Raw genomic sequence first — 62,971 nt, 5'->3', positions numbered from 1 at the left:
CTGGTCTAGGCTTAGCCTCTCCCTTTGATTTTAGGAGGTTCGTAATAGGGAAGGCAATTCTGGTGAACGAGGGAATAAATTGACGATAAAAATCCCCCAAAAATCCCCAAAAACTTTGCAATTGTTTGCGGGTGCGGGGTAGTGCCCATTCAGTGATAGCTTGGACCTTTGCCAGGTCCATCTCTATGCCATTATGGGAGATACGATACCCAAGGTAGTCAATTTTCTCCTGATGAAATTCACACTTAGACAATTTTGCATACAGTTCCGCTGCTTTAGCACTGAGCGGACCAATTTCATGTGTTCTTCCGTGTAAATAAGGATGTCATCAAGATAGACCATCATGCCTTTATAGAGGTGGTCATGCAAAACCTCATTAATTAGTTGCATGAAAACAGCTGGTGCCCCCTGCAGGCCAAATGACAGTACCCGGAATTGAAAACAACCAAGAGGGCAGTTGAAAGCAGTTTTCCATTCGTCTCCCTCTTTAATTCTGACTCTGTAATAGGCCTCTCACAGGTCTGATTTCGTGAAGATCTTTCCCTTACCCAATTGGGCCAGCATATCTTTCATTAACGGTAATGGGTAGAGGTTCTGAACACAGACCGCGTTAAGGTTCTTATAGTTAACAACCAGACAAAAGGAGCCATCTTTCTTCTCTCTGAACAAAACTGGAGCAGCTACTCGGGGTCTAGCAGGCTCAATGAATCCCCTCTGTAAATTCTTGTCAATAAACTTCCTTAACTCATCCATTTCCCCAGGGGTCATTGAATAAATCTGAGGTTTTGAAAGTTTAACCCTGGGGAGAATATCAATGTTGGAGTCAGTGGCATGGTGTGAGGGTAATTTATCAGATGATTTTTCATTGAAAACATCCTTTAGGACCCAATACTCTTTCGGGATATTCTCCTCCCCCTCAATTTTTTCTTGCCCCCTGACTGCTAGGTTGGGGTCAGTGTTACTCTGTTTGGGTGGGAGCTCTCCCTCAGGGGGTGTAACAGTTTGGATGCGTAACCATCCCTTCTTCCAATTGATGTGCGGGTTCCATTTACGCAGCCAGGGCAAGCCTAATATAAGAGGCCGGTCCATTCCTGGTACCACAATAAAGCTTATTGTCTCTCAGTGAGTTCCCATTCACATGTCTATTGGCTCAGTTACAAAATGAGCAGGGCTCCCCCCAGCGATTGAGCCATCCAACTGGCAAAAAGCAATAGGAACTTTTAGAGTTTTTAGTTTTAAGCCCAATTTTTCCACTACTTCGGGACTAACAGTGCAACATGTGCATCCCAAATCTAAAAGGGCCAGCATTTTTTCTTGTGCGCCAGTAGAGGGCACCCTTAGTTCAACTGGGATAGTCATGGGGCCGGATCAGGAACTTACCAGGCGTTCATCGTCAGATTCAGTTTCACTTTCCTCCGTCGAGGAGGGTGATTCCTCTTCCCCCTGAGCAGAGCGGAACTGTGGATTTGGTTCCTCCCCCTTCATGGCAGTTTCCCTCCTCTTGTCGGGAGGCTTCTCTAGCTTTTTCTCACCCTGAAGAGGGGGCTTTGGGGTCATCTTAGTGTGGCAGTTTGCTGCTCGGTGCCCCTTCTTCCCGCAGCGTAAACAGATGAACGACTTAGATTTGCTTGCAGACCCTCTTCTCCCTCCTTTAGGGGCTCCTGAGGGGTTTTTTGTAGGCATAGTCTTCTCGCTTTCACTATCCTCCCAGTAATTATCTCTGGCTAAGTCATTCTCCACATCTGCAGCCAGTTCATACCAGGGTTGCAGTCTGCGGGGGCCCCTCCTGTTTACACAATTCTGGAATATCTCTTTGTTTAACCCATCCATAAAATGATCCATCAATGCTTCTTCACTCGGCAGCATCGGAGGCCCTCGACCGGATTGCGCCACTGCGGCTCCTCCGAGGCAGCGGATCCCGGAGACCCCCTTGGTTTACCGAGGAACTCCGGGAGATGAAGCGCCGGAGGAGATGCCTAGAGCACCGTTGGAGGTCCGATAAGTCCGAATCGAACCGAGCAATGGTAACCACCTGCACCAGGGAATACACCAGAGCACTTAGGGCAGCAAAAAGATCCCACATAGCCACCCTGGTTGCATCCGCTGAGTCCCGTCCAGCCGCCCTGTTTAGGATAACCCACTCCCTATTGAACAAAAGGGAGGCGGGGGAACCCTTGCAGGGCAGAGCTGAAGAGTATGCCCAATTCTTAGCGGACAAAATTGCTCGGTTTCGGTCGGACTTGGACTCCACCCCCGCAGTTCCAGCCGAGGCACAAGGGGACCAAGTAGAACAGCTCTGGGTTGAGTTTCAGGACGTTACCCCCGGGGATGTGGACAAGGCCATGAGAGCTGTAAGTACCTCCACCTGTGTTCTGGATCCGTGTCCCTCATGGCTGGTTGCGAACTGCAGTGAGGTGACACGAGGCTGGATCCAGGCGGTCGTGACCGCCTCCCTTCGGGAGGGGAACTTCCCCGCCGCACTGAAAGCGGCGGTGGTGAGACCCCTCCTGAAGAAACCATCCTTGGATCCAGCTGCTCTTAATAGCTATCGCCCTGTCTCCAACCTTCCCTTCTTGGGGAAGGTTGTTGAGAAGGTGGTGGCCTTCCAGCTCCAACGGTCCTTGGAGGAAGCAAACTACCTAGACCCCTTCCAGTCAGGCTTCAGACCCGGTTACAGCACAGAAACCGCTTTGGTCGCATTGATTGATGATCTCTGGAGAGCCAGAGATGAAGGACATTCCTCCATCCTGGTCCTCCTTGACCTCTCAGCGGCTTTCGATACCATCGACCATGGTATCCTTCTGCGACGACTGCGGGGGGTGGGAGTGGGAGGCACCGTGCTACGGTGGTTCTCCTCCTACCTCTCGGACAGGTCGCAGTCGGTGTTAGTGGGGGGGCAGAGATCGTCCCCTAGGCCCCTAAATTATGGGGTGCCTCAGGGTTCGGTCTTATCCCCCCTGCTATTCAACATCTACATGAAACCGCTGGGAGAGATCATCCGCAGGCACGGGATTAGATACCATCAATACGCGGACGATACTCAATTGTATCTGTCCGCCCCGTGCCAACTCAATGAAGCGGTAGATGTGATGAGCCGGGGTCTTGAGGCCGTTATGGACTGGATGAGGGTTAACAAGCTTGTGCTCAACCCAGAAAAGACCGAGTGGCTGTTGTGTTTTCCTCCCAAAGATTTGACTAATATTCCATCACTCAGGCTGGGGGGGTCAAATTCTACACCCCTCAGAGAGGGTTCGCAACTTGGGAGTCCTCCTGGATCCACAGCTGTCATTTGACCACCACCTAACGGCTGTGACCAGGGGGGCATTCGCCCAGGTTCGCCTGGTGCGCCAGTTGCGACCCTACCTGAATCGGGAGGCTCTCACAACAGTCACTCGGGCCCTTGTGATCTCTAGGCTGGAATACTGCAATGTGCTCTACATGGGGCTGCCCTTGAAGAGCATCCGGCGACTACAGCTAGTGCAGAACGCAGCCGCGCGAGTGATTGCGGGTGCATCTCGATTCACCCGCATAACACCTATCCTCCGCGAGCTGCGCTGGCTGCCTGTCGATCTCCGGATGCGCTTCAAGGTGCTATTAATCACCCATAAAGCCCTACATGGCAGTGGATCTGGATACTTGAGAGACCGCCTTCTGCCAATTACATCCCTGCGACCAATAAGATCCCATAGAGTAGGCCTCCTCCGTATACCATCGGCCAGCCAGTGTCGGCTGGCAACCACAAGGAGGAGGGCCTTCTCAGCAGTAGCCCCGGCCCTTTGGAACGAGCTCCCCGTGGAGATTCGTACCCTCTCCACCGTCCAAGCCTTCCGCATAGCCTTGAAGAACTGGCTCGCCCGTCAGGCCTGGGGATAAGGATAGTTACCCCTCCCGAATGATGAATGTATGTTGCCTACCATTTTATTATATGTTTCTATCTTGATGTTTGTATTCCCCCCTTCCCAGTTTTATGTGAGCCGCCCTGAGTCCCCTCAGGGAAAAGGGCGGCCTACAAATTCTAATAAAACTACAAAACTACAAACTACAAACTCTTCGGACCATCCTCTCATAAAAACTGATAATTCACGAAATTCTTGTACATATTCAGCAATTGGTCTCTTTCCCTGTGTGAAAGAGGGGCTAAGATTGTAACCCGCCCGAATGGTATGAATGTTGTGTTTTAATTATGTATTGTCTTACATGTAAAAAGTCTGTTTCCTCCTTTTCCTTTTTGGATTGTGAGCCGCCCTGAGTCCCCCCAGGGAAAAGGGCGGCATATAAATAAACCTTCTAAATCTAAATCTAAAAAGAAGTAACTTTATTTGGTACCAAGGTTCAGAGCAAGATAGGCAAGACAGCCATTTGTATATCTGAACAAACTCCTTATGGAGACTTGTAAGTGATACTCCATTTAAACATTTTAACCTCCAGCATCCTAATTACCCAAAAGGCATTTTGTTTTAGACTTTACAAATACTTGTGATACTCCATTTAAACAATGGCAGATTGAGATCTCTAAGTTTATATTACAAGGGATGAAACCAAGAATTAAATAATAAATTATTCCAAGACGCTAAGGAAAGAGGTTGGGTTTACCAGATTTGAAATTATACTTTGATGCTTGTTTTGTCTGGCAAAAAGAGTGGGTGACTCTCCAAATTAAGAGGTTACAGGAGCTAGAGGGCCATGAATTAAGGTTTTGGTTAATAATGGATGGTTATGGAATGCTATAAAAGCATTGAATTTTGGAAATATGAAGAGGAGCTTTTTATAATTTGTGGTGGGCATGTTACAAAGCAAAGAAGTGGAGCAAGATACACATCTTAATAGAAGACTATTAAAGTGAATATAAAATTAAATCAGGATTATTTTAGGATTAATGGATAAAGAACTTTTAAAAAATGAAGGACAAAAATGGAAGAATATTTTCATTCCCACAATGGACAAATGGCTGCAAAACCAGATAGAGTTAGCAGAGATGGGTAAATTGACTGCTTTGATTAAAGAAAAGAACAGGAATAATTTGTTTGTACGTGGAAACTGCTTTTGGACTTTGATCTTGAGATAGAGAAAAAATATAGTTTGATTTTGGATTCTGTAGATTAGATAAGTTTGTTGTTATAAAAGTGGCTAGTTTACATTATCTTATGAAAATAAATAGTTTAGGTTTTATGTTAACACCTTATTCTAGTGCACCAAAAGGAGTCAGAATTCAATGCTTTTCTTTTCCTTATCCCCTTAACCCTACACTTATCTCGCTCCCCCTTTTCCTCCCTTCTACCATTATTTTCATTTTTCTTTGCACTTCTATATTTTATATTTTGATCAATTAATATTTTTTTGTGAACAAAAAACCCAAATTCCTATCACTGCAAAGGGTTTCTGTGAAATATATCTGGAAGTGATGGGGATAGATTATACAATTGTAGATATATGCATTCAGAGAAAAATAGAAATAAACAAAACTACAAACTTATATATTTGGAAAATCTATGTGTTTTCAGCCCAAAAAGTATTCCAAAATTGTTACAGTCAAACCTTTCAATACTTTCAGAGATGTGGGGGCCTTAACTGATGAAATGATGCCTAAAGCCTCTGCAAGATTTGAAACAACCGTTTTGCCCATGAAAGTCCTGAGATCAAAGTAAGGGCAGAAAATACTTTCCACAACTACTCTGTTGACATTCCCATTGAAGCAGTCCTCACTTACTGACTGCTTTTGGGACTTGCACGTGTTACTAAGCAGCCTGATCGTGAAGCATGATGTCACCTGACAGTGCGAACTTACATCTGTTCCTCTGCAGTTTTGGGTTGTTAAAGGCAATTTCTCCAGACCCTGACTGGCAACTTCCTGCTGGCATCCCCACCGAGTTTGCTTGTGAGAAGCTAGTTGGGAAGGTCACAAATGGGGATCAGGATTTAGATTTAGATTTTAGATTTTATTAATATTTATAGGCCGCCCTTTTCCCTGAGGGGACTCAGGGCGGCTTACAATTCATGGGAGGGGAAGTGCAAGACAAAACATAAGACAATACGTGACTAAAAAAAATATAAAACAATAAAACACAACTTTCATTCAGCATTCGGGTGGGGCGGATTAGAATCTTTATCCCCAGGCCTGACGGGATAGCCAGATCTTGAGGGCTGTGCGGAAGGTCTGGACGGTGGTGAGGGTGCGAATCTCCACGGGGAGATCGTTCCAAAGGGTCGGAGCTGCTACTGAGAAGGCTCTCCTCCGCATAGTCGCCAGTCGGCACTGACTGGCGGATGGAACTCGGAGGAGGCCTAATCTGTGCGATCTGATTGGTCGAAGGGAGGTAATCGGCAGGAGGCGGTCTCTCAAGTGTGGGAGTGTGGGATGCTGCAACCATTGTTAAGTCTATCCCCTAGGAGGCTAGATTTCTGCAGCAGAAGTTAGTAACGGATAAGTCGCTGAATAGTCACTCACAGCCACCGAAGGTAAAACAAAGAATATCTTTACTTGTGTAACAAAAATAGAATAGTTTTCAAAATCAGACTATAAGCAGTCTTGTAGTATATAAACAGTCTATTTACAATACATTGAAGTTACAGTTGCTCAACTCACGATTCACCATATAGACAGGTAACTAACATACAGACTAGCCACCATCCAATACATGGTGTTGTCTCACATACAGTAACCATCAGTAACTCTCAGGAACAACATAGAACCAGTAGAATCAGTAAAACTCAGGAAACATCAGGAGCATCAAGGAGCATCAGGGAGAACCCTGTACTAGTTCCTACTCCCTTATATGGCTACTCAAAGCAATAGCATCCAATTACCTCTCTCTTACATTTAAAGTAACAGATACATTTGTTACAATCATAGCTTGTATACATTGTCAAGCCAAGACTACGGTTACATCCCTAATATAAATGTCCACTGGTTGGTAGAACCCAAATTGGTGCAACTCTTTCTCCTGCATATTCATAACCACAGGAACTGCTGACTTGTTCAGGTCACTGAAGAAGTGTTAGGAGGACCACAGATTTCTGGACCACGTCTGCAGCTGCTTTTACAGTGCCATAGTAAAAGGCACTGTAAAAAGCCAAATAAAAAGGTAAATAGGACCTTTTTAGTTGAACCTGGTTAATACATGGATGGGGCACCAATAGGAAATATCCTGCTTGTTGGCTAGACATGGAAGTAAAAAAATCCAAAAGACACAGTGGCAGATCAGTCCAATATTATTGCCAAGAAAACATAACAGTATAGTATAAACAGTACATTAAAAAGGTTTATCTCCCGTGTGGATCCTGTGGTGTTTCCCCAAGTTGGAACTATCAATGAAACTTTTTCCACAATCCAGACACTATTATGGTTTCTTAATGTGAGTCCTCTGGTGTGTCACCAGGTTGGAATTTTGACTGAAACCTTTCCCACAAATAGGACATTCAAAGGGTTTCTCTCCTGTGTGAGTCCTCTGGTGTCTCACCAGATCACAATTCCGGCTGAAACTTTTCCCACAATCAGGACATTCAAAGGGCTTCTCTCCTGTGTGAGTTCTCTGGTGTATCACTAGGTGGGAATTTTGACTGAAACATTTCCCACAATTAGGACATTTGAAGGGTTTCTCTCCTGTGTGAGTCCTCTGGTGTCTCACCAGATCATAATTTTGACTGAAACCTTTCCCACAATCAGGACATTCAAAGGGTTTCTCTCCTGTGTGAGTCCTCTGGTGTCTCACCAGATCATAATTTTGACTGAAACCTTTCCCACAATCAGGACATTCAAAGGGTTTCTCTCCTGTGTGAGTACTCTGGTGTGTCACCAGACTATAATTCCGACTGAAACTTTTCCCGCAATAAGGACATTCGAAAACTTTCTCTCCTGCATGAGTCCTCTGGTGTTTCCTCACGGTGCAATTCTGATTGAAACCTTTCACACAGATATGACATTCGAAAGGTTTCTCTCCTGCGTGAGTCCTCTGGTGTGTCATTAGGCTGGATTTGTGACTGAAACCTTTCCCACAGTGAGGACATTCAAAGGGCTTCTCTCCTGTGTGAGTCCTCTGGTGTTTCATTAGGCAGGAATTCTGACTGAAACCTTTCCCACAGTCAGGACATTCAAAGGGCTTCTCTCCTGTGTGAGTCCTCTGGTGTTTCACTAGGCAGGAATTCTGACTGAAAACTTTGCCACAGTCAGGACATTCAAAGGGTTTCTCTCCTGTGTGAGTCCTCTGATGTTTCACTAGGCAGGAATTCTGACTGAAACCTTTCCCACAAATAGGACATTCAAAGGGTTTCTCTCCTGTGTGAGTCCTCTGGTGTGCCACCAGGTGGGAATTTTGACTGAAACGTTTCCAGCAATCAGGACATTCAAAGGGTTTCTCTCCTGTGTGAGTCCTCTGGTGTTGCACCAGGCTGGATTTGTGACTGAAACATTTCCCACAGTCAGGACATTCAAAGGGTTTCTCTCCTGTGTGAGTCTTCTGGTGTTCCACCAGATAGGAATTATTACTAAAGCTTTTCCCACAAATAGGACATTCAATGGGTTTCTTTCCTGTGTGAGTCCACTGGTGTGCCACTAGGTGGGAATTTTGACTGAAACTTTTACCACAATCAGGACATTCAAAGGGTTTCTCTCCTGTGTGAGTCCTCTGGTGTGTCATCAGACTGGATTTGTGACTGAAACATTTCCCACAGTCAGGACATTTAAAGGGTTTCTTTCCTGTGTGAGTCCTCTGGTGTGTCACCAGGTGGGAATTTTGACTGAAACCTTTCCCACAATCAGGACATTCAAAGGGCTTCTCTCCTGTGTGAGTCCTCTGGTGTGCCACCAGGTGGGAATTTTCACTGAAACTTTTCCCACAATCAGGACATTCAAAGGGTTTCTCTCCTGTGTGAGTCCTCTGGTGTGTCATCAGGCTGGATTTGTGACTGAAACATTTTCCACAGTCAGGACATTCAAAGGGTTTCTTTCCTGTGTGAGTCCTCTGGTGTGTCACCAGGTTAGAATTTTGACGGAACTTTTTCCCACAATCAGGACATTCAAAGGGTTTCTCTCCTGTGTGCGTCCTCTGGTGTGTCATCAGGCTGGATTTGTGACTGAAACCTTTCCCACAGTCAGGACATTCAAAGGGTTTCTCTCCTGTGTGAGTCCTCTGGTGTCTCATCAGGATGGATTTGTGACTGAAACATTTCCCGCAATCAGAACATTCATATGATTTCTTTTTTGTGTGCATTCTCTAGTATATTACCAGGACGGTGTTTAGACTGAAACTTTTCGCACAGTCAGCGCATTCAAAGGGTTTCTCCCTGGTGGGAGTTCTCTAATGTATCACCAAGTTGCCACGTTCACTTCATTGGGAACACATGTAGAGCTCCTCCCCTATGTGGGTCCTTCCATGAACCAACCACAAGGAGCAGTTCTGACTAAAGTTTTGGCCATGTTAGTATTGCTTTTCTCCAATGTGGATCATTTCGTGCACACTCAGTTGTGAGTTGAAATACGCTCTTTGCCCACAATGCCACATCTATGGAGCTGTAAAAGGGGATCATCTGACCCTAAAGCAGGGCAACCGTCATAAATGTGAGTTAGCTGCCAAGGATTCAAAAATAAATCATGTGACCATGGGCTTCTGCAATAATCATAAATGTGAAAAATGGTTATAAGTCAATTTTTTCAGTGCCACTGTCACTTCGAATAGCTACTAAACAGTTATAAGCCGAGGACTAACTGTAATGTATCCTTGTGTTCTGCATACTCTACTTTTTCCAGTTCGAAATCTCTTCTTGATTACCTGCTGGGGAAGCAGGAGAATTTTGTGGGTTTCTGAAGGAGATGGAAATGTTTTGATTTCTGGCTTGATTGATTTTCCTTTTTAACGTTGCTTGTTATTCTCAGTTGTCTGGAGTTCTCTTATTGGCATCCTCTTTGCCTGTAAGATTCAAAGAAATTGTTTGTAAAATGGTTGCAGAAGATGTAAAAAAAGAAAACTATATACATTAAAGGTAAAAAGGAAATATTTCGCAATGCTAAAATAACCTTAGATTAATTATGATTTATTTGACACATTGAAGATTACAGAGATCCAAGTTCACATTTGCATTCAACCATGAAATTATCTGGTTGACTTATGCCAATACAAATTCTTAGAATAGCAATTATTGGATAGAATCGCTATAATTAAAATGAATATAATATATAACAGTAGTGATTCCCAACCTTGGCAACTTAAAGATGTCTGGACTTCAACTCCCAGAATTCCCCAACCAGCATTCGCTGGCTGAGGAATTCTGAAAGTTGAAGTCCAGACATCTTCAAGTTGCCAAGATTGGGAAACACTGTATAACAGAATAATAGAGCAGGAAGGGATCTTAAAGGTCTTCTAGTCCAACCCTCAGCTCTACCATTTCAGAAGTGGACTTCGAAACTCTTTTTGGAAGCCTCCAGTGATGGAGCGCCCAAAACTTTTGAAGGCAAGCTATTCCATTAGTTAATTGCTGTAATCGTTAGGAATTTTCTTTTTAGTTATAGGTTGTTTTTCCTGTGCACCGCTTGGAGAGTCCAAGCAATGGGTTAATTCAGTGTGGTTGCCCTGGGACTGAGGAAACTTTTTTCTTGACCACGCCTCCTGCTGTGGCCACTCCCCAGAATATTTCCTCAGTCTGCCCATTCGGATTGTTTTTTCTGTGCGCTCCAGCTGAATTTAATCCCTTTGGCTTGGACTCTCCTGTATTTCAATCTTTTTCCTCTAAATCTTCTCCCTTCCTAATTATCTTCATTCCTTCTCCTTGATGTATATTTTGTTCGACAGCTTCCTGACTCTAGGAGGCCAGGAGGTAGGCATGATGGGGGGCGGGGGTGCTCCATAGCTGCGCCGTTCGGGCCGGCTTCGGAGGCCTGCCTCTCTCTTTTAAAAAGCACGGCAACGAGCAGCAAGGCTTCAGCAACCTAGCGACTCTGTCTGCCCCATTTATTGTTCGCTTCCCTAGCCAGTTTCGAATGCAAGGCTGCCGCGGAGGAGAGTGCGACCACCGTTAACAAACGCGGTCGCCACTTTCGTCTCCTCATGCCCCCACGCTGTTACGGCGGTCATTTTAAGGGGATTTTTTCACGCCTTTCCCCAACGGCCATAGCCGCTCAGCCATGCTTCGCCAGGAGGCTGCTGGGTGGACAGGGGCCCTGTCCGGGGCCCCCGGCTGGGCCTCTGCCACCCACATCGTGCTCTAGGCGGCGCTGGTGCCTTGGTCACCCGTGGCCTTTCCATCGGCACAGGGAGGACTCCTTGCCATGCTGACCCTTTTTTTCTGCACGTGGCCTGGCACTCCCTGCTCTCATGCCGGGCCTTGCAGCCTAGGCTGCAGGCCCTTATCACCTCCTATACCTGTGACTGGAGAAGAATATGTCCCTCTTTATTCTTACTACATGACAGTGAATAGTTCTGTGATTATTGTTGACATCAACACCTTTCCCTCATGAAATTTTTTCTGTTCTTTTCCAGCATAGCCAGTCAGAGCCTCCGGCTTTCCTACCATCTACCTGCGCTCGGCACACCAACCTGTGAGGTCATTGACCATGGAGCTGCCTGGTCCATCAGGTTCTTTGGATGGTAGACCAGGTCCTTCCCAGGCCCCTAGCAAGGGATCTCCCTCTATTAGGGGCGGTGGGTCTGGCAAGGGCAGTGCGGGTACCCAGGCCAAGCAACCCCCCAGGGCCCCATCTGCGCCCGAGGCCAAGGACACTGAAAGGCGCCAACATGCACTTGACAAACAGTTCGAAAAGGCCTGGCACCAGGCTGCGAAGGAGCCCCACCCCCCAGTCCAATCTTCCTGGGGACTCCCTTTCCAAGGGGAGATCCTCTGGCCTTGATTGCTGAAGAGGTGGAGTCCCAGGATCTGTCTCCTGACAGGTCGCTGGTGGAACCGGTCTCTCCGGCTCCCTCTTGGGCTTATGAGCAGGGCCCCATCCCTGAGGGCCCCATCCGGGATGATTCGCCCGAAGGTGTCCCCACTCATCTGGAGGAATCCATTGAACAGGACCTCGAGTCAGACCAGGATCCCGAACTATCTGCTCACATGCAGGCTGTGGTTGCCTGTGCCATTGCCAAGGGCATCGCAGAGGGCATGCAAAAGCGTGATCAGCCTTCCATTGCTCCCAGCACCTCTCAGCCCACCCAGAGTACCCCTTCCCTGCCTAAATGGGTTTGTCACCCCTCCTTGAAGTCCTCGATTGTCAGTGAGGCCTCCGCCCTGGAGGATCTTGACCAGGAGGGACAGGAGCTATCGGAGGATGAGGATCTCCCACCCGACACTCCTGCCTTCTCAGGGCTCTTTAAGCCCAGCCTCTTTAAGTCTATTCTACATAAAGTTGGGATCAAACCCAAGCCCGCACAGAACCCGGCTGACTCAGCTCTGGGGTTATTCTTAGATATCAGATACCGGCCACACTGTCCTCTCCCAGCGGCAGTGACAAGAAGCTGTACATGATGGAACCCACTCTGGAGGACATCCTGGTCCTTCCGACGATGGATCCCCCCATAGCAGCCCTTACTTCCAACTCATCCCTTCCTGCAGACCTGCTAGAGGGCCTTAAGGCGGAGGATAAGAAGACGGAGAAGGCTTGTCACAAGACTCATCTTGTGGCTGCTTGGGCCACCAAGGTCTCTTCTTCCACGTCCTTCTTCAATAGGGCCTCCGTCATCTGGCTGCGCGAGCTGCTGACCAAGCTCCTGGCGGGAGACGTCCGTCTCCGTCAGGACATATCCAAGATTATTGCAACATCCCAGTATGCAGCGGATGCCTCCCTCAATGCCACCAAATTCGCATCCAGGGCACTGGCATCCAATGTCACCTCCCGTCGCCTGATCTGTCTCCGCCCCGGGGCCTGCTATATGCCTTTCCCCCTCTTCCTCTTCTTCCACAGGTTCTCAACAAGGTCATCGCAGAGGGGGCGGAAGTGGTCCTCATGGCTCCTCATTGACCGTGGCGATTGTGGTTCGCCAACCTTGTCAGCCTGTCAGTGTCCCCTCCATGGCGGATTCTCCCGGATCAGGTCTCCCTCAGCCAGGGGGCCATCATCCATCCAGAACCCCAGTGGCTTCAGCTGGCAGTCTGGCACTTGAGGGGGAACTGCTAAGGGGCGAGGGGTTGTTGGAGGAGGTGGTGCGCACCATTCAGGCTGCTAGACATTCTTCTACAACAAGGATTTATGACTCTTCCTGGGCTACCTTTGTCAAGATGCAAGGACTTGCATCCTGACCCTGTCACTGTTCCTGTGTCCCGCATCTTGGATTTCCTGCAAGGGGGACTCAAGAAGGGCCTTGACACGTTCCGCCGTCAGATGGCGGTTTTGTCCATCGTCTGGTCCGGTGATCGCAAACTACCCCTCAGCAGGATTCCCAGGGTGCGCTGCTTCCTCAAGGACGCTTCTAACCAACGTCCTCCCACAGTTCACTGCTATCCCACCTGACAGCTGTCAGTGGTTCTACAGGTGCTCACCTCTCCATCCTTTGAGCCTATTCATACCTCGTCTCTCCACCACCTTACCTTAAAAACGGCTTTCCTTATTGCCATAATGTCCACGCGTCATATTTCGGAGCTGGCAGCCCTGTCCGTCCATCAGGACCTGTGCATTATCCACCCCGACAGGGTTGTCTTGCCCCTGGATCCGGCTTTCATCCTGAAAGTCAATACTTGGTTCCACAGGGCACAAGAAATCATCTTACCAAACTTTTGCCCACATCCATTTCATCCTAGAGAGCACACCTGGCACAAGCTGGACATTAGATGGGTGTTGCGAGTCTACATCAGCCGCACTTCGGAGTTCCGTAAGTCAGAGCCCCTCTTCATTTCGTTCCAGCCTGGTTCCCTGGGCAAGAAGGTCTCGTCTTCCATGGTAGGCAGATGGCTAAGGGCGTGCATCGCTTCTGCCTTCGAGAACCAGTCCAGGGCGGTGCCTCGACACATTACCGCCCACTCTACGAGGAGCGTGGCCACCTCAGCGGCCTGGGCCACCCAGGCCTCGATCGACGATATCTCCAGGGCGGCCACGTGGTCTTCACCGTCGTCTTTCGTCAAGAATTATAAACAGGACGTGTTTGCCTCGGCTGAGGCCTCTTTCGGCAGAAGGGTGCTACAGGCGTTGTACCTACGACCGAATCCCAGAACTCTGCTTCTGCCCACCCAGATGGACAATAACTTGGGTATGTCCCATTGCTTGGACTCTCCAAGCGGTGCACAGGAAAAAGACCATTGGCTTACCTGTAGGGTCTTTTTCTGTTCACCGCAGGAGAGTCCAACCCTCCCTGGATTATCTGTCCAGGGATTTATGGTCTTCCTGTCAACTGGAAATTTCTACTTCTCGGACGCTCACGCTCCATCCTCACGGTTCCAGACCATCTCAAAATTCTGGGGAGTGGCCACACCAGGATGTTTGTCAGGAAAAAAGTTTCCACAGGCCCAGGGCAACTAGACTGAATTAACCCATTGCTTGGAGTCTCCCGCAGTGCACAGAACAGGACCCTTCAGGTAAGCCAATGGTCTTTCTTTCTTTGATTAGTTTCTATCCATAGTTTCTTTTGGTACTTTGGAAAATAAATGGACGTCTTTGTCTTCATAGGAGCCCCTCAAATATTGGAACACTGTTACCATGTCTCCGCTAGTCCTTCTCATTAGACTAGACATGCCCAATTCCTATAACCATTCTTTGTAGGTTTTAACCTCCAGCACCCTAATTACCCAAAATACATTTTGTTTTAGACTTTACAAATACTTGTAAGTGATACTCCATTTAAACAATGGCAGATGGAGATCTCTAAGTTTATATTATAAGGGATAAAACCAAGAATTAAATGAAAATTATTCCAAGATGCTAAGGAAAGAAGAGGTTGGGTTTTCCAGATTTGAAAGTGTACTTTGATGCTTGTTTTGTCTGGCAAAAAGACTGGGTGACTCTCCAAATTAAAAGGTTACATGAGCTAGAGGGCCATGAATTAAGATTTTGATGGCATGATTCTTTATGGCATGATATGGTTAGGGAATGCTATAAAAGCATTGAATTTTAGAAATATAAAGAGCTTATTATAATTTATGGTGGGCATGTCACAAAGTAAAGAAATGGAGTAAGATACACATCTTAATACAAGACTATTAAAGTGAATATAAAATTAAACCAGGATTATTTTAGGCTTAATGGATAAAGAACTTTAAAAAAATGAAATACAGTTGTTATATACGTTGATTGAGGCAGGAATATTTTGTGCACAAAAATGGAAGAATATTTTCGTTCCCACAATGGACAAATGGCTGCAAAACCAGAGAGAGTTAGCAGAGATGGGTAAATTGACTGCTTTGATTAAAGAAAAGAACAGGAATAATTTGTTTGTACGTGGAAACTGCTTTTGGACTTTGATCTTGAGATAGAGAAAAAATATAGTTTGATTTTGGATTCTGTAGATTAGATAAGTTTGTTGTTATAGAAGTGGCTAATTTATATTATCTTATGAAAATAAATAGTTGAGGTTTTATGTTAGCACCTTATTCTAGTGCACCAAAAGGAGTCAGAATTCAATGCTTTTCTTTTCCTTATCCCCGTAAGCCTATACTCATCTCGCTCCCCCTCTTCCTCCCTTCTACTATTATTTTCATTTTTCTTTGCACTTCTATAGCTTATATTTTGATCAATTAATAATTTTTTGTGAACAAAAACCCCAAATTCTTAGCACTTGCAAAGGGTTTCTGTGAAATATATCTGGAAATGATGGGGATAGATTATACAATTGTAGATACATGCATTCAGAGATATAAACAAACCTAGAAACTTATATATTTGGAAAATCTATGTGTTTTCAGCCCAAAAAGTATTCCAAAATTGTTACAGTCAAACCTTTCAATACTTTCAGAGATCTGGGGGCCTTAACTGATGAAATGCTTTAAGCCTCTGCACGAATTGAAACAACCGTTTTGCCCATGAAAGTCCTGAGATCTAAGTAAGGGCAGAAAATACTTTCCACAACTACTCTGTTGACATTCCCATTGAAGCAGTCCTCACTTTCTGACTGCATTTGGGACTTGCACGTGTCACTAAGCAGCCTGATCGTGAAGCAGGATGTCACCTGACAGTGCCAATTTACATCTATTCCTCTGCAATTGTGGGTTGTTAAAGGCAATTTCACCGGACCCTGACTGGCAACTTCCTGCTGGCATCCCCACTGAGTTTGCTTGTGAGAAGCTAGTTGGGAAGGTCACAAATGGGGATCAGGAGTGTGGGATGCTGCAACCATTGTTAAGTCTATCCCCTAGATTTCTGCAGCAGAAGTTAGTAACGGATAAGTCGCTGAATAGTCACTCACAGCCACCGAAGGTAAAACAAAGAATATCTTTACTTGTGTAACAAAAATAGAATAGTTTTCAAAATCAGACTATAAGCAGTCTTGTAGTATATAAACAGTCTATTTACAATACATTGAAGTTACAGTGCTCAACTCACGATTCACCATATAGACAGGTAACTAACATACAGACTAGCCACCATCCAATACATGGTGTTGTTTCACATACAGTAACCATCAGTAACTCTCAGGAACAACAGTAGAACCAGTAGAATCAGTAAAGCTCAGGAAACATCAGGAGCATCAAGGAGCATCAGGGAGAACCCCGTACTAGTTCCTACTCCCTTATATGGCTACTCAAAGCAATAGCATCCACTTACATTTAAAGTAACAGATACATTTGTTACAATCATAGCTTGTATACATTGTCAAGCCAAGACTAGGGTTATATCCCTAACATTCTCCCCTCTTGGATTGCCAATGTATTTACACACGTCACATCCTCAATCCATAATCATCACAACATTTATTGTGTTTTACAGCACCTTGTGCTTTAGTAAAATGATCAGCTGTATTGTGTGCAGACATACAATATTCCAATGCAATCACTTTACTTTGTATACTCTGTGGCACATTCAAATATTGTAAATCTTTATGTTTAGATCTACTTTTAACAGCTAGATTTGTAGCCACTTGTATAGCTGCCTGATTGTCCTCATACACAATGATCGGCTCTACTTCAGTTATTCCCATATCCAGTAACAATTGTTTACGACACACTATGTCTGTACATAATGTTGATAAACAGGAAAATTCTGCCTCCATTGTTGACAGGCTAATATGTTTTTGCCTAATAGACTTCCATCCTATTAGTGCCTTACCTAAAAACACAGCAATACCAGATGTTAACTTCCGTGTTTTAACATCTGTGGCAAAACTTGCATCAGCATACACTGACAACCTAAAATCATCAGTAGGTTCCAGATACAATGCATAATGCAGAGTGTTTTTCAAATACCTTAATATTCTCTTCGCAGCTTGCCAGTGTATTTCAGTTGGTTCTGCATTGAACCTGGCTAGCTGGTTCACACTATATGAGGTATCAGGTCTCGACCAGTTGCTTAGATATGATAGACTACCAATCAATGATTGATATAATCCCTTATCAAACATAGGACTCTCTACTTCCACGTTGCCAAACTCCTGACTCATCGGGGTTTACATAATTCCCATCCATGATGGTTTACATGATTTCTATCCACTCCAGTTTTACGTTGATATATCCGTGTGCAGCCCCTTGCATAAAGGTAATTTAGCATTTTCAAACACTCCTCGATCCTGCAATGACTTACACTCCCTATCCATTGCAGCTTGCCATACCTTTTTATCTTCAGTTGGATTCGTAGTCAGTTCATTGTATGTAGCACGCACCTTATTCACCTGACATGCAATAGATGCTTGAAACCTATCAGTGGCCGCATTACTGTTGTCCTTCTGGGTAACTCAGGGCTTATAGGACTATCCTGAACGTCCTCCTGCTTTATCACTACCTCCTCCTGAGTAGACTCCTTCCCTTCATCACTCATTTTTGGTATTTCTGATCTATAGTTTTGGTCTACTCAGGTGTCAATGACTACCTTATTGCTAGTTTCTAGTCTGTTCCAGCCGACAAGTTCCAGAAACTTTGCATTAGCACTATGGTAGATCTTCATTGTCCCTTGTTCCCAAAACCTATAGGACATGTGGTTTGAATTATAACCCACAAATATTAACTGCCGTGCACGAGTTTGTCCCTTTGACCTAATCTGTGCTGGAATATGAACCCATGCAGGAATTCTGAATGTATGTAGGTAGCTAAGGTCAGGTTTCTTACCATGCCACCTAGTAAATGGTACTTCTCCAGTTGACACATTTACTATGTTGTTCAGAATATGATTTGCACACATCATTGCCTCCCCTCAATAGCTTATCTGGTAAATGTCTGTCCTCTCCTTTCCACAAATGCATTGTGCTGTGGTCTATATCGTGCAGCACATTTATGCTCTATCCCAGTTTGCTTTACCATTGTTTGGAAATTCTGGTTTACAAATTCAGTTCCATTGTCAGTTACAATGGTAACTACTTTAAGTTTTGTTTTTCTCTCAGCAAACTTTATCCAATTGCAAAATTGCTGAAATGTCTCCGTTTTATCCTTCAGTAAATAACAAAACCCATATCTGGAATAGTGGTCCATAATACTTAATAGCAATAGCAATAGCAATAGCAATAGCAGTAGACTTATATACCGCTTCATAGGCCTTTCAGGCCTCTCTAAGCGGTTTACAGAGAGTCAGCATATTGCCCCCAACAATCTGGGTCCTCATTTTACCCACCTCGGAAGGATGGAAGGCTGAGTCAACCCTGAGCCGGTGAGATTTGAACCGCTGACCTGCTGATCTAGCAGTAGCCTGCAGTGCTGCATTTAACCACTGCGCCACCTTGGCTCTTAACACATAACGAGCACCCTCCCCCCAATACTTGGTTTCATGGGACCAATCAAATCTGCAAATACTACTTCTAGAGGTTTCTTAGTCTTAAAGCCGTTTAACCTGTTTGCAGGAGTACCCTTACTCTTTTCTTACTGCAAACATTACAGTTCAAATACTTAGTACATGGCTTCAACTTAATTCCTTCCACTAGTTTAGCCGTTTGCTGTAATGCTTTAAAGTTAATATGCCCCAGACCCCTGTGTAACAAATATATGCATTCATCATGCGGTTTAGCATTTGTATACATAGAATTAACTACATTTTCATCAGGCATTACATACAAACCGTTCCTCAAATTAGCAGTAACCTTCTTACCTGCTTTCTCTATCACACATGCATCTCCTTTAAATGGTACTATGTATCCAGTATTGACTAAAGCCCTAACTGATTGTTGTTTGCTGGCAGACATTTTAACAAAATTTTGTCTATTCCTTGTTGTACACACCGACGCTCCACTATCTATAATCCACACATCGTGGTTTACAGGTGCATTACCTAACCTAATCAAATTAATGTTAGTTTTCTTATTATTATCTCTAGAGTTCTGGGCCTTTGCCTTCTTGCAGAACCTAAATATATGCCCTCTAGCACCACAAACAAAATAGGGGTTAAACCCCTATTCTTAGGTTGTTAGGGTTTCTCTCCTGTGTGAGTCCTCTGGTGTTTTACTAGGCAGGAATTCTGACTGAAAGCTTTCCCACAGTCAGGACATTCAAAGGGTTTCTCTCCTGTGTGAGTCCTCTGGTGTTTCATTAGGTAGGAATTCTGATTGAAACCTTTCCCACAAATAGGACATTTGAAGGGTTTCTCTCCTGTGTGAGTCCTCTGGTGTATCATCAGGTGGGAATTTTGACTGAAACTTTTCCCACAGTCAGGACATTCAAATGGTTTCTCTCCTGTGTGGGTCCTCTGGTGTATCATCAGGTGGGAATTTTGACTGAAACTTTTCCCACAGTCAGGACATTCAAAGGGTTTCTCTCCTGTGTGAGTCCTCTGGTGTTTCACTAGGTAGGAATTCGAACTGAAACCTTTCCCACAAATAGGACATTCGTAGGGTTTCTCTCCTGTGTGAGTCCTCTGGTGTTTCACTAGGCTGGAATTCTGACTGAAACCTTTCCCACAGTCAGGACATTCAAAGGGTTTCTCTCCTGTGTGAGTCCTCTGGTGGTTCACTAGGCCAGAATTCTGACTGAAACCTTTCCCACAATCAGGACATTCAAAGGCTTTCTCTCCTGTGTGAGTCCTCTGGTGTCTCACTAGGCCGGAATTCTGACTGAAACCTTTCCCACAAATAGGACATTCAAAGGGTTTCTCTCCTGTGTGAGTCCTCTGGTGTCTCATCAGGCCATATTTGTCACTGAAACCTTTCCCACAGTCAGGACATTCAAAGGGTTTCTCTCCTATGTGGGTCGTCTGGTGTGACACCAGGTGGGAATTTTGACTGAAACTTTTCCCACAATCAGGACATTCAAAGGGTTTCTCTCCTGTGTGAGTCCTCTGGTGTGTCATCAGGCTGTGTTTGTGACTGAAACCTTTCCCACAGTCAGGGCATTCGAAGGGTTTCTCTCCTGTGTGAGTCCTCTGGTGTGACACCATTTGGTAATTATCATTAAAGCTTTTCCCACAGATAGGACATTTGAAGGGTTTCTCTCCTGTGTGAGTCCTCTGGTGTGACACCAGGTGGGAATTTTGACTGAAACTTTTCCCACAATCAGGACATTCAAAGGGTTTCTCTCCTGTGTGAGTCCTCTGGTGTGTCATCAGGCTGTGTTTGTGATTGAAACCTTTCCCACAGTCAGGACATTCAAAGGGTTTCTCTCCTGTGTGAGTCCTCTGGTGTGTCATCAGGCTGTGTTTTTGACTGAAACCTTTCCCACAGTCAGGACATTCAAAGGGTTTCTCTTCTGTGTGAGTCCTCTGGTGTCTCATCAGGTTGGAATTCTGACTGAAACCTTTCCCACAGTCAGGACATTCAAAGGGTTTCTCTCCTGTGTGAGTCCTCTGGTGTGCCACCATACTGGAATTATTATTAAAGCTTTTCCCACAGATAGGACATTTGAAGGGTTTCTCTCCTGTGTGAGTCCTCTGGTGTGCCACCATACTGGAATTATAATTAAAGCTTTTCCCACAGATAGGACATTTGAATGGTTCCTCTCCTGTGTGAGTCCTCTGGTGTGCCACCATACTGGAATTATAATTAAAGCGTTTCCCACAGATAGGACATTTGAAGGGTTCCTCTCCTGTGTGAGTCCTCTGCTGTGACACTATACTGGAATTATAATTAAAGCTTTTCCCATACTCAGGATATTCAAAGGGTTTCTCTCCTGTGTGAGTCCTCTGGTGTTTCATCAGGTTGGAATTCTGACTGAAACCTTTCCCACAGTCAGGACATTCAAAAGGTTTCTCTCCTGTGTGAGTCCTCTGATGTATCACTAGTTTGGAATTCTGACTGAAACCTTTCCCACAGTCAGGACATTCAAAATGTTTCTCTCCTGTGTGAGTCCTCTGGTGTGTCATCAGGCTGTGTATGTGACTGAAACCTTTCCCACAGTCAGGACATTCGAAGGGTTTCTCTCCTGTGTGAGTCCTCTGGTGTTTCATCAGGTTGGAATTCTGACTGAAACCTTTCCCACAGTCAGGACATTCAAACGGTTTCTCTCCTGTGTGAGTTCTCTGGTGTCTCACCAGGTTAGAATTACAAATGAAACTTTTCCCACAATCGGGACATTCAAAGGGTTTCTCTCCTGTGTGAGTCCTCTGGTGTATCATCAGGTGGGAATTTTGACTGAAACTTTTCCCACAATCAGAACATTCATATGATTTCTTTTTTGTGTTCATCCTCTAGTATACTACCAGGCTGGTGTTTAGACTGAAACTTTTCCCACAGTCAGCGCATTCAAAGGGTTTCTCCCTGGTGGGAGTTCTCTAATGTATCACCAAATTGCCATGCTCACTTCGTTGGGAACACCTGTAGGGCTCCTCCCTTATGTGGGTCCTTCCATGAACCAACCACAAGGAGCAGTTCTGACTAAAGCTTTGGCCACATTAATATTGTATTTCTCCAATGTGGATCATTTCGTATACACTCAGTTGTGATTTGAAATACACATTTTGCCTACAATAGCCACATCTGTGGAGTTGCAAAAGGGGATCACGTGACCCTAAAACAGGGCAGCCGTCATAAATGTGAGTTAGCTGCCAAGGATTCAAAAATAAATCATGTGACCATGCGCTGCTGCAATAGTCATAAGTATGAAAAATGGTCATAAGTCAGATTTTTCAGTGCCATTGTCATTTTGAATAGTTACTAAATGAACTGTTATAAGTCGCGGACTACCTGTAATGTATCCTTGTGTTCTGCATACTCTGCTTTTTCCAGTTCGAAATCTCTTCTTGATTACCTGCTGGGGAAGAAGGAGAATTTTGTGGGTTTCTGAAGGAGATGGAAATGTTTTGATTTCTGGCTTGATTGATTTTCCCTTTTAACATTGCTTGTTATTCTCAGTTGTCCGGAGTTCTCTTATTGGCATCCTCTTTGCCTGTAATAGTCAAAGAAATTGTTTATAAAATGGTTGCAGAAGATGTAAAAAAGAAAACTGTATACATTAAAGGTAAAAAGGAAATATTCCACAATGCTAAAATAACCTTAGATTAATTATGATTTATTTGACACATTGAAGATTACGGAGATCCAAGTTCACATTTGCATTCAACCATGAAATTCTCTGGTTGACTTGGGCCAATACAAATTCTTAGAATAGCAATTATTGGATAGAATCGCTGTAATTAAGATGAATATAATATATAACAGAATAATAGAGCGGGAAGGGACCTTAAAGGTCTTCTAGTCCAACTCCTTGCTCTACCATTTCAGAAGTGGACTTCGAATCTCGTTTTGGAAGCCTCCAGTGATGGAGCACCCAAACCTTTTTTTAAAAAATATATTTTTATTTTCAAAACAAACATACAAATCCTCCTTCTTTACATACTGTAGAAAGTGTATCAGTTGGTTACAAAAGACTTTTGTGTATCTCTTCCACCGTCATCAAATATAATTCATATTAACTCTAATATCTTAACTCAGATATTTATTATAACCATCATCATACCTCCACTTTTATTTGACTATGATTATTTAAACCTCATTCATTATAAAATATACCATGATTCAATACATAACCACATACTGGCATTTTACTTATTTATAAAATCCTCCATTAACATTAAATCCTCATATCCTATTCTAGCTAAACATCCATAATATTTAATACCAAAATTTTCTAATCCTCCTTTCCAAATCCATTTACAATTTACATCCAATTCCCTTATATTATACCCATGAACATATATAAATTATTATCATTATCCTTTCGTCCTACGGGATTGGGCGGCATATAAATGTTATTAAACTTTAACTTTAAACTTTATTTAACTATATCCTTTTTTTTTTAAATAAATGTTTTTTAATTTTAGTTTAAAACAGGTACACATCTTTCTTTACATCTGTAGAAAATGTATCAATCAATTACAGATAAGTTTTGGTACATCTCCTCCACAGTCAATCAACATAACTCATATTAACTAAAGCATTATTATATATCCATTTTCATTTAACTGTAATTATTATTTAAGAATATTGATGAAAATAATAATCTTGAACAATCCCTGCCCACACCAGTGGGAGAGGAAAAAATCAAAATAAAAAAAAAGAAAAAGGACAGATAAAGAATAAAAATTAAAATAAAAAATAAAAATAATACAAAAAAAGACAAAAACGACAAGAGACAAGGCAGGAAAACAAAACAGAACACAGGTGTCTATCATAAGAAAAAAAAAAGAAGTATATCAACTGGTTACAACATGCTTTGGTGCTTCTCTTCCATTAACTCATATTAATTCAAATATCTCAACTCGAATATTTACCATATCAACATCATTATACCTCCAGTTTTAATTACCTATGGTTATTTAAACATCCCTCATCCTTAGCTATGCATTACATAATTAATCCATAACACATGCTGACATTTCATTTACTTATTTGTAAAATCCTCTATTATCATCAAATCCTCATATCCTATTTTAGCTGGACATCCATAGTATTTAATTATATCATATATCATAACATTTTCTCCCTAATAATTAAAACTTAACTGTGTCTAATTTTGTTCTTTTTTATTGTTATTATTATTAATAACCTTTATATATAGCCCAAAAGGATTTCTAGTCTTTCCTTCACAGGTATCATTCAATATTCATATCCAATTATTTCTTATCATAACACTACACATTGTATACATTACTATCATTATCAATTTTTATTTAACTATACCTATTGTCACTAGATTTAATTAGATTTAGCTAGTTTTACATTATACTCTTCTATCTATCAACCTGTATCTTTCCAATAGCAAAACAATCTAATGTCTTCTGCCATTTGTGGAACCAGTCCTCCAAACATCCTCTTGATCAAATCTGTATGGACTGTTCTTAGCAACTTCTTGCTTGTAATATCTCTCATGTAGTCTTGACGCCCTCTTTCTGTTTCCTTATTCAGCTTGTCTTTGATTATCAGCAGTGTTATCAAATATTTTGCAAATCATCATCTTCTTCTTCTACTACTACTACTACTACTACTACTACTACTACTACTACTACTATGTCCTGCCCTTTGAAATAAATTTTCTCTCCATTTATTTCCTCTTTCAGTATTCCATTCTTTCTTTTTTCAAAAATGAACCAATTGCCATGAATATCAATAAGTTTAACCTCTTTATATTCGTCTTCCATTTCAGTTTTTTGAATTTCAGTCTCCTTCTTTTGCATTTGAAAAACATCCCCAGTTTTTTCATCATATTTTATTGTTAGATGCTCCAAATACTCCAATTTTCTCTCAATTTTTTCATCTGTATTTAATAATTTTTGCAGTTCTGAAAGTATTCCTTGCAAATTCTCTACATACGCCATCTTCTCTTAGAAGTTCAGCAAGATTAAAACATACATTCACAAGCTCTCTGTAAGCGAAAACAAACTTCAAAAGGACAGCTGTGAAATCTTATCAGATCTTAAGACAAACAGCCAGGCAGTAAAACCTTGCAATCCCAAGGTCAAAACAATCCATAAGAGAAAAAAGAGGCAAATACTGCAAAAGCTCCGATCAGCCTCCGGAGTGGGGATGGGGTTGTTTTTTTTTTTTTTGGTATCTCTTTTGTATTTCAAACTAGGCAAAGAATCCACTCTTTAAATGAGTTTAAAAAAAAGATGCCCACACCAATAAAAGAGGAGAAAGTTAATCTGTAGTTTACAGAAAGTCACAAAGAAATGTTAGAAGAAAAAAGCTTGATCCATCCATTTGAAAAAGGTTTGCTTAGATTCAATCCATGTAAATAGCATTTAAAAAATAAGATAACCATTGTCCAGAACCATTACAAAGATCAAATTCGGCGCTAAGTTCTTCTATTCTTTGATTTAAGTTGATTTTTTAGATTTTATAAGCAGCCCGTTTTTTTAAAAAACAATAAAAGCTTTTCACCAGCTGGAAACACTCTTTTTTCTACATCGTTGCATTCTGAGGCCACCCCCACTTCGTCAATCTTTTGACTGGAATTTTTATTACCGGCTCGAAGATCTTTTTTTGCTTCTTTCAGAGATTTTGCGATATCCCTGAGATCAGCAAGACGTAATCTTCCTATTCACCATCTCTTCGGGATGGTTTAGGTCCGTTGAGACCTCCCAGTAATAAAAGTGTCGACTGAGATCTCAGAGCTTTGAGATAACATGTCGTCTCGTTGCAACTTTGGCCCCTCCCACTCCAGAGCACCCAAAACTTTTGAAGGCAAGCTATTCCATTGGTTGATTGCTGTAATCATTAGGAATTTTCTTTTTAGTTATAGGTTGCTTCTTTCTTTGGTTAGTTTCCATCCATCGTTTCTTTTGGTACTTTGGAAAATAAATGGATGTCTTTGTCTTCATAGGAGCCCCTCAAATATTGGAACACTTTTATAGTGTCTCTGCTAGTCCTTCTTATTAGACTAGACATGTCCAATTCCTATAACCATTCTTTCTACATTTTAACCTCCAGCACCCTAATTACCCAAAATAAATTTTCTGTTTTAGACTTTACAAATACTTGTAAGTGATACTCCATTTAAACAATGGCAGATGGAGATCTCCAAGTTTATATTATAACGGATAAAACCAAGAATTAAATATAAATTATTCCAAGATGCTAAGGGAAGAGGAGGTTGGATTTACCAGATTTGAAATTGTACTTTGATGCTTGTTTTGTCTGGCAAAAAGAGTGGGTGACTCTCCATATTAAGAGGTTACATGAGCTAGAGGGCCATGAATTAAGATTTTGATGGCATGACTATTTATGGCATGATATGGTTAGGGAACGCAGCCGCGCGAGCGATCATGTGTGCACCCAGGTACACCCACGTTACACCTATCCTCCGCGAGATGCACTGGCTACCCATTAGTCTCTGGACTCGCTTCAAGGTGCTAGTCGTTACTTATAAAGCCCTACATGGCATCGGACCTGGGTACCTGAGAGACCGCCTCCTGCCAATTACCTCCCATAGACCAATCAGATCGCACAGACTAGTCCTCCTCTGGATTCCATCTGCCAGCCAATGTCGGCTGGCAACTCCCCAGGGGAGAGCCTTTTCTGTTGCTGCTCCAGCCGTCTGGAACGAGCTTCCCGTGGAGATCCGGACCCTTACTACTCTCCCGGCCTTCCGCAAAGCCACTAAGATCTGGCTGCTCCGGCAGGCTGGGGGGCTGTTGAAATAGCCAGCCCCACGGGAACTATGAATGTCGTGTATTTTAAATTGTTGTTTGTCTATTTGTCTATTTATCCCCTTCCTTTGTTTATTGTAAGCCGCCCGGAGTCCTTCAGGAGCGGGCGGCATACAAGACCAATAAAATACAAAATACAAATAAAAGCATTGAATTTTGGAATTATAAAGAAGAGCTTTTCATAATTTATGGTGGGCATGTAAAAAAGCAAAGAAATAGAGTAAGATACATGTCTTAATAGAAGACTATTAAAGTGAATATAAAATAAAACCAGGATTATTTTAGGCTTAATGGATAAAGAACTTTAAAAAAATGAAACAGTAGTTATATGTTGATTGAGGCAGGAATACTTTGTGCACAAAAATGGAAGAATATTTTCATTCCCACAATGGACAAATGGCTGCAAAACCTGATAGAGTTAGCAGAGATGGATAAATTGACTGCTTTGATTAAAGAAAAGAACAGGAATAATTTGTTTGTACGTGGAAACTGTTTTTGGACTTTGATCTTGAGATAGAGAAAAAATATAATTTGATTTTGGGTTCTGTAGATTAGATATGTTTGTGGCTAGTTTATATTATCTTATGAAAGTAAATAGTTGAGGTTTTTTGTTTTACAGTGGGGCAAAAAAGTATTTAGTCAGTCACCAATTGTGCAAGTTCTCCCACTTAAAAAGATGAGAGAGGCCTATAATTGACATCATAGGTAGACCTCAACTATGAGAGACAAAATGAGAAAACAAATCCAGACAATCACATTGTCTGATTTTGAAAGAATTTTTTTGCAAATTATTGCCATTATTAGTCAGCCATTATTCGTGGCTGACTAAATACTTTTTTGCCCCACTGTATGTTAGCACTTTATTCTAGTGCACCAAAAGGAGTCAATTCAATTCAATTCAATTTATTACATTTATATGCCGTCCTTTTCCCCCGAAGGGGACTCAGGGCGGCTCACAACTCAAACCAGGGAAGGGGAATACAGACAAAAATTTAAAAAAACAAAGCATAACAATGCATAATTTAAAACACACAACAGTCATACCATTCGAGACGGGGGCAACAGCTCTTTAGCCCCAGGCCTGTCGGAACAGCCAGGTTTTAAGGGCTTTGTGGAAGGCCTGGAGGGTGGTGAGGGTCCGAATCTCCACGGGGAGTTCGTTCCAGAGGGTCAGAGCAGCCACAGAGAAGGCTCTCCTCCGAGTGGTTGCCAGTCGACACTGGCCGGCGGATGGAATTCGGAGGAGGCCTAATCTGTGGGATCTAATCGGTCTAGTGGAGGTAATTGGCAGCAGGCGGTCTCTCAAGTACCCAGGTCCAATACCATGAAGGGCTTTATAAGTAACGACTAGCGCCTTGAAGCGTATCCGAAGACCAATAGGCAGCCAGTGCAGCTCGCGGAGGATAAGTGTTACGTGAGTGAACCGAGGTACACCCACGATCGCTCGCGCGGCTGCATTCTGGACAAGCTGAAGTCTCCGAATACTCTTCAAGGGCTGCCCCATGTAGAGCACGTTGCAGTAGTCCAGTCTAGAGGTCACAAGGGCGCAAGTGACTGTTGTGAGGGCCTCCCGATTCAGGTAGGGACGCAACTGGTGCACCAGGCGAACCTGGGCAAATGCCCCCCTGGTCACAGCCGACAAGTGGTGTTCAAAAGTCAGCTGTGGGTCCAGGAGGACTCCCAAATTCAATGCTTTTCTTTTCCTTATCCCCTTAACCCTACACTTATCTCGCTACCCCTTTTCCTCCCTTCTACCATTATTTTCATTTTTCTTTGCACTTCTATAGTTTATATTTTGATCAATTAATAATTTTTTGTGAACAAAAAACCCAAATTCTTAGAACTTGCAAAGGGTTTCTGTGAAATATATCTGAAAGTGATGGGGATAGATTATACAATTGTGGATATATGCATTAAGGGAAAAATAGAAATAAATAAACCTACAAACGTATATATTTGGAAAATCTGTGTTTTCAGCCCAAAAAGTATTCCAAAATTGTTACAGTCAAACCTTTCAATACTTTCAGAGATGTGGGAGCCTTAACTGATGAAATGATGTCTAAAGGCTCTGCAAGATTTGAAACAACCGTTTTGCCCATGAAAGTCCTGAGATCTAAGTAAGGGCAGAAAATACTTTCCACAAGTACTCTGTTGACATTCCCATTGAAGCAGTCCTCACTTACGAGGACCCAGATTGTTGGGGGCAATATGCTGACTCCCTGTAAACCGCTTAGAGAGGGCTGAAAGCCCTATGAAGCGGTATATAAGTCTACTGCTATTGCTATTGCTATTACTTACTGACTGCATTTGGGACTTGCATGTGTCACTAAGCAGCCTGATCCTGAAGCATGATATCACCTGACAGTGCCAACTTGCATCTGTTTCTCTGCACTTGTGGGTTGTTAGAAGGCAATTTCACCAGACCCTGACTGGCAACTTCCTGCTGGCATCCACACTGAGTTTGCTTGTGAGAAGCTAGTTGGGAAGGTCACAAATGGGGATCAGGAGTGTGGGATGCTGCAACCATCATAAATGTCCGCTGGTTGGCAGAACCGAAATTGGTGCAACTCCTTTTCCTGCATATTCATAACCACAGGAACTGCTGACTTGTTCAGGTCACTGAAGAAGTGTTAGCAGGACCATAGATTTCTGGACCACGTCTGCAGCTGCTTTTACAATGCCATAGTAAAAGGCACTGTAAAAGCCAACTAAAAAGGTCAATAGGACCTTTTTAGTTGAACCTGGTTAATACATGGATGGGGCACCAATAGGAAATATCCTGCTTGTTGGCTAGACGTGGAAGTAAAAAAATCCAAAAGGCACAGTGGCAGATCAGTCCAATATTATTGCCAAGAAAACATAACAGGGTCCATAACAGAACAAAAGAGTTGAAATTGGAAATCTTCCAATCTACAGAAGAGGAGGCCGAGGGGTGAAATGATAGCGGTCTTCCAATATCTGAGGGGCTGCCACAAAGAAGAGGGGCTCAACCTCTTCTCCAGAGCATCTGAAGGCAGAACAAGAAGCAATGGATGGAAACGAATCAGGCAGAGAAGCAACCCAGAAACAAGGAGACGTTTCCTGACTGTGAGAACAATTCACCGGTTTGCCTGCAGAAGTTGTGGATGCTCCACCACTGGAGGCTTTCAGGAAGAGACTGGACAGCCATGTGCCTGAAATGTAAAAGGTCTCCTGCTGGAGCAGGGGGCAGGACTAGATGACCTCAAAGATCCCCCCAGCTGTTATTCCACATTCTATCTAGTTGCTTCTCTGCTTCCAGGCCGTGGAGGGAACCAAAGAGCCTGAGTGGCTCCCGGATTCTCCTCCCACCAGCCCTCAACTCACCTCCCAGCTGCTGCTTCGAGCCTCTATACGCTCCTCTCCCCTCTCTTCCGTGAGTGTTTTGGATGAGGAAGTTCCTCTGTACTCCCTTTTCCATCCTTTCTAGCAATAAAATACTCGATGGTTTTAACTCCTTTAAGGTCAATCGGAGGGCCCGCTATTGTACTGTTGGCTCTTCAGTCACAGATGCTGCCATCTCCTGATGGGAGGCTGAAAAACAGGCTTGTCCTATCTAACTATGCCATTGGCCAGATCCTCTCACTGATTATGTCCTAAGAGTCATGTTCAAACTCCTATCAACCTATATTTGCAGCTGAGCCAAGTGAAATATAATAAGTAAAAAAACTGCTATCACATCACTCCGGTCTTTCTCTCTGTTACCCAATTCCTACAATTGTACCTTGTATGTTTTAATCTTCCAGTCCCCTACATGACTTTGTTCATCTCTTCACTCTTTCTACGGTCTAAATACTTTTGTACCCTGGTGACCAAAACTGGATGCATTAGTCTTACTAATACAGTATAACACAGTACTATCACTCCATGTGACCTTTGTTACTATCCCTGTGATGCTGCAGACTAGGACTGAATTGTCTTTTTAGGTAATTACAGCGCACTATAAGAAGTTAGCACCCAGCCCTCTCCTAGAAAAATGAAATATCCTAGGAAATATTGAAAAGGCAGAATATTATTTTTAGATTTGGTGAATGGATGAGGCAGACTCAGGCTTCAGCAAACAACAGTTCTTTATTAAGTGACAACTGTGTACAATCCAGCAAAGACTCTGTCTGGCAGCAGCCCTTTTATAGGGCTCTGTCAGACCCTTCGACCAATTAGATTCGAATACTGTTCCTGCAGGAACAGAGGACCTTGGTGGAAACTATCATACAGATTGTCAGTATGTAACACCTTCTCCTCTTAGTTGGGTTCATCCAGTTTGTGACATAGTCACGCAGGTAGGCGGGCTTTTTGGTGGCTCGCCAAGACCTGCGCAGTTCATTTGGTGCTGGATCTTCAGTTAGGTTGGATGGACCTGTTATTTCTGTGGCTTCGCCTGGTGGAAGCTCCTGGAACTTTCCACAGGCGCGGCTGGAGTTTCTGGAGCTGCTTCACTCGGAGTTCGTTGTGGCCCTACAACTTCATCAGAGAAGTACCCTGGTACTTTTGGGCTTGAGAAGTCTGTGGAAGGAGTGAATTCGTGCTTCTTTTGGGTAGGGCTTTGGCTAACTCGTGCAAGAGTTACCTCTGGTTGGGTAAGGTTGGATTGGGAGACACGGCCATGGAGTTGACCACGAGCGAGGTCTGGTAATGCCTGAAACCGTGGCAGGAATCCAGAGGGCCCCCCCCCCCAGCATAATTGTGAGCGTAAACCGATCCCCTATGGTAAATTGTCTAAGTTGGCTGGGCAAATCTGGGCGTATCACCGTGGAGTACTTTGGGTGTAGCCGGTCTAAGCGCGAACTTAGCCCGTGACCCATTAGAAGCTCGGAGGGGCTTCTCCCGATGGTAGCACTTGGCATGAGGTGCTGAATGAGGAGGAATTGATCAACCCGTGTTTGCCAATCTCCCGGCCTCACCCTAGTTGGGCTTCTTTACAGGATCGCGCCATTCTCTCTGCCTGTCCATTACTGGCCAGATGTATGGAAAGATGGTTTAATGGTGGACAGGAGGACATGGCTTGAGTTCTGAACAGAAAAGGTGATCACATGCTTCAATGTTGAGTGAAGAAGAAGAGACGAGAGGAAGGGGCTTGCTGGGCTTTTTATAATCTGTTCAACCTGGTGGTGGGTTTCAAAAATTTTTGGAACCTCTTCTGTAGGTGTGGCCTACTTTGTGGGAGTGGCTTGGCAGTCATGTGACTGAGTGGGAGTGGCTTGGCAGTCATGTGAGTGGTTGGGAGTGGCCAAGATGATATCACTGAATTCTTTACCCCAATGGATGATCTACAAAAAGAAGATATAAAAAAAGAAATGTATTATTTTGTGCACTTACTACTTAACAAGATTAAAATAAGTACACAAAATAATAAAAGAGCTACTTACAGAAGGTAAGTAGCTTACTACTTACTACTACCCCCCTCCCAGATTGTGTTTTTGTGTAATTGGGTCAGCAAAGCTCTTAGGGCAGTGATGGCAAACCTTTTTTGGCTCATGTGCCAGAAGCGGGGGGAGCGGAGGGGGTCGTGCGCGGGTGTTCCACACCCATAATGCTATGCACTTGACCCCAGCATGCATTTGCGCACGGCCAGCGCTCCCCCCCTCATTTTTGGCATACTTTTCCCCCCTCCCCAGGCTCCGGGAGGCTTTATAGGACCCTGGGGAAGGCAAAAACAATCTCCCCTGTCCACCCCCAGAGGCCCTCCAGAGGCCTCAGGAGCTTCCCTGAAGCCTCCAGAGCGTGAAAAACTGGCCCTACAGGCAAACCGGAAGTTCAGAAGGCAAAAAATGACCTCAAAAAAGGCCAAAGTCAGTTGGCCAGTGTAGGGCAACGCCTCGCATGCCCTGGCAAATAGCTCTGCATACCGCCTGTGGCACGCGTGCCATAGGTTTACCATCACAGTCTTAGGGGAACCTTAGGCACCCACCACCCTTTGTCCTAACTTCTACCACCCGTCCTGGGACAAGTGGCTCCCAGTTCTTGAGCCCATTTTTCTTCCTCTTTAGTATAGGATGGTTTGGACAGGGATGTTTGCAACTGGTAGGGGGGATCAGGGGACAGACCTGTGCAGGGACCAGCTGAGAGGCCTCTTATTTTGCCTTGTCTGCTGCCCTATTTCCCTTTGCCACCAAGGTGTCGTCGTCGGAATGACTGCTGACATGGATGACTGCAACCTCGTGAGGAAAGTTTACAGCTCCACGTAATTCTATGATCTGTGGCCCATGTTTGATTCCCCCCCCTCCCCGGGCAGTGAGCGTCCCCCTTTCTTTCCAAATAGCCCCATGAGCAAGTAAAACTCCTAATGCATATTTACTGTCTGTGTAGACATTAACCCTCTTCCCTTTTGCCAACTGGAGGGCCTTTCCTCTGATCGGGCCTGCGATTCTAACTATTGATCCCCCCACAAACCACTTCCTCATACAATTCTTCTGGCAGTTACTCCCCTGGCCTCCCGCTCTTCCTGTCTAAGAGCTGGAGGAGAAAAATGGCATTTCTTCTTGCCCTTTGAAGTTTGCCCCCTCGCTGCTTTCCTGGCCAGCCACCCAGCTAAGCAGGGCAGGTGGGGCTGCAGCCACAGGGATGGTGGTGGTGAGCAGAAAGGGAAGCGAGCGCTGGCCAGCATCCCTGCCTCCTTGCTCCATGGGCACAGCCGGGGAGAAACCAGGGGGAAAGAGGGAGGAGATGGCACTTCGCTTTCTCCTCCCTATCTCCCCCTGATTTCTCCCCACAGCAAGCAAGGCGGCTGTGAAAGAGAATGAAGCGTGAGTGCTTCTTCCAACAGCCAAGGCCTCCGCTCCTCTTCCTTCCTCGGCTGTTGGAAGAAGCACCCGTGCTTCGTTCTCTTTCACAGCCATGGTACTTGCCATGGGAAGAAATCAGGGGGAGAGAGGGAGGAGAAGGCCGTCCCTAGCAGAAGCTCAGCTTTCTCCTCCCTCTCTCCCCCTGATTTCTCCCGATGGCAAGCAAGGCAGCTGTCAAAAAGAAACGCGGGCGCTTCTTCCAACAGCCCAGGCCTCCGCTCTTCTTCCTGTTTCTTTCTTTCTTTCTTTCTTTCTTTCTTTCTTTCTTTCTTTCTTTCTTTTTTTCAATTTGTTTTTATTTTTAAACATAAAAAAACAACATAAAAAAAATTCTCATCCATTACATAAAGCATGTCGTTTGGTTACAAGTGTTTTTGCATCCATATTCTCAATTACATTTACAATCACAGATTTTTCATCTAATATAACTAAATACCTCACTTTCATTGTACAACGTATATTCAATTACGATTAATTTTTTTTTTCAATAAACCTAATTTCCTTACATTCTTGATTGTCTGTTTAATAACAATATACCTTTATATAATCACATATCCCGATATGAAAAAGATTTACTAACCATTTATATTTGTATATCACTGTTTTCAATTATGTATAATCCCACCAATCAACTATCGAGTATGCTTATGTTCATTATTGTCCTTGTACATCATACATTCAAACAAAGATATTATTTCTTCATTTTTCAACAAGGTATTCTAAATAGTCTATATATATAGCTTCCATTCTCTGTCCATCGGCTCGTCACAAGAGACCATCCAGACAGAAAGCCCAATATTTTACTGTTGCCTTTGTTACATTTGTGTAGTATTTGTGCTGATAAATAAATAAAGGGAGACTAGTATAGATCTATTTCAAGCTATTTAGCTCTCATCAGCTAGCCATACCCTTACTGTGATTCGAACCTGGGCGTGTATTACGCCCAGAGAATGGAAGCAGTTAGCTTCCTCCCATAATTGGGGCATACCAGGGGTTGTGACTTTAAATATATACCTTTCACTCTGGCTCAGCTGATAACGGATCAGAGCCTGTGGCTTAGTGGTTAACACATCTGCCTAATATGTAATACACGCCCAGGTTCGAATCCCAGTAAGGGTATGGCTAGCTGATGAGCTAAATAGCTTGAAATAGATCTATACTAGTCTCCCTTTATTTATTTATCAGCACAAATACTACATATATCCATTCTCTGTCCATCGGCTCGTCACAAGAGACCATCCAGACAGAGACCCAATCTTTTTACTGTTGCCTTTTTGTTACATATGTAGAGGGTGGCAGCTGATGCTCCCCTTGGGCCGTAGTTATCGTTTGTTCCCTCCCTGGGACTGAACTTGAGTATGTCTCACACATGACCACTCTCTCTCTTCCACTGGAAAAAGAACGTTGGTCTTACCTGAACATGTCTTTTCAGGGGAAGAGAGGGAGTGGTCACGACCTGCCCTTCTTTGGGTGGGGCCAAGGGGAGACCCGGGCGTTCCCCCAGGTTTTTTTGGGGGGGGGTTGGTTGCATCTGTTGCAGTTCTGTTGTTCGTCTTCGGGGAAACGGGGCTAGAAAGGCAGGAAGGAGCATTTAAGAAGTTTTAGACTCAGCCCAATCAGACTTTGAGAATACCCACAAGGGACCACTCCCTCTCTTCCCCTGAAAAGACACATTCAGGTAAGACCAACGTTCTTTCTCAACCCTAATATTAAGAAAAGGTTTTATTTGTAAGAATCAAACAACGATATTTCATCCCGGACAGATCAGAGACAATGATTATGGTGACTTATGGTAAATAAAAAGCCATTCTGGACTTTATACAAATTAAATGCAAAACTTTGTTAATGCTTTGATGTTTTAACTTTGCTGTTGGTTCATTGTTAATTACTTTTTAAATTTTGTTTTGTAAGGAGGAAGCTAATTATTCTAATATATTCATGAATACTCAACTGGGGGTGGGTAATATATATATAAATCTGTTTTTGTCTTCTTGAACCCCCCTTTTCCCTTCTATTTAAATGTTGTCTATTGTTTTGTTTTTTAAAATTTCTTTCTTTTTTTGAGTTTATAATTTAAATTAATTTTCCGAATATTTTTTTTAAGCCAGTTTATGAGAAGCAAGTTCATCCGCTGCTCTATTTCTAACCCGCCTCTAAATTCATGGAAACCTAGCATTATAGTCTTGAAAGGGACCCTTTGAATGTCCTGACTGTGGAATGAACCAGAAACAGCCACCATATTGACATGGATCATGGCAAAATGGCAGCTCCTTCCACACGTCTATTGCATGGCCTTGGGATGAATGCTGAGCACAGTCAAAGTAATGGCTGCTTCGTTGACACAGTCACACAGGCAAGATATGCATATCCAGCCCTCTTCCCCACATGAGGTTCAGAGATCTTCAAGGGAGGGAGTCAGGCCTAAGTATTGCAGGCTGCTAGTAAAGTGAGGGCCTTGTGGGAGAGGGAAAGGCCTATGTGGGCCATGTGGAGACTATTGTTGCCGAAAATTAAGGACTCAGACTTCGGGATCAAAAGAAGTAACTTTATTTGGTACCAAGGTTCTGAACAAGATAGGCAAGACAGCCATTTGTACAATTGAACAAACTCCTTATGGAGACATGCGTTCTTATATGTTCCTCAAAAACAGCCTGACACGGAAATACATTATGTCTGCACTAATTGGCAAGTTGTTGTTACTATGCAAGAAGCAGATAAACAGCTTTTTTCCTCTTTTCAGGTTGGGGTCACAGTTAATTTGCAGGAAGCGTCTAAGTTTCCAATAAAGTATTTGTGGTTGACTGAACTTTAACTGAACTTTAACTGAACCTGCGGCAGGTGTGAGTTTTGAGGCTTGACATTTAATCTTCCTTTTTTACTACCAGACTCAGAAAGTGTTCCTTCTCTTTATTCTGCTTCATTTCACGAGTTTACTAAAATTTGTATGCCGCCCACTCCCATTGGGACTCTGGGCGGCTCACAGCAAGACAAAAGAAACATTTAAAATTTAAGAATAAAAAATACAATTAAAAGTCCACATTTCAAGTCTCGTCTCACTCTTATGTCCAAGTTTCACTTTATGCCCTGCCTCACTATGGTGGAAGGAAAGACCTACGGGGACTTGTGAGGGAGGGAAAGGCTCAGGAGGATCCAAATGTTTGGATAAGGAAGCCTTTGTAAGTCAGACCTGGGCCTGCGCTAGGTAGCCGCTGTTGCACCTAATGACTTGCACATTCATTTGATGGCTTCATCAAGGAGAGAAGGGGTGGTGGTGATAATTCAGCAAGGTAATCTTACTTAACCACTGTTACACCATGCAATCAAAGTTGGCAAGCCCCACTACAGTTGTATCTTGAGGATTACTTGTATCGTGGCTCACGATACAAGGGAATTGTGGCACTCATAATCTGGAGGACAACAAGATAGGAGACGGAAACTCCACATGGTGGAATTCCAAAATCAATATAAAACACCCACCACCCAAAAGCCTTTTTGAGCAATTCCACAATTTCTGAACAACCTTTATCAAGCAAGAATCTTCACTTTTTTTCTCTCCAACTACTGGTCTAAATCTGAGATGTGCCAGATTTCAAAGAGTCGATTTCTAATGAATTTCCCCCCCCGTCAGGGTTTTCAATGTGTTTCCCCTCCTGTGAGTCCTCTGGTGTATCACCACATCATAATTCCGACTGAAACTTTTCCCACAATTAGGACATTCCACAATTAGTCCAACTCTCTGCTCTACCATTTTAGAAGTGGCCATCAAATCTCTTTTTGGAAGCCTCCAGTGATGGAGCACCCAAAACCTTTGAAGGCAAGCTATTCCATTGGTTGATTGCTATAATCGTTATGAATTTTCTTTTTAGTTATAGGTTGCTTCTTTCTTTGATTAGTTTCTATCCGTTGTCGCTTTTGGTACTTTGGAAAATAAATGGACGTCTTTGTCTTCATAGGAGCCCCTCAAATATTGGAACACTGTTATAATGTCTCCACTAGTCCTTCTCATTAGACTAGACATGGTCAATTCCAGTGACATGCGGTGAGGATTACCATTGGTGAGGCAAGAGCGCAGCAGCGGCAAGAAGCAACGTCCCCGCCGCTGTGTCCAACAGGCGTCTCACGTTTATGGCTGACATAAACGCAAGACGCCTGTCGGACACAGCGGCGGGGGTATTGCTTCTTGCCGCTGCTGCGCTCTGCCACCTCGCCCCCCCCGCCTCCTCCATAACCGCCGCAGGACATTCCGAAAGACTCGGGCCACTGAAAGTCAGTGTCTAACTTTCTACGGAGAAAGGCGCGTGGAAATCCACAACTGCAACCCGACAAACGTATTTAGGAGAGCGGGATCACTCCAATTCGCGGGTGGGCAAAGTTGGGACGGAGGAAAGCGAATCGAGGCGAGGGGTAGCAGGACTGCTCTCGAGGCCAGAAGGATCTTTCCCGGATTCAAGAACCACGTGATAAATCCAGCCACTTTGGGCACTTAACGCTGGCCTTTATGTATCTTCTCCCCTTCGGTGGAGACCAAAAACTTAACATTTAACACATGCTACTGGCGGAGCAAGGACTCCGGGGAGCTTTTCCACCTTCCCTGACTGAGCTGGGGGAAAAAACCATGCGAAGAAATCGAAGGTGTTTCTCCTCTGCCGCCGGAGCATCATGCCCCGCTGACCCGGGCGCACTGACCTCCCTCCCCTTTAGCTCCGTTTCCCCGCACCCTCGCCTTGCGCGTCCGGATGAATCAGGCATGCGGTCTCCGACTTAAGAGCCCAGGAGGAGGGATCGAGGGGAGGAACTCCCAGACTGCGGTCCTCAAGATGCGGACCCACCCTCACGGATTAAGTGACCAGGGCAAAGGGCTCGACCGTCGCCACTCTTGCCACGGTGGTTGGGCAGAAGCCCAGGGTTCAACCCTTCGGGATTCCCCATAGCCTCGTCAGAATGGAGCGCTAGCCTTGAAGCTGATCCTAGGCGCCGCCGAGGAGCAGCAGAGCCAGGAGCAGCAGCTGCCACCCGCAGGCGCAGCCGCCCATTTCTCTGCGATATGGCTGGAGCGGCTCCACAGGTGGAAGGGCGGGAAGTCTCAGGCTCCAGAGATGCCTTTTGTTGCCGCTTTCTACTCTGCTCCGCCGTGCCTGCCCCTTCTTGTCACCCGCCCTTATCTCTGCTGCCCTCTGCAGTACGTGAGCCTTCCAGCCCTTGGCAAGCCGCAGGTCCTGCGGAAACCATTCCCACGAGGATGGGGTCCTTCCCTGGGGCTTGGGTGCTCTGTGGTGTAATCCAGCTCGGCCGCCCGGCCACAAACCAGGACATGTTTTGCTGAATGGCGGCCGAGCCAGCATGGCTTTAAAAAATAATAAAATAAAATAAAAAATATAAAAAATTAAAAATAAAAATAAATGTGCCAGCCTGCGCCCCAGCAGAGGCGGGTAAAAAAAACAACATACACACACACACACACACACACACACACACACACACACACACACACAAATAATAAAAACAAATACAATTACTTACATTACAAATGAATTGAATTCCTCAACCCTGCCCCCTCCCTCTGACCCACATACCTTCCAGCTGTGTCAAAAATGCAAGATTTGGTCTAGCCAGGGCCAGGCAGGCTAGGATAGTTGCTGCTAGAGTCACCACGTGGATGACTCTGCTTAAATGTTTTTAAAAAGCCTCTAAGCCCTCTGTAGGAGGAGGCGAGATAATCACGTACCTCATTTGCATAATAGCAATAGCAGATTTTTATATACCGCTTCATAGGGCTTTCAGCCCTCTCTAAGCGGTTTACAGAGTCAGCATATTGCCCCCAACAACAATCCGGGTCCTCATTTTACCCACCTCGGAAGGATGGAAGGCTGAGTCAACCTTGAGCCGGTGAGATTTGAACCGCTGAACTGCTGATCTAGCAGTCAGCTGAAGTGGCCTGCAGTACTGCACTCTACCCACTGCGCCACCTCGGCTCTTTTTCGCTTTTTAACCCTTGCTTAACTTTTAAAAGGCGAAAAATTCCTTACGCAAAGGAGGCCCCGAGTTCTCTCGCCTCCTCCTATAGTTAACACTAAGCAGACTCCAAGCTACTATGACTTGGAATCTGGTAGCAACTACCTTGGCTTTAATTATTTTTAAAAAATTCTTTAAAATTCTTTCCTTTTCTTGAGGAGACTGGTAAGGCCCCGCCTCCCCTGCCTCTAGTGACTGCACGTCCCTGGTCAATTCCTATAACCATTCTTTGTAGGTTTTAACCTCCAGCACCCTAATTACCCAAAATACATTTTCTGTTTTACACTTTACAAATACTTGTAAGTGATACTCCATTTGAACAATGGCAGATGGAGATCCCTAAGTTTATATTACAAGGGATAAAACAAAGAATTAAATATAAATTATTCCAAGATGCTAAAGAAAGAGGAGGTTGGGTTTACAAGATTTGAAATTGTACTTTGATGCTTGTTTTGTCTGGAAAAGAGAGTAGGTGACTCTCCAAATTAAGAGGTTACATGAGCTAGAAGGCCATGAATTAAGATTTTGGTTAATAATGGATATGGTTATGGAATGTTATAAAAGCATTGAATTTTGGAAATATAAAGAGGAGCTTTTTATAATTTGTGGTGGGCATGTCACAAAGCAAAGAAATGGAGTAAGATACACATCTTAATAGAAGACTATTAAAGTGAATATAAAATAAAACCAGGATTATTAAAGGCTGAAACCTTTCCCACAAATAGGATATTCAAGGGGTTTCTTTCCTGTGTGAGTCCACTGGTGTGCCACTAAGTGGGTATGTTGACTGAAAGCTTTCCCACAAATAGGACATTCAAAGTGTCGCTCTCCTCTGTGAGTCCCCTTGTGTGTCACCAGGTGGGAATTTTGACTGAAACTTTCCCACAATCAGGAGATTCAAAGGGTTTCTTTCCTGAGTGAGTACTCTGGTGTGTCACCAGGTGGGAATTTTGACTGAAACCTTTCCCACAATCAGGACATTCAAAGGGTTTCTTTCCTGTGTGAGACCTCTGGTGTGACACCAGACCATAATTCCGATTGAAACTTTTCCCACAATCAGGACATTCAAAGGGTTTCACTCCTGTGTGAGTCCTCTGGTGTATCACCAGATCATAATTTTGACTGAAACCTTTCCCACAATTAGGACATTCAAAGGGTTTCTCTCCTGTGTGAGACCTCTGGTGTGACACCAGACCATAATTCCAACTGAAACTTTTCCCACAATTAGGACATTCGAATGGTTTCTCTGCTGTGTGTCCTCTGGTGTTTCCTCACGGTGCAATTATGACTAAAACCTTTCCCACAGATATGACATTCGAAAGGTTTGTCTCCTGCGTGAATCCTTTGGTGTGTCATCAGGCTGGATTTGTGATTGAAACCTTTCCCAGAGTCTGGACATTCAAAGGGTTTCTCTCCTGTGAGTCCTCTGGTGTTTCACTAGGCAGGAATTCTGACTGAAACATTTCCCACAGTCAGGACATTCAAAGGGTTTCTCTCCTGTGTGAGTCCTCTGGTGTTTCACTAGGCAGGAATTCTGAGTGAAACCTTTCCCACAAATAGGACATTCAAAGGGTTTCTCTCCTGTGTGAGTCCTCTGGTGTGCCACCAGGTGGGAATTTTGACTGAAACTTTTCCCACAATCAGGACACTCAAAGGGTTTCTCTCCTGTGTGAGTCCTCTGGTGTGTCATCAGGCTGGATTTGTGACTGAAACATTTCTCACAGTCAGGACATTCAAAGGGTTTCTCTCCTGTGTGAGTCCTCTGATGTTCCACCAGATAGGAATTATTACTAAAGCTTTTCCCACAAAGAGGACATTCAAGGGGTTTCTTTCCTGTGTGAGTCCACTGGTGTGCCACTAGGTGAGTATGTTGACTGAAACCTTTCCCACAAATAGGACATTCAAAGGGTTTCTCTCCTGTGTGAGTCCTCTGGTGTGTCACCAGGTGGGAATTTTGACTGAAACTTTTCCCACAATCAGGACATTCAAAAGGTTTCTTTCCTGTGTGAGTCCTCTGGTGTGTCACCAGATGGGAATTTTGACTGAAACTTTTCCCACAATCAGGACATTCAAAGGGTTTCTCTCCTGTGTGAGTCCTCTGGTGTGCCACCAGGTGCGAATTTTCACTGAAACGTTTCCCACAATCAGGACATTCAAAGGGTTTCTCTCCTGTGTGAGTCCTCTGGTGTGTCATCAGGCTGGATTTGTGACTGAAACATTTCCCACAGTCAGGACATTCAAAGGGTTTCTCTCCTGTGTGAGTCCTCTGGTGTGTCAGCAGGTTGGAATTTTCACTGAAACTTTTCCCACAATCAGGACATTCAAAGGGTTTCTCTCCTGTGTGAGTCCTCTGGTGTGTCATCAGGCTGGATTTGTGACTGAAACATTTCCCACAGTCAGGACATTCAAAGGGTTTCTCTCCTGTGTGAGTCCTCTGGTGTCTCATCAGGATGGATTTGTGACTGAAATCTTTCCCACAATCAGGACATTCAAAGGGTTTCTCTCCTGTGTGAGTCCTCTGGTGTCTCATCAGGATGGATTTGTGACTGAAACCTTTCCCACAGTCAGGACATTCAAAGGTTTCTCTCCTGTGTGAGTCCTCTGGTTTATCACCAGGTTGGAATTCTTGCTGAAACATTTCCCGCAATCAGAACATTCATATGATTTATTTTTTGTGTTCATCCTCTAGTATATTAACAGGACGGTGTTTAGACTGAAACTTTTCCCACAGTCAGCGCATTCAAAGGGTTTCTCCCTGGTGGGAGTTCTCTAAAGTATCACCATGTTGCCATGCTCACTTCGTTGGGAACACCTGTAGGGCTCCTCTCCTATGTGGGTCCTTCCATGAACCACAAGGAGCAGTTCTGTCTAAAGCTTTGGCCACATTACTATTGCTTTTCTCCAATGAGGATCATTTCGGGACATTCAGTTGTGAGTTGAAATACACACTTTGCCCACAATAACCACATCTATGGAGCTGTAAAAGGGGATCATCTGACCCTAAAACAGGGCAACCGTCATAAATGTGAGTTAGCTGCCAATCCTGCCAAGGATTCAAAAATAAATCATGTGTACAATGGGGATGCTGCAATAGTCATAAGTGTGAAAAATGGTCATCAGTCAGGTTTTTTAGTGGCATTGTCACTTTGAATGGCTACTAAATAGTTATAAGCCGAGGACTACCTGTAATGTATCCTTGTGTTCTGCATACTCTACTTTTTCCAGTTTGAAATCTCTTCTTGATTACCTGCTGGGGAAGAAGGAGAATTTTGTGGGTTTTTGAAGGAGCTGGAAATGTTTTGATTTCTGGCTTGATTGATTTTCCTTTTTAACGTTCCTTGCTTTTCTCAGTTGTCCGGAGTTCTCTTATTGGCATCCTCTTCGCCTGTAAGATTCAAAGAAATTGTTTATAAAATGGTTGCAGAAGATGTAAAAAAGAAAACTATATACATTAAGGGTAAAAAGGAAATATTCCACAATGCTAAATTAACCTTAGATTAATTATGATTTATTTGACACATTGAAGATTACAGAGATCCAAGTTCACATTTGCATTCAACCATGAAATTCTCTGGTTGACTTGGGCCAATACAAATTCTTAGAATAGCAATTATTGAATAGAATCGCTGTAATTAGGATGAATACAATATATAACAGAATAATAGAGTAGGGAGGGACCTTAAAAGTCTTCTAGTCCAACTCTCTGCTCTACCATTTTAGAAGTGGACTTTGAATCTCTTTTTGGAAGCCTCCAGTGATGGAGCACCCAAAACTTCTGAAGGCAAGCTATTCCATTGTTTGATTGCTGTAATCGTTAGAAATTTTCTTTTTAGATATAGGTTGCTTCTTTAGTTTCCATCCATCGTTTCTTTTGGTACTTTGGAAATTAAATGGATGTCTTTGTCTTCAGAGGAGGCCCTCAAATATTGGAACACTGTTATTGTGTCTCCGCTAGTCCTTCTCATTAGACTAGACATGCCCAATTCCTATAACCATTCTTTGCAGGTTTTAACCTCCAGCACCCTAATTACCCAAAATACATTTTGTTTTAGACATTACAAATACTTGTAAGTGATACTCCATTTAAACAATTGCAGATGGAGATCTCTGAGTTTATATTACAAGGGATGAAACCAAGAATTAAATATAAATTATTCCAAGATGCTAAAGAAAGAGGAGGTTGGGTTTACAAGATTTGAAATTGTACTTTGATGCTTGTTTTGTCTGGAAAAGAGAGTGGGTGACTCTCCAAATTAAGAGGTTACAGAGCTAGAAGGCCATGAATTAAGATTTTGGTTAATAATGGATATGGTTATGGAATCCTATGAAAGCATTGAATTTTGGAAATATAAAGAGGAGCTTTTTATGTCACAAAGCAAAGAAATGGATACACATCTTAATAGAAGACTATTAAAGTGAATATAAAATAAAACCAGGATTATTTTAGGCTTAATGGATAAAGAACTTTAAAAAAATGAAACAGAGTTTTAATTATGCATTGTTTTTTGTGTCGTTTTAAATTTTTTGTTTGTATCCCCCTTCCCTGGTTGAGTTGTGAGCCGCCCTGAGTCCCCTTCGGGGGGAAAGGGCGGCATATAAATAAAATCAACATTCAACATTCAGTTGTTATATATGTTGATTGAGGCAGGAATACTTATCACAAAAATGGAAGAATATTTTCATTCCCACAATGGATGAATGGCTGCAAAACCAGATAGAGTTAGCAGAGATGGGTAAATTGACCGCTTTGATTAAAGAAAAGAACAGGAATAATTTGTTTGTACGTGGAAACGGCTTTTGGACTCTGTTGTTGAGATAGAGGAAAATATAGTTTGATTTTGGGTTCGGTAGATTAGATAAGTTTGTTGTTATAGAAGTGGCTAGTTTATATTATTTTATGAAAGTAAATAGTTGAGGGTTTATGTTAGCACCTTATTCTAGTGCACCAAAAGGAGTCAGAATTCAATGCTTTTCTTTTCCTTATCCCCTTAACCCTACACTTATCTCGCTCCCCCTTTTCCTCCCTTCTACCATTATTTTCATTTTTCTTTGCACTTCTACAGCTTATATTTTGATCAATTAATAATTTTTTGTGAACAAAACCCCCAAATTCTTAGCACTGCAAAGGGTTTCTGTGAAATATATCTGGAAATGATGGCAATAGATTATACAATTGTAGATATATGCATTCATAAAAATAAACAAACCTAGAAACTTATATATTTGGAAAATCTATGTGTTTTCAACCCAAAAAGTATTCCAGAATTGTTACAGTCAAAACTTTCAATACTTTCAGAGATGTGGGGGCCTTAACTGATGAAATGATGCCTAAAGGCTCTGCAAGATTTGAAACAACCGTTTTGCCCATGAAAGTCCTGAGATCAAAGTAAGGGCAGAAAATACTTTCCACAACTACTCTCTTGACATTCCCATTGAAGCAGTCCTCACTTACTGACTGCATTTGGGACTTGCATGTGTCACTAAGCAGCCTGATTGTGAAGCATGATGTCACCTCACAGTGCCAACTTGCATCTCTTCCTCTGCAGTTTTGGGTTGTTAAAGGCAATTTCACCAGACCCTGACTGGCAACTTCCTGCTGGCATCCCCACTGAGTTTGCTTGTCAGAAGCTAGTTGGGAAGGTCACAAATGGGGATCAGGAGTGTGGGATGCTGCAACCATCATAAATGTCCGCTGGTTGGCAGAATCGAAATTGGTGCAACTCCTTTTCCTGCATATTCATAACCACAGGAACTGCTGACTTGTTCAGGTCACTGAAGAAGTGTTAGGAAGACCATAGATTTCTGGACCACATCTGCAGCTGCTTTTACAGTGCCATAGTAAAAGACACTGTAAAAAGCCAAATAAAAAGGTCAATGGGACCTTTTTAATTGAACCTGGTTAATACATGGATGGGGCACCAATAGGAAATATCCTGCTTGTTGGCTAGACGTGGAAGTAAAAAAATCCAAAAGACACAGTGGCAGATCAGTCCAACATTCTTGCCAAGAAAACATAAAAGGGTCCATAACAGAACAAAAGAGTTGAAGTTGGAAATCTTCCAGTCTACAGAAGAGAAGGCCGAGGAGTGATATGATAGCGGTCTTCCAATATCTGAGGGGCTGCCACAAAGAAGAGGGGCTCAACCTCTTCTCCAGAGCACCTGAAGGCAGAACAAGAAGCAATGGATGGAAACGAATCAGGCAGAGAAGCAACCGAGAAACAAGGAGACGTTTCCTGACTGTGAGAACAATAACCGGTTTCCCTGCAGAAGTTGTGGATGCTCCATCACTGGAGGCTTTCAGGAAGAGACTGGACAGCCATGTGCCTGAAATGTAAAAGGTCGCCTGCTGGAGCAGGGGGGCAGGACTAGATGACCTCAAAGATCCCTCCCAGCTGTTATTCCACATTCTATCTTGGTGCTTCTCTACTTCCAGGCCGTGGAGGGAACCAAACAGTTTGAGTGGCTCCCGGATTCTCCTCCCACCAGCCCTCAACTCACCTCCCAGCTGCTGCTTCGAGCCTCAGAAGAGCCTCTCTATACGCTACTCCGCTACTCTCCCCTCGTCTTCCGTGAGTGTTTTGGATGAGGAAGTTCCCCTGTGCTCCTTTTTCCATCCTTTCTAGCAATAAAATACTCGATGGTTTTAACTCCTTTAAGGTCAATCGGAGGGCCCGCTATTGTACTGTTGGCTCTTCAGTCACAGATGCTGCCATCTCCTGACAGGAGGCTGAAAAACAGGCTTGTCCTATCTAACTATGGCATTGGCCAGATCCTCTCACTGATTATGTGCTATCAGTCATGTTCAGACTCCTAGCAACCTATATTTGCAGCTGAGCCAAGTGAAATATAATAAGTACTGAAAAACTACTATCACATCACTCCGGTCTTTCTCTCTGTTACCCAATTCCTACAATTGTACATCATATATTTTACCTTTCAGTCCCCTACATGACTTTGTTCTTCTTCCCTGCACTCTTTCTACAGTCTAAATACTTTTGTATCCTGGTGACCAAAACTGGATGCAGTATTCAAAGTTTAGTGTTACTAATACAGTATAACACAGTACTAACACTTCATGTGACCTTTGTTACTATCCCTGTGATGCTGCAGACTAGGACTGAATTGTCTTTTTAGGTAATTACAGCACACTATAAGAAGTTAGCACCCAGCCCTCTCCTAGAAAAATGAAATATCCTAGGAAATATTGAAAAGGCAGAATATTATTGTTAGATTTGGTGAATGGATGAGGCAGACTCAGGCTTCAGCAAACAACAGCTCTTTATTAAGTGACAACTATGTACAATCCAGCAAAGACTCTGTCTGGCAGCAGCCCTTTTATGTGGGCTCTGTCAGACCCTTCGACCAATTAGATTCAAATACTGTTCCTGCCTGTGGACAATCATACTGATTGTCACTATGTAACACCCTCTCCTCTTAGTTGAGTTCCTCCTGCTTGTAACGTAGTCATGCAGGTAGGCAGGCTTTCTGGTTCAGTTGGTGCTCTATCTTCAATCAGGTTGGATGGACCTGTTATACCTGTGGCTTCGCCTGTTGGAAGCTCCTGGAACTTTCCACAGGCGCGGCTGGAGTTTCTGGAGCTGCTTCACTCGGAATTCGCTGCAGCCCTACAACTTCATCAGAGAAGTACCCTGGTACTTTCGGGCTTGAGAAGTCTTTGGAAGGAGTGAATTCGTGCTCCTTTTGGGTAGGGCTTTGGCTAACTCGTGCAGGAGTCACCTCTGGTTGCCTAAGGTTGGATTGGGAGACGCGGCCATGGAGTTGACCACGAGCGAGGTCTGGTAATGCCTGAAACTGTGGCAGGAATCCAGAGCCCCCGCCCCAGCATAGTTGTGGGCGTAAATTCGATCCCCTATGCTAAAGTGTCTAAGTTGGCCGGGCAAATCTGGGGGTATCACTGCTGAGTAGTTTGGGTGTAGCTGGTCTAAGCGCAATCTTAGCCCGTGACCCATTAGAGGCTCGGAGGGGCTTCTCCCGGTGGTAGCACTTGGCATGAGGTGCTGAATGAGGAGGAATTGATCAACCTGTGTGAGCCGCTAAAGAAGCCGGGAGATTGGCAAACACGAGTAGATCAATTCCTCCTCATTCAGCACCTCATGCCAAGTGCTACCACTGGGAGAAGCCCCTCCGAGCTTCCAATGGGTGACGGGCTAAGTTCGCGCTTAGACCAGCTACACCCAAAGTACTCCACGGTGATACGCCCAGATTTGCCCAGCCAACTTAGACACTTTAGCATAGGGGATCGAGTTTACGCCCACAACTATGCTGGGGGGGGGGGGACCTCTGAATTCCTGCCATGGTTACAGGCATTACCAGACCTCGCTCGTGGTCAATTGGAGCTCAAGAATGGTCGGACTTGGAGGCAGCACGTAGACCAACTCTGTGGCCACCTCTCCCAATCCAACCTTAGGCAACTAGAGGTGACTCCTGCACAAGTTAGCCAAAGCCCTACCAAAAGGAGCATGAATTCACTCCTTTCACAGACTTCTCAAGCCCGAAAGTACCAGGGTACTTATCTGATGAAGTTGTAGGGCCGCAGCAAATTCCGAGTGAAGCAGCTCCAGAAACTCCAGCCGCGCCTGTGGAAAGTTCCAGGAGCTTCCACCAGGCGAAGCCACAGGTATAACAGGTCCATCCAACCTAACTGAAGATCCAGCACCAAATGAACCAGAAAGCCTGCCTACCTGCATGACTACGTTACAAGCAGGAGGAACTCAACTGAGAGGAGAGGGTGTTACATAGTGACAATCTGTATGATAGTTTCCACCAAGGTCCTCTGTTCCTGCAGGAACAGTATTCGAATCTAATTGGTCGAAGGGTCTGACAGAGCCCGATAAAAGGGCTGCTGCCAGACAGAGTCTTTGCTGGATTGTACATAGTTGTCACTTAATAAAGAGCTGTTGTTTGCTGAAGCCTGAGTCTCCCTCATCCATTCACCAAATCTAACAATAATATTCTGCCATTTCAATATTTCCTAGGATATTTCATTTTTCTAGGAGAGGGCTGGGTGCTAACTTTCTATAGTGTGCTGTAATTGCCTAAAAAGACAATTCAGTCCTAGTCTGCAGCATCACAGGGATAGTAACAAAGGTCACATGAAGTGTTAGTACTGTGTTATACTGTATTAGTAAGAATACACTTTGAATATTGCATCCAGTTTTCGTCAGCAGGATACAAAAGTATTTAGACTGTAGAAAGAGTGCAGGGAAGAAGAACAAAGTCATGTAGGGGACTGGAAGGTAAAACATACAAGGTACAATTGTAGGAATTGGGTAACAGAGAGAAAGACCGGAGTGATGTGATAGTAGTTTTTCAGTACTTATTATATTTCACTTGGCTCAGCTGCAAATATAGGTTGCTAGGAGTCTGAACATGACTGACAGCACATAATCAGTGAGAGGATCTGGCCAATGGCATTGTTAGATAGGACAAGCCTGTTTTTCAGTCTCCTATCAGGAGATGGCAGCATCTGTGACTGAAGAGCCAACAGTACAATAGCGGCCTCTCCGATTGACCTTAAAGGAGTTAAAACCATCGAGTATTTTATTGCTAGAAAGGATGGAAAAAAGGAGCACAGAGGAACTTCCTCATCCAAAACACTCACGGAAGAGAGGGGAGAGTAGCGTATGGAGAGGCTCTTCCGAGGCTCGAAGCAACAGGTGGGAGGTGAGTTGAGGGCTGGTGGGAGGAGAATCCGGGAGCCACTCAGGCTGTTTGGTTCCCTCCACGGCCTGGAAGCAGAGAAGCAACTAGAAAGAATGTGGAATAAAAGCTGTGGGGGGATCTTTGAGGTCATCTAGTCCAGCCCCCTTGCTCCAGCAGGAGACCTTTTACATTTCAGGCACATGGCTGTCCAGTCTCTTCCTGAAAGCCTCCAGTGATGGAGCATCCACAACTTCTGCAGGCAAACCGGTTAATTGTTCTCACAGTCAGGAAACGTCTCCTTGTTTCTCGGTTGCTTCTCTGCCTGATTCGTTTCCATCCATTGCTTCTTGTTCTGCCTTCAGGTGCTCTGGAGAAGAGGTTGAGCCCCTCTTCTTTGTGGCACCCCGTCAGATATTGGAAGACCGCTATCATTTCACCCCTCGGCCTCCTCTTCTGTAGACTGGAAGATTTCCAATTTCAACTCTTTTGTTCTGTTATGGACCCTGTTATGTTTTCTTGGCAAGAATGTTGGACTGATCTGCCACTGTGTCTTTTGGATTTTTTTACTTCCACGTCTAGCCAACAAGCAGGATATTTCCTATTGGTGCCCCATCCATGTATTAACCAGGTTCAATTAAAAAGGTCCCATTGACCTTTTTATTTGGCTTTTTACAGTGTCTTTTACTATGGCACTGTAAAAGCAGCTGCAGATGTGGTCCAGAAATCTATGGTCCTCCTAACACTTCTTCAGTGACCTGAACAAGTCAGCAGTTCCTGTGGTTATGAATATGCAGGAAAAGGAGTTGCACCAATTTGGGTTCTGCCAACCAGCGGACATTTATGATGGTTGCAGCATCCCACACTCCTGATCCCCATTTGTGACCTTCCCAACTAGCTTCTCACAAGCAAACTCAGTGGGGATGCCAGTAAGTTGGCACTGTCAGGTGATATCATGCTTCATGATCAGACTGCAAGTCCCAAATGCAGTCAGTAAGTGAGGACTGCTTCAATGGGAATGTCAACAGAGTAGTTGTGGAAAGTATTTTCTGCCCTTACTTTGATTTCAGGACTTTCATGGGCAAAACGGTTGTTTCAAATCTTGCAGAGGCTTTAGGCATCATTTCATCAGTTAAGGCCCCCACATCTCTGAAAGTATTGAAAGGTTTGACTGTAACAATTCTGGAATACTTTTTGGGCTGAAAACACATAGATTTTCCAAATATATAAGTTTGTAGGTTTGTTTATTTCTATTTTTCTCTGAATGCATATATCTACAATTGTATAATCTATCCCCATCACTTCCAGATATATTTCACAGAAACCCTGGGAATTTGGGGGTTTATGTTCACAAAAAATTATTAATTGATCAAAATATAAAATATAGAAGTGCAAAGAAAATGGAAATAATGGTAGAAGGGAGGAAAAGGGGGAGCGAGATAAGTGTAGGGTTAAGGGGATAAGGAAAAGAAAAGCATTGAATTCTGACTCCTTTTGGTGCACTAGAATAAGGTGCTAACATAAAACCTCAACTGTTTACTTTCATAAGATAATATAAACTAGCCACTTCTATAACAACAAACTTATCTAATCTACAGAACCCAAAATCAAACAATATTTTTCCTCTATCTCAACAACAAAGTCCAAAAGCAGTTTCCACGTACAAACAATTATTCCTGTTCTTTTCATTAATCAAAGCAGTCAATTTACGCATCTCTGCTAACTCAATCTGGTTTTGCAGCCATTCGTTCATTGTGGGAATGAAAATATTCTTCCATTTTTGTGCACAAAGTATTCCTGCCTCAATCAACATATATAACAACTGTGTTCCATTTTTTAAAAGTTCTTTATCCATTAAGCCTAAAATAATCCTGTTTTATTTTATATTCACTTTAATAGTCTTTAAGATTTATTAAGATGTGTATTTTATTCCATTTCTTTGCTTTGTGACATGCCCACCATAAATTATGAAAAGCTCTTCTTTATATTTCCAAAGTTCAATGCTTTTAATTCATTCCCAAACTATATTATGCATAAATAGTCATGCCATCAAAATCTTAATTCATGGCCCTCTAGCTCATGTAACCTCTTAATTTGGAGCCACCCACTCTTTTTGCCAGACAAAACAAGCATCAAAGTACAATTTTAAATCTTGTAAACCCAACCTCCTCTTTTCTGAGCATCTTGGAATAATTTTAATTATTTCTTGGTTTTATCCCTTGTAATATAAACTTAGAGATCTCCATCTGCCATTGTTTAAATGGAGCATCACTTATAAGTATTTGTAAAGTCTAAAACAAAATGTATTTTGGGTAATTAGGGTGCTGGAGGTTAAAACCTACAAAGAATGGTTCTAGGAATTGGGCATGTCTAGTCTAATGAGAAGGAGTAGCGGAGACATGATAACTGTTCCAATAATTGCTATTCTAAGAATTTGTATTGGCCCAAGTCAACCAGAGAATTTCATGGTTGAATGCAAATGTGAACTTGGATCTCTGTAATCTTCAATGTGTCAAATAAATCATAATTAATCTAAGGTTATTTTAACATTGTGGAATATTTCCTTTTTACCTTTAATGTATATAGTTTTCTTTTTTACATCTTCTGCAACCATTTTATAAACAATTTCTTTGAATCTTACAGGCAAAGAGGATGCTAATAAGAAAACTCCAGACAACTGAGAATAACTAGCAACGTTAAAAAGGAAAATCAATCAAGCCAGAAATCAAAACATTTCCGTTTCCTTCAGAAACCGACAAAATTCTCCTTCTTCCCCAGCAGGTAATCAAGAAGAGATTTCAAACTGGAAAAAGTAGAGTATGCAGAACACAAGGATACATTACAGGTAGTCCTCGGCTTATAACAGTTCATTTAGTAACTATTCAAAATGACAGTGGCACTGAAAAACCTGACTTATGACCATTTTTCACACTTATGACTATTGCTGCAGCCCCATGGTCACATGATCTATATTTGAATGCTTGGCAGCTAATTCACATTTATAACAGTTGCCCTGTTTTACGGTCACATGATCCCCTTTGGCAGCTCCACAGACGTGATTATTGTGGGCAAAGTGCGTATTTCAACTCACAACTGAGTGTGCACGAAATGATCCACATTGGAGAAAAGCAATACTAATGTGGCCAAAGCTTTAGTCAGAACTGCTCCTTGTGGTTCATGAAAGGACCCACATAGGGAAGGAGCCCTACATGTGCTCCCAATGAAATGAGCATGGCAACTTGGTGATACGTTAGAGAACTCCTACCAGGGAGAAACCCTTTGAATGTGCTGACTGTGGAAAAAGTTTCAGTCTAAACACCGGCCTGCTAATATATTAGAGGATGCACACAAAAAAGAAATCATATGAATGTTCTGATTGCAGGAAATGTTTCAGCAAGAATTCCAACCTGGTGACACACCAGAGGACTCACACAGGAGAGAAACCCTTTGAATGTCCTGACTGTGGTAAATGTTTCAGTCACAAGTTCACCCTGTTGAGACACCAGAGGACTCACACAGGAGAAAAACCCTTTGAATGTCCTGAATGTGGGAAAGGTTTCAGTCAGAATTCCTGCCTAGTGAAACACCAGAGGACTCACACAGGAGATAAACCGTTTGAATGTCCTGATTTTGAGAAAACTTTCAGTCGGAATTATGATCTGGTGACACACCAGAGGACTCACGCAGGAGAGAAACCCTTTGAATGTCCTATTTGTGGGAAAGGTTTCAGTCGGAATTATGGTCTGGTGACACACCAGAGTACTCACACAGGAGAGAAGCCCTTCGAATGTCCTCTCTGTGGGAAAAGTTTCAGTCAGAATTCCTACCTAATGAAACACCAGAGGACTCACACAGGAGAGAAACCCTTTGAATGTCCTGACTGTGGGAAAAATTTCAGTCAGAATTCCTACCTAATGAAACACCAGAGGACTCACACAGGAGAGAAAACCTTTGAATGTCCTGACTGTGGGAAAGGTTTCAGTCAGAATTCCTACCTAGTGAAACACCAGAGGACAGACACAGGAGAGAAACCCTTTGAATGTCCTGATTGTGGGAAAAATTTTAGTCGGAATTATGAGCTGGTTAAACACCAGAGGACTCACACAGGAGAGAAACCCTTCAAATGTCCTATCTGTGGGAAAGGTTTCAATCAGAATTCCAACCTAGTGAAACACCAAAGGACTCACACAAGAGAGAAACCCTTTGAATGTCCTACTTGTGGGAAAGGTTTCAGTCACAAATCCAGCCTGATGACACACCAGAGGACTCACAAAGGAGAGAAACTATTGGAAACTTAGACGCTTCCTGCAAGTTAACTGTGACTTCAACCTGAAAAGGGGAAAAAAGATGTTTATCTGCTTCTTGAATAGTAACAACTACTTACCAATTAGTGCAGACATAATGTATTTCCGTGTTAGGCTGTTTTTGAGGAACATATAAGAACGCATGTCTCCATAAGGAGTTTGTTCAATTGTACAAATGGCTGTCTTGCCTATCTTGCTCAGAACCTTGGTACCAAATAAAGTTACTTCTTTTGATCCCGAAGTCTGAGTCCTTAATTTTCGGCAAGAATAGAGTCTCCACATGGTCCTCATAGGCCTTTCCCTCTCCCACAGGTCTTTCCTTCCACCATAGAGTCTCCACATGGTCCCCATAGGCCTTTCTCTCCCCGACAGGGCCCTCACTTTACTAGAAGCCTGCAATACTTAGGCCTGACTCCCTCCCTTGAAGATCTCTGAACCTCATGTGGGGAAGAGGGCTGGATATGCATATCTTGCCTGTGTGACTGTGTCAACGAAGCAGCCATTGCTTTGACTGTGCTCAGCATTCATCCCTAGGCCATGCAATAGACCTGTGGAAGCAGCTGCCATTTTGCCATGATCCATGTCAATATGGTGGCTGTTTCTGGTTCACTGTTGGGTGGTAGTTGGACAAATTGTTCCATTCTGCTACCTTAACACTTTGTAGACTGTGTTACGGAGTTGTGGGTGCACCAAAAATGCTGGCTGTGTCTGGGAGATCTCCAAAAGGGCAAGCCATGTATCCCCGGGGTGCATGATAAGTGGACAAATACCACTTGTGACAGTTTTGTGCTGCAGCTGCCAATAAAAGCCAATGCAGTCCTAGGCTGCATCAAAAGAGGAATAATGTCAAGACAACAGGAAGAGAGAGAATTGCTTTAGACGGTGCTGATGATACCACACTCAGAATACTGTGTCCAGTTCTGGTCACCATGATACAAAAAAAGTGGTTGAGACCCCGGAAAGTGTGCAGAGAAGAGCAAAAAAGGTGATAAAGGGTCATTACGAGGGACATGAGCTTCCAGTACTTGTGCATCTGACACAAAGAAGAGCAGATTGACTTATTCTCAAGGGCACCGGATGGCAGGAAAAGAAATAATAGGTGGAAGCTTGTTAAAATGAGGCCAAACCTAGAAGTAAAGAGAAATTGTCTGCCAGTAAGAGCAATGGATCAATGCAATAGCTTTCCTCCAGGGATTGTGGGTGCTCCATCACTGGAGGCTTTCAAGAATAGGCTGGACAACCATTTAAGTGGGTGGTGTAAAGCTCCTGCCTTGAGCAGCAGGTTGGACTAGAAGACCTCCGGAGTCCCTTCCAAGGCTATAATGTTAGGTTTCCATGAATTTAGAGGCGGGTTAGAAATAGAACAGCCCATGAACTTGCTTCTCATAAACTGGCTTAAAAAAAATATTCGGAAAATTAATTTAAATTATAAACTCAAAAAAAGAAAGAAATTTTAAAAAACATAACAATAGACAACATTTAAATAGAATGGAAAAAGGGGGTTCAAGAAGACAAAAACAGATTTATATATATATTACCCACCCCCAGTTGAGTATTCATGAATATATTAGAATAATTATCTTCCTCCTTACAAAACAAAATTTAAAAAGTAGTTAACAATGAACCAACAGCAAAGTTAAACATCAAAGCATTAACAAAGTTTTGCATTTAATTTGTATAAAGTCCAGAATTAAAAAAAATTGGTTGAGAACAATAAAACAACTATTGTGTTTTATTCCTCAAAATCATAAACCTCTGTTGTCGATCCATTTTCCCCAAAGAGTCCAGTCCAAATAGTTTTCCAGTTGGATATGGCAAATCCTTTTCCCAGTGACAACCAACTTCCCTTCAAAGTCCATTCATCACATATCAAATCTGTTCACTCCAAATCTGTAGAATCCACAATTCCTTTAGCCTTCTTCAGCCAACCAGCAGTTTCCAAACCATGGCGAGGAATCTTTTAAGAAGTGGCTGTGCTCCCCATGGGAGCTCCTTGGGAAGAGCTCAGGCTCACAAAGGGATTCATTTGTGGCCGCTCATAATCCCCAAAGCTTCCATCTGTTTTCCAGGCCATTTCCAGGCTCTTTCTTGAGCCTTATTTGGGTCATTTTTAGGCAGTTTTTGGGGTGTTTGGGGGCCATTTCTCAGGCCATCTACGAGCTGGTTTTTTGGCTGGTTTTGGCTGTCTTTTAGGCCTTTTTTGGGTTGTTTCAGACTGTTGTCAGGCTGTACGTTGGGACATTTTTGGCTGTTTTTAGTTATTTTCTAAGCTGTTTTGCGGCTGTTTTTCAGGTTTCCAGAGTGGTTTTTGGCCCATTTTTGAGCACACTGCTCACTGCCGTACCAGAGATGGCCAAGGGGACATCCATTGGTGTCCACTATCCACAAGTCTTGTTGCCTCACCTTGGTTTTGGCAGGGCTTCTGCCGAACTCCATCGAGGAGGGTCCTGGTCCCGGTCCCCTCAGTTGGGTCTCCTGAGATCTGCCGTGACCATCACCTAGCCAAAGCTCAGATTCAGGTTTTCCCAAATGTGCCAACATGACTCTCTTAATAAATTAGAACTTAGGGAAATACTTGCCTTGGACTCTGATTTAATTTTGGATGTTATTTGGAAACCTGACGGCCGGAGCTTCAGGCTGGCCAAGCAGAATTGGGTGGGTGGACCCAGCTGATGTTGACTTAACTGCAACAGGGCCCTCAGTGTGGCTGCTGCCTCTTCCCCAACTCCCCATGCTGCCAGGACCCAACGTCACAAAAATTGGCCTCACCAAACCACTTCCAAAGCAGCTCCATTCTTTGACAGCCAACCGTGGTGAAATAACTCCATTCCCCATCATCACCACCCTCAGACAGGCACCTCTTCCGCCACCATGTCAAATAGCTGCCAGACAGATTCTGGGTCGGTAGCAGGGTCCCGAACCAGCAGCTGCCAATGACCTCCACTACCATTCTCTAGTGGGTCCCATCTCTTGCCTTGTGTCCTGGAACGATGCCACATTGGCCAGCTATACATATTTGGGGGCCTCACACTTCTTGGGGCATACATCCAATTGGGAAGCCCTATCGCCCTGCACTGGAATGATTGCCACTGGGGACGGTTCCTCCACCGCTCCGGCAGCAGCCTCCATTGCTGTTCCCTCAGCATTTCACATGATACTCCCCTGCCTTCTTATGCCCTGCAGGCAACCAGTAGGCAAAGAGCTGGAGACACCGGGGGGAGAGGGGGAGTACGGAGCCCTGACTTACTATTATGTTTCAAGCTTCCAACATCAGAAAACGGCAAGCGACATAATTCTTGGCATGAGATGCGTTTGATGCAGGATTGAAAACTCAGCACAAAGTAACTGCAATCAAAGTCTTCACTAGCCACTGCTGCTTCACACCTGGTTTTAACACCCCTGTATGCCCCTCTTCTCCCCAATAGGTTCTGGATGCTGACAATGGCCAAGAAGCGTTGGGCCAAGGGTGGGTTCCAGCAGTCACTACTGCTGGTTCACTTATGGGGGCGCTATGCGGGCATGCACAGAGCAATAAAAATTGCTCTGCCCATGCACAGAAGCAAAATACAAGATGGTGGCACCTATAGCAGTGCTGGGAGAAGCAGGTCAGGGACGTGGCGAGCCTGGGTCATGGAATGCTTGCTTTTTGGTCACAGCTGATTGACAGATACTCTGCGGCTCCAGCTGATCAGCAAGACTTCCAGCTTCCCAGCACTTTTCCCTGGGAGTCAGGAGAGCCGGGACAGGCTGGGAAGTGGATGGAGCCGGAAGGGGTCCCGCGGAGGAGTCTCTGCCTGCTGCGCTCACCTTGCCTGCCGGCCCCCGAAGTGCGCGAGGGATGCTTTGCAGAAAGGTGCTGCTTCCAGACCCTGCCGAGTGCCACACACAGGTGGCTCTTTTCAGAGACGGAGGTTTTCCCACGGCTTGTCCAGGTGGAAGTGGGGCTGGAAAGGCAAGCTCGCTCCCCCGCCCATCCGCCCGCTCACTTGCTACGCTACCCCACCCATGCGAGCAGCAGCGGATGGGCAGGGAAGCGAGCGATCGAAGAAGGCACCAAAATTAAAAAGCAGGATCTTTTGAGAACGGCCCGGGACACGAAAAATTATGAAAAAGCGGGCCTGTCCCGCCAAATGCAAGACGTCTGGCCACCTTATGAAAAGCTCTTCTTTATATTTCCAAAATTAAATGCTTTTATAGCATTCCCTAACCATATCATGCCATAAATAGTCATGCTATAAAAATCTTAATTCATGGCCCTCTAGCTCATGTAACCTCTTAATTTGGAGAGTCACCCACACTTTTTGCCAGACAAAACAAGAATCAAAGTACAATTTCAAATCTTGTAAACCAACCTCTTCTTTCCTTAGCGTCTTGGAATAATTTATATTTAATTATTGGTTTCAACCCTTGTAATATAAAGTTAGAGATCTCCATCTGCCATTATTTAAATGGAGAATCACTTACAAGTATTTGTAAAGTCTAAAACAAAATGCATTTTGGGTAATTAAGATGCTGGAGGTTAAAACCTACAAAGAATGGTTATAGGAATTGGGCATGTCTAGTCTAATGAGAAGGACAAGAGGAGACATGGTAACAGTGTTCCAATATTTGAGGGGCTCCTATGAAGACAAAGATGTCCATTTATTTTCTAAAGTAACAAAAGAAACGATGGATGGAAACTAACCAAGGAAAGAAGCAACCTATAACTAAAAAGAAAATTCCTAACGATTATAGCAATCAACCAATGGAATAGCTTGCCTTCAGAGGTTTTGGATGCTCCATAACTGGAGGCTTCCAAAAAAGAGATTTGACAGCCACTTCTGAAATGGTAGAGCAGAGGGTTGGACTAGAAGATCTTTAAGATCCCCTCCCACTCTATTATTCTGTTATATATTATATTCATCTTAATTACAGCGATTCTATCCAATAATTGCTATTCTAAGAATTTGTATTGGCACAAGTCAACCACAGGATTTCATGGTTGAATGCAAATGTGAACTTGGATCTCCGTAATTTTCAATGTGTCAAATAAATCACAATTAATCTAAGTTTATTTTAAGCATTGTGGAATATTTCCGTTTTACCTTTAATGTGTATAGTTTTCTTTTTTACATCTTCTGCAATCATTTTATAAACAATTTCTTTGACTCTTACAGGCGAAGAGGATGCCAATAAGAGAACTCCGGACTACTGAGAATAACAAGCAACGTTAAAAAGGAAAATCAATCAAGCCAGAAATCAAAACATTTCCGTTTCCATCAGAAACTGCCAAAATTCTCCTTCTTCCCCAGCAGGTAATCAAGAAGAGATTTCGAACTGGAAAAAGTAGAGTGTGGTTGGTTCATGGAAGGACCCACATAGGGGAGGAGCCCTACATGTGCTCCCAATGAAGTGAGCTTGGCAACTTGGTGATACGTTAGAGAAGTCACACCAGGGAGAATCCTGACTGTGAGAAAAGTTTCAGTCTGAACTCCAGCCTGGTAATATATTAGAGGATGCACACAAAAAAGAAATCATATGAATGTCCTGACTGTGGGAAAGGTTTCAGTCAGAATTCCCACCTAGTGATACACCAGAGGACTCACACAGGAGAGAAACCCTTTGAATGTCCTGATTGTGGGAAAGGTTTCAGGCAAAAATCCGACCTGGTGACTCACCAGAGGACTCACACAGGAGAAAAACCCTTTGAATGTCCTGACTGTGGGAAAGGTTTCAGTCAAAATTCCAACCTGGTGACTCACCAGAGGACTCACACAGGAGAAAAACCCTTTGAATGTCCTGACTGTGGGAAATGTTTCAGCAGGCATTCCCACCTAGTGATACACCAGAGGACTCACACTGGAGAGAAACCCTTCAAATATCCTATCTGTGGGAAAGGTTTCAGTCACAAATTCAATCTGGTGACTCACCAGAGGACTCACACAGGAGGCAAACCCTTTGAATGTCCTATTTGTGGGAAAGGTTTCAGTCAGAATTCCAATCTAGTGATACATCAGAGGACGCACACAGGAGAGAAACCCTTTGAATGTCCTGAGTGCGGGAAAGGTTTTAGTCAGAATTCAGCCCTAGTGATACACCAGAGGACTCACACAGGAGAGAAACCCTTTGAATGTCCTGATTGTGGGAAAGGGTTCAGTCAAAATTCTGATCTGGTGAGACACCAGAGGACTCACACAGGAGAGAAACCTTTCGAATGTCCTATTTGTGGGAAAGGTTTCAGTCAGAATTTCTACCTAGTGATACACCAGAAGACTCACATAGGAGAGAAACCCTTTGAGTGTCCTGACTGTGGGAAAGGTTTCAGTCAGAATTGCCACCTAGTGATACACCAGAGGACTCACACAGGAGAGAAACCTTTCGAATGTCCTATTTGTGGGAAAGGTTTCAGTCAGAATTCCGCCCTAGTGATACACCAGAGGACTCACACAGGAGAGAAACCTTTTGAATGTCCTGACTGTGGGAAAGGTTTCAGTCAGAATTCCGCCCTAGGGATACACCAGAGGACTCACACAGGAGAGAAACCTTTCGAATGTCCTGACTGTGGGAAAGGTTTCAGTCAGAATTCCGCCCTAGTGATACACCAGAGGACTCACACAGGAGAGAAACCTTTTGAATGTCCTGACTGTGGGAAAGGTTTCAGTCAGAATTCCGCCCTAGGGATACACCAGAGGACTCACACAGGAGAGAAACCTTTTGAATGTCCTGACTGTGGGAAAGGTTTCAGTCAGAATTCCGCCCTAGGGATACACCAGAGGACTCACACAGGAGAGAAACCTTTCGAATGTCCTATTTGTGGGAAAGGTTTCAGTCAGAATTCCAACCTACTGAAACACCAGAGGACTCACACAGGAGAGAAACCCTTTGAATGCCCTACTTGTGGGAAAGGTTTCAGTAAGAATGCCAACCTAGTGATACACCAGAGGACTCACACAGGAGAGAAACCCTTTGAATGCCCTATTTGTGGGAAAGGTTTCAGTAAGAATGCCAACCTAGTGATACACCAGAGGACTCACACGGGAGAGAAACCCTTTGAATGCCCTATTTGTGGGAAAGGTTTCACTCAGAATTCCAACCTAGTGATACACGAGAGGACTCACACGGGAGAGAAACCCTTTGAATGTCCTGATTGTGGGAAATGTTTCAGTCAAAATTCCAGCCTGGTGACACACCAGAGGACTCACAAAGGAGAGAATCTATTGGAAACTTAGACGCTTCCTGCAAGTTAACTGTGACCCCAACCTGATGAGGGGAAACAAGATGTTTATCTGCTTCTTGCATAGTAACAACAACTTACCAATTAGCGCAGACATAATGTATTTCCGTGTAAGGCTGTTTTTGAGGAACATATAGGAACGCATGTCTCCATAAGGAGTTTGTTCAATTGTACAAATGGCTGTCTTGCCTATCTTTCTCGGAAGCTTGGTACCAAATAAAGTTACTTCTTTTGATCCTGAAGTCTGAGTCCTTAATTTTCGAGAACAATAGAGTCTCCACATGGTCTCCATAGGCCTCTCCATCCCTCACAGGTCTTTCCTTCCACCATAGACTCTCCACATGCTCCCCATAGGCCTTTCTCTCCCCCACAGGTCTTTCCTTCCACCATAGAGTCTCCACATGGACCCCATAGGCCTTTCCCTCCCCCACGGGTCTTTCCTTCCACCATAGAGTCCCCACATGGTCCCTATAGGCCTTTCTCTTCCCCACAGCACCCCCACTTTACTGGAAGCCTGCAATACGTAGGCCTGACTCCCTCACTTGAAGATCTCTGAACCTCATGTGGGGAAGAGTGCTGGATATGCATATCTTGCCTGTGTGACTGTGTCAATGAAGCAGCCATTATTTTGACTGTGCTCAGCATTCATCCCTAGGCCATGCAATAGACTTATGGAAGCAGCTGCCATTTTGCCATGGCTCCCCCCCCCCATATCAATATGGTGGCTGCTTCTGGTTCATTGTTGTGTGGTAGTTGCACCTCTTCCTCCACCACGTCAAATGGCTGCCAGACAGATTCGGTGTCGGTAGCAGGGTCCTGAACCAGCAGATACTAATGACCTCCACTACCATTCTCTGGTGGGTCCCATGTCCTGTCCTTTGTCCTGGACCGATGCCACCTTGGCCAGCTGTACATATTAGGGGGCCTAACGCTCCTTGGTGCACACATCCAACTGGGAAGCCCCATCGTCCTGCAGTGGAAGGATTGCCACTGGGGACAGTTCCTCCGCCGCTCCGGCAGCAGCCTCCATTGCTGTTCCCTCTGCATTTCACATGATAGTCCCCTGCCTTTTTATGCCCTGCAGGCAACCAGTAGGCAAAGAGCTGGAGACACCGGGGGGAGGGGGGGAGTACGGAGCACTGGGTTTCAGCAGTCACTACTGCAGGTTCACTCATGGGCGCGCTATGAGGGCATGCACAGAGCAATAAAAATTGCTCTGCCCATGCACAGAAGCAAAATAAAAGATGGTGGCACCTATGGCGCTGCTGGGAGAAGTGGGTCAGGGGCGTGGCAGTCGTGGGTCATGGAATGCCTGCTTTTTAGTCACAGCTGATTTACAGGTACTCTAGGGCTCCAGCTGATCAGCAAGACCTCCAGCTTCCCAGCACTTTTCCCTGCAGCTATCAGCTTCTCGGTGCATTACTCGGCCTCCATTTAAGCCCCATTCAATCCAGATGCTAACCTTCTGCACTGGCAGAGTTTCTCCTTGTTTCCTTCTCTACACAGGGAACCCGAGATGGCAACCCTGAGAGGTGCGCACAGTGTGAATATTTTGAGACAACTCAGGAGCAAAATAAAGTAAACTGAGGTTTGTCTTTCAAACAGTGGTTTATCTACAAGGAATATCTACATACATGTACTAGGCAAAGTCAGGCAATCAATCATCAACTGTAGCATGGAAGCACACACAAACAAACCACAGAATGCCCTCACAGGGCCTCATCATCATTTCAGTATTACAGCCTTACAACAGCTGGTCAGCTATTAAATCATCATTACCCTGTCAGGCTGTGTTAGAGTTTGACATGCTGTTTTGGGGTTTGAGGCCCCTGGGTCCCCTCCTAACTCTCCTTTTGCTTTAGTTCTCTGAATTTTAAGAAGCCACCTCCTCCAGTTCAAATAGGGGTTCCATTTACCAAGCTAATCTTAGTACCAAGGGCCTCTCCATACCCAGTGCTATGATGAAACTGGGTAACTCTGTGTGCCCCAATCTGCATTTCTATCAGCTCAGTGACAAACATCACTGGGATCCCCCCTGCTACATATCTGTCCAGCTGGCAAAAGGCCACCGGCACCCCATTAGTTGCATTTTGAAAAAGATGTTTGGGACAACAGCTTGAATGCCTCATCTAGTATATCCAGTTTGTTCATAAAATGACTTCTTAGATGAAGAGATTAAGAGAGAAGTCATCAAATTTGCAGGTGACACCCAGTGTGGGGAAATAGCCAACATTTTAGAAGATAAGCCCAAGATCCAGAAAGATCTTGACACATGTGATCACTGGGCCCTTTCCAGCAAAATGGAATTCAGTGGTGAGAAAAGTCTTACACTAAGGCAAGAAAGTGTTGGGCCTTGG

General features: G+C 43.8%; 5 protein-coding genes across 5 annotated transcripts; 2 read left to right on the top strand and 3 right to left on the bottom strand.

The window, feature by feature from the left end:
• Positions 1 to 6,457: 6,457 nt before the first annotated feature.
• Positions 6,458 to 22,363, bottom strand: LOC148047550 (uncharacterized). The gene is made up of 2 exons (XM_087711485.1): positions 22,161 to 22,363; positions 6,458 to 9,902 (listed from the first exon to the last, which is right to left on the bottom strand). Exon 2 carries the CDS (start codon positions 9,204 to 9,206, stop codon positions 7,338 to 7,340), a length of 1,869 nt encoding a protein of 622 aa, XP_087567611.1. The 5' UTR covers positions 9,207 to 9,902; positions 22,161 to 22,363; the 3' UTR covers positions 6,458 to 7,337.
• LOC148047551 (uncharacterized) lies at positions 18,786 to 22,166 on the bottom strand. Its single transcript, XM_087711443.1, has one exon. It carries the CDS (start codon positions 21,659 to 21,661, stop codon positions 19,454 to 19,456), a length of 2,208 nt encoding a protein of 735 aa, XP_087567569.1. The 5' UTR covers positions 21,662 to 22,166; the 3' UTR covers positions 18,786 to 19,453.
• A 16,519-nt stretch (positions 22,364 to 38,882) lies between the features above and the next one.
• Positions 38,883 to 46,009, bottom strand: LOC148047549 (uncharacterized). The gene is given in 4 exon segments (XM_087711491.1): positions 38,883 to 40,692; positions 40,694 to 40,852; positions 40,854 to 42,820; positions 45,936 to 46,009. Coding segments are annotated over 3 exon segments (1,785 nt in total). The 5' UTR covers positions 42,074 to 42,820; positions 45,936 to 46,009; the 3' UTR covers positions 38,883 to 40,286.
• A 3,059-nt stretch (positions 46,010 to 49,068) lies between these two features.
• LOC148047548 (uncharacterized) lies at positions 49,069 to 53,635 on the top strand. The gene is made up of 2 exons (XM_087711559.1): positions 49,069 to 49,121; positions 51,741 to 53,635. The coding sequence occupies exon 2, from the start codon at positions 52,439 to 52,441 to the stop codon at positions 53,393 to 53,395; it is 957 nt and encodes a 318-aa protein (XP_087567685.1). The 5' UTR covers positions 49,069 to 49,121; positions 51,741 to 52,438; the 3' UTR covers positions 53,396 to 53,635.
• Positions 53,636 to 58,740: 5,105 nt separating this feature from the next.
• On the top strand, positions 58,741 to 60,849 carry LOC148047547 (uncharacterized). The gene has a single exon (XM_087711496.1). The coding sequence runs from the start codon at positions 58,897 to 58,899 to the stop codon at positions 60,607 to 60,609; it is 1,713 nt and encodes a 570-aa protein (XP_087567622.1). The 5' UTR covers positions 58,741 to 58,896; the 3' UTR covers positions 60,610 to 60,849.
• Positions 60,850 to 62,971: the final 2,122 nt, after the last annotated feature.

The sequence above is a fragment of the Thamnophis sirtalis genome, unplaced genomic scaffold, assembly GCF_051295495.1.
Source record: "Thamnophis sirtalis isolate CommonGarterSnake01/CBP01778 unplaced genomic scaffold, rThaSir2_p1.2 scaffold_3, whole genome shotgun sequence".
In the NCBI taxonomy this organism is placed as follows: Eukaryota; Metazoa; Chordata; class Lepidosauria; order Squamata; family Natricidae; genus Thamnophis; species Thamnophis sirtalis.
This window is presented reverse-complemented; position numbering and strand designations above follow the sequence as displayed.

Bases quoted from the DNA above. Each gene is read 5' to 3' on its own strand.
- LOC148047550 (XM_087711485.1), bottom strand. From the start codon at position 9,206: ATGCACACAAAAAAGAAATCATATGAATGTTCTGATTGCGGGAAATGT.
- LOC148047551 (XM_087711443.1), bottom strand. From the start codon at position 21,661: ATGAACACAAAAAAGAAATCATATGAATGTTCTGATTGTGGGAAAAGT.
- LOC148047548 (XM_087711559.1), top strand. From the start codon at position 52,439: ATGCACACAAAAAAGAAATCATATGAATGTTCTGATTGCAGGAAATGT.
- LOC148047547 (XM_087711496.1), top strand. From the start codon at position 58,897: ATGCACACAAAAAAGAAATCATATGAATGTCCTGACTGTGGGAAAGGT.